This window comes from Seriola dumerili, unplaced genomic scaffold, assembly GCF_002260705.1.
Source record: "Seriola dumerili isolate Sdu_G_001 unplaced genomic scaffold, Sdu_1.0 BDQW01000091.1, whole genome shotgun sequence".
Lineage (NCBI taxonomy): Eukaryota > Metazoa > Chordata > Actinopteri > Carangiformes > Carangidae > Seriola > Seriola dumerili.
In genome coordinates this window covers 2,178,300-2,250,388 of record NW_019174346.1, presented here as the reverse complement: position 1 = coordinate 2,250,388, position 72,089 = coordinate 2,178,300, and the positions used below count along the sequence as shown (strand labels likewise).

Here is a 72,089-nt window from a genome sequence, read left to right as displayed (position 1 = left end):
AAAGAATGCATGACTTTAAATATGATCTACAAAACCACTGTTTATTAAAAAATCACATATTATACAATTTTCTATCCTTCAAACCAACAAACACGCACAGGCCAGAAGCAGCATACAGAATACATGGAGTCCCATTCTACAGCCAACAAGCCGTTAACAGCGTGAAAGTGATTAAGTGTAAATGCACAAATTAAAGTAACATAAAGAGTGAGGTGTTGATAACATAGTCCAAGTGAATTCTTGCTGGAGGACTGCTGATCAGAGCGAGCACATAGAAGCTGCCAACATTAAGGTTTTAAAAACACGGCGTGTCAGTGTGGAGAGTGGGCAGCAGCAGCTAATGTGAAGTCACTCGCCAGAAGCACTAAGTGAAGAAACAAAACATCTCCTGCACATTGTTGTTGGCATCACTATAGCGCAGCACAAGAACAGCTTTGGGCTTCTTTGGCGATGTGTTCCCTCACAACACACAGCACACAGTCCAGGTGCTCGTTCTGCATGTTCCCGTGGATACAGTGGCGTTCTCAAGGTGTTCTTTCAACACTCCATTAAGGGGATATCCCGGGATTATCAGAGCTCTCCCGATCATCAAAATTTCACACAATCGATGATTCTGGACAGAATGTGCCGGTTTTTTGTCACCTCTTCGTTGTGCCCTCTAACGCCAGTCCTGCAGCCCTGTCTGGCTGTTCAGCAATGCTAAGCCGCCAAAACAACTTAGCTTTAAACACTTGTTAGCTACTTTGCCGTTTGCACTTTGGTGTTTAAGGTCCTGAGTGTAGGCCCGCCCTCGATCACCTGCCAGCCTCAAATATGGAAGTCCGTAGAAAACTGTCCAATCACATTATAAGAAAAACTTAAAAACAATTCCAATTGGAGAAGAAGGCGTGGCCAAATCTTGAAGTCCACCAATTGAAACGCAGCCTCAGGTCACCTGCTCTGCAAAAGTTTGAGGATCCTCACACACTCATTTATACAGGAAGTATACGTGATTTAAATAAATACAGTTTAAAAACGGGTAAAAAATACTAAGATAGATACAGGGAGAGGTAGGATGAGTAAACAATTTTAACTGAATAAATGTTTTTTAATTAATTTATGTTTAATATTACAAATTCTGTCTCATCTGCATCATTGAAGGGGATGTTTCTGTTTTCAACAGAAGCAAAAAATGAATCGAAGGTCTTAGATTTTCGCCCTCTACAAGAGCGATAGGCCACAACATGGAGGATGATATTGTCATAGTTGATATAGTTGATATTCAGTGGAACACATTCATGACGAATTTGCAATTAATCAAATTACATAGACCCATTTAATACGTAAGAGTTAATCACGCTTTTGTGGCCCCAGGGGGTCTGGGGCCCCGGGGCAGTTGCCTGATTGGTAATCCAGCCTTGGCCCAGTTTCAACAAAAATAACTAAAACAATGTCAAGCTGGAAACATCGCTTCAGACATTAAGCCAGAGGCGGATTATTTTAAATATGAATTTTCATTCTAATTCTATTATAAAACTAAATAACTGAAATAAAAATGTTTAATAATCTCCTGTGAAATAACTGTTAAGATGTAATGACATTTATGAAAAGCTGGATCTCCTAAATTACTGTTTGATTTTCAACGGTTCCTTTGTGAAACCATTAATTTCACCAAAGTTTCCACATGTCATCCATATTTCTTCGCTCTACCATTTTGCTGTATTGAGTGGAATATAGACTTCATATGCATACAGATGCTGGGGCTGGATGGGCACTGTGCTTGCTGTGCATGCTGGGATATGCTGCAGCCCCCTGTGAATGAAGAGGCAGGTAAAGAGAATGGCTGATAGACAACTGGCTCTTCATTCTGCATACACTATTAAACACCACAGATCAGCACGGCGCCTCTGGCTGTGTCTTCAGTGCACTTCACGTCTGTTCTTGAAAAGTTGTGGCGATGCGGCTCGATGGCGCAGCTCTGAGTCTCAGGCCGAGTCCCAGCACGCTGCTGCGTGTGAAGGAGAGGAGAGTAATTAGTCAGATATAGACCCACACAGCTACAGCTGCGCTTATTAACTCACCTCAGCTACGCTCCATTAGCCACTCTACCACCCCCTCCCCTGCAGCTGAGCAGAAACCATGCCCACCCCCCCACTATTATGTAATACTTAATTGATCCTAAGTCCTTTTGTTCTCTTTATGCTCTTATATGGTTCAGCTACAGAGCAGCCGCCTGTGTGACTTCCACCAAACAGACTCAGTGGACAGTTTTCTGGTCTGACACTTATATGGTTAAAGCTGGACTGATAAAGATTTTGATACTAACAATGGATCAAATGACCATGTTTAATGTGACAGGTGCTGTTTGTAGTGATGACCCGACAGACAGTTATCACCCAACTCAGCCACGGAGCTTTTTAAGTGTCGTTTCTGGTTCAGTCCCGCTGTCGTCGGTGTTTCCCCTGCAGTAGTAAGCAGCTGTTCTCAGTGAATAAGCTCTGATTAACACACTGAACGCTACCTGCAGCACCAGATAACAGACAGACCCGGCAGATACTCTGTGAACATAGAGCTGCCTGATATTTCCCCCGTGAGTTTCAGGAGGCTAAAAGAGGAGTGAGTATTGGACTTGTATTCACCAGGTGGCCGGAAACAGACTCAAAATGAAGCTAATGATGCTAATGTTGCCTCAGGTTTGCTGGATGTGTAAATAGGCAGCTGTTTGCTAACAAGTTCACCACCACAACAACAGGATGATGTCAGTCATATCTTGTTGCACTGCCCCCTAGTGGCAAAGACAATCTGTTCATCTGTATTTTTAAGTTTAGGCAATTAAAAACTTGGTTGCAAATATTTTTTTGCACACATCCTACATCCAAAACCTTCACTTGCTCCTTCAACAGGAGACGTAACTGACGCCTCTTGGGACCAGATGAGTCGACACATCATGAGGTAAGTTCCTAAACAGATACTAAGACGTTAGAGAAGCAGGTTGAAATTCAACACTGGCCTTCTGTCCCTGCTGCCTGGAAATGAAGGAGAGCTGTGTGAGTATGAACCACTCACTATTAAAACCTCTGTTGTACACAACGTCAGGACAAGATGAAATGTTAGACCATCTCCGCAGAGAAGGGCCAATAAAGACAGATCCAGATATTAGAGACACACAAGCTCTTTGTGTAATCATGAGTCATTTTTACAGCTGAAAGTCATCACTGCAGTGTTTTCATTTCACACATTTACACTCACATTGACTCATTTACAGCGGCAGGTGTCAAATGTGAGATTTGCACATCGTTACGTTAGCAGGTGCAGCCGCAGGTGAGCTGCTGCTGCCCGCCCCGAGCTTCAGGAATCAGACACTTCTCCTCACACGTTACGGTCACAGCCGAGAGTGGGTCTGAACTGAAGTGTCTCCATGTGTTGGTGAGGGGAGAGACGTGCACCAATGTGTCAAGAAGAAGAAGTATTGGTAGTAACAACATTAACAGGACGAGGTGTGATTCTTCTCATTTCACACGTGCTATGTTAGAAACACACAGGGGAGACGGGGCACTGATGGTGACTCCTCTGACCATGAGAGAGCTGAGGTGATCAGAGGGGAGGACGTGGATGTGAGCAGGGGGTGGACCAGCCTGAGAGACCCTGAGCCAGGGCTTTTTTCCAAGGCTGGAAATGGCATCGTCCAATGAAGTGCCACGTTTCTGTCTGGCAACGGTTTCTGATGTCTTTGTCAAACCTGTTAATGTGTTACGTCTCTGTGGTAATGTCTGCGCTCGCTGCATCTCTTCAGCAACAATGAAGACGATGATTTCCTGGTCAGCGTGACATCATCGTGATCGCCTCTCATCCAGCTCAGGAAGAGTGTGTGTGGAGCTTTGCCATATAACAGTTAATGGTGTGAGTGTGAGTGTGAATACGTTACAATACTTACAGGGTGAGTGTGACAAGTATGCATGCAGAAATGCATGTTTGGAAAAATAATGAGGGGATTACTATTTTATCAGGAAAACAGCATAATGTCTTTAACAGAAACATCCATTTAAAGAAGCACAGCAAATAAAGAGTCCATGTGCTGTCATTAGTTTGTCAGTTGCCAGCCACAACATAAAAGTCCTGCTCTTGTGTTAATGCATATATAATAATATAACTTTACTGGTGAGCAAATATTATTATATTAACTGTGGTTGTTGTGACGGAGGTAAAGGATCTGCCTGCGTCTTCCTCCACAGATGATTTATCAGAAAACAATAATGGTCGCTGCATCTCTGCTTCAAAGATTTAACGTCTTTATGAAAATATGTTTCATGTGTTATAAACAGTATATTGTTAAAGCGCTGACAGTCATGGAGAAAGTACTCAGATAAATTACTTGAGATAAAACAAAAGAAAGTGAAATATGTGTTTAAGTACACTAAGTTACCACATTTTATCAGGTACTGTATAAGTATAATTTTGAGACTCTTTTACGTTCCTTGAATATTTCCATTTCTACATCAGAGATTTTCAAAGAGAATAGATTTTTCACTCCACTATATTTATTTGACAGCTTTAGTTACTAGTTACTTTACAGATTCACATTTTACATAAAAAACATAAACTTATAAAGTACAGCACATTGTTGAGGCCAATGATTCCCAACTTTTGTTGGCTCCTGGCAACCTCACTAAACATCTTTTCAGATGGTTGTAGTTAAACACTTTTACCTCTGAGACAGAAAATTAAAGGAAAGAAATCAAATCAAATCCACATTTATCTCATGACGGCTCTAGTCATCGGCAAGGCGGGACAATGTCCCATCAAGTCGTCCCACTTCATCCCAAAATTAAAAAAATGATTGAAGGTATTTTATCTTGTCCCTGTAGATTTGATCGATCACAAACAAGCTACATTCAAATGATCAAAGTTACACATATCTGATTGGTTGGTGTGGCTCATATGAAAAGTGGAGCAGTTACTTCTTTATCATTTCACTTCATCAGGTGCTTTAGACTCTTCTCTGATTTATTTGATCACTTGCATACATTGTGTTTTTTGATTTATTGTCAATCCTTTGCAATCACCTTCTAGACATAGTGGTTAGCTCATTGTGTGTTGTGTTACATAACTTCAGTTTTACACTGATGTATTATTAGATTCTATGGCTGCAGTTTTAGATAACACAAACTAACCTTTGAACTAAACTACCTGCATGTGCATAGAATAGTTCACACCAGCTCCAGCTGATACAGTAGAATTCTGCTTATTGATGCACGAGTATCAATATAACAACATAATAATGTCATTTATAACAATATATTAGGAACATCTGCAGAGCCACTTCTTCATACTTTAAGTGCATTTCCCTAATAACAGTTAGACGATGTAATACTGCACTTTACCTAATGCTGGGCCTTTATAGAGCATTTTATATGAATATATCAGTAAATATTATATATTTGTACATATTAATATATTGGTACATTCATATTACTGTTACTTTTACTGAAGCACCACTGGTGTTTAACAGTGAGCTGATCTTTCACCCACTTTAAGGATGTTGTATTCAGTGATGTCTCATGTGAACTGTGTGTGAGCTCAAGTGTGTTGGTTCATCATCGTCCCCCTCCTCCCTCCTTCCTCTTCCTCCCCCATCATCCCGCACGTGCTGCGTGCTCGCCCCTGAGTCCCTTCATCCCGTGTGTTTCGCCATTGGTCTGGGATGATGTCATCCACAGTAGAGACAATAGAGCCCACCTCCCCGTCAGTGTCTCCTCACACACGCATCGCAGCTCAGAGTGACACACGCTCAGACGTGACGCCAGCTGAGTTAGCCAAGCACTTCATCTGACATTTATTTCTGTAGCAGGCTTTGCGGTGTCCGGCAGAGCTGTGCATCTTTTACCAGAGCAGGTCCTTTTTTTTTATTTTTATTTTAAATCTTCTTGTGGTTTAAATGCATGAAGACCAGAGCAGCGGGGAAGGTGTTACACATCTGGATCATACCGACACATCGGCTCGTGCTCCTCTGGACACACAGACATGAGGATCTCTCAATCCGCTGCGCAGAAATGATGCACTCACCGCGGGACTGCCACTCTTGATGTAAGTGATCTTTGTGTTTTAGTAACGTGTGACGGGTCGGGTCGGCCTGCAGCCTCAGCCCCCCGTCAGCAGGCTGTGCTCAGCGGCTCTACGCTGACGCTGCTCGGGTCCAGCTAACGGCACACAATGTCTCCTGCGCGTCCTGATGCTCGTCGCTGTGTTTTGACCTGCTGTCACACCGATGCCACAGATTTAAACCAGGCGCAGCTCCGCGTGTTGTTCAGTAATCAGGACTGTTTGCCGCGTGCGGTCTGTTGTTTATTCAGATAAATAACTGCAGGGATATGAAGGTGCCAAGTAGAGAATAATACATGAACCCTAATTACCCCCGGCCAATCATGGCAGAGTGAGGAGCTGAGGGTCCAGGCCTGGTGGCTCGGGCCCTGTCGCCCACATCAGCTTCATTCCTCATCATGGTAAAGGTTCAAACACTGTGCCATTAAAAATAGAGAGAAATTAAACAGCGCGCCACCTAGCGCCTGTACAAACAGGAACTGGTAGATTTTCCATGACTGGCCTGCAGAGCAGTCCAAGAACAACAATGCAGAGGAGGAATGTAAATATTAACATCTGGTTTGTGTCTGTGGTGCTGATGAGAGGCAGAGCAGGAGAGATGAGAACAATCTGCAAATGTTTTTAAATCAGCAACAGCCACTGATTTACTGACACACATCTCACCGTCAGTCGTGCACTAACCCAGAAACAAAGGCTGGAGTGAGTGTCAGGATGTGTCCGCCACAGGAAGCCACCTCTACAGAGATGAAGGAGCAGACCCTCGTGTCACTGACTGAGGACGGCAATGTCAAATCACACATACTGTGTCTTTGTGGCTGAAGCTTACTCTCTTATTTTCTTAAAAAAGTATCTGGTGGTGGCGAGAGGCAGTGACCTCACACACACAAGAATCACTGCAGTGCATTTACAGGGAGACGAAGTGATGGAGGGACGTGCACAAGTCAATTTAAACCCACATTCACATAAATGTTGTTGATGTTAATGTGACAGGGTCAGTCATAGTGATCATCATCATCCAACTCTGCAGCTCCCTGCTTGAAGCTGCTCTTACACTCCACAGTTTAATGTTTCAGTCTAACAGGGTTAAAGGTCCAGGTCATCACCGGGTCTCATACAGTCTGCAGGTCACATTTAAAAACAGTTCTCAATCACCTGGAGTTCAATACAAAGGTCTGTTTACAGTGAAACAAAGGGACTGTCCAGGAAGAGGAAATATTAACCCTGAAAATATAAACATTACTCTGAAAATGACTCAGATCAAACACAGTGTTAATGATGTTGTAGAGTGACAGGACGGCGTCTCAATGGAAAACATTGTCTCCCAACTACAAGGTCTAAGCTTTGTGTGTGAGGAGTTTACATTAGCTCTGCAACTATGATTGTTAGGTCCACCGAGGAGGTTATTTACACCCATGTTTGTTTGTTTGTTTGTTTGTTTGTTTGTTTGTTTGTTTGTTTGTCAGCAGGATTATGCAAAAAGTAGCTATTAAATTGATTGGCACCAAACTTGGAGGAGGGATGTGTCGTGGAGGGAAGAACATTTTGGGGCAGATCTGGTGAAAGCGGCTTTATTTATCAGTTCCCTAAATATTGTGAGATAGGGCCTTTATTTTTTTTTATTTTCATCAGTTTCTCACAAAGTAATATTTGAATCTTGATGTAAAACAATCAGACATATCAATGTTGAGTGTTGAGACTTTTTGGTGCAGATCCAGTTAATGATCTGGATGTGACAGATGTGTGTGGGATTGTTTTTCCTTGGCGGAGGTGTGAGCTCTACCATTCTAGTTTTCATGATTGATTGATCACAGATTATTTTCTTAATTACTCTGGTTTGGGCTCTAAACCTAAGAAACAGTGAAAGATGGCCGTCACAATGCCCCAAGGCGACATCATCAAATGTTTTTTGTCCAACGAAAAGTGAGACAAAAGATTTTTAGTTTGTTGTGGTGTAGGACAAAGAAGAGCAGCTTCTCTTCACATTTGAGAATCAACGAAACGTTCGACGTTTTGTTTGAAAATTGACTTTGACAGTTTATCAATTAATATAAAATAAATCATAAAATACACCAATTAATTTTCTGTCAGTCAGCTCATTGTTTCAGCTGTAGTTTACAGACTCTCCCCGTTTCTCTCAGCGCTGCAGTTCAGTCCCACAGACACACAGGTCGGGAAAGTGCCTGCAGATCCAACTGTTTGTTTATGTGTGCCATGCAGTGGACTGGTGACCTGTCCTGGTTCCCTGCCCACACCCCAGTGCATGCTGGGAGAGTCTCCTGCCCCACATGCTGTGTCCAAAATCCCTATTCGTCCCTCACATATCACATTATATTTACGTACCACATATTACCTTCAAAACTGTACAGATGGCATGTACAGTATGTTCTGCCAACAATCCCACAATGCATTGCACTTTACAGGTTAATCGCTTACCTGTCAGTGATAAATGACGATGATACATACAAGTGATGGGCATTTTTTTAACATTTTAAAACTGCACAGTTCAGATTAATCAATAAGGAAAAAACAGTTACTAGCTGCAGCCCCTCATTCACTCACTCACCACAGGGAGACGTGAGAGAGTGAGTGTGGAGAACGAGCAGGTAGACAGTGGATGAATTACTTGTGAGAAGTCGAGCTCTGTGATAATGAGGAGCTGAAATTCAAATGAACCATTTATCTTTATTTAGGGTTGGAAAACAATTTGTCATCCATGTTTAAAAATGAACAGTGTTAGATTAAAAACCGGGATTTAATGCGTGTGAATTTGTGTCATCTGCATGAGTTTATGAATGCAAATTAATCTAAGCGAATTCAGGACATCTGCGCCATATAAATATATTTATGAATACCAGCTTCATTACATCACATAATTTTAACAGTTGGAAGATTTTAAATGAAAACATTAAAGTACAAAGGCACAAAAAAGCAGTTTGTAACAGAGCTACATGTTGGAAGATAAACAAGCCGGAGAAAAGCTGCCATTAAAAGGCTCTGTGGTGTTGAAACATGAATTTAGATATTTACTGTGTGATTAGACGGAGCAGAGATTTGTAAGAAAAGCAGAAACACAAGCCGAGAGTCTCTCCCACATTAATAATAATCATTTCATTAAGCTTCCCTTCCTCTACATGTTGACGCTGCAGGCCGGCTGTGACGCTGAGGGAGACGCAGGGTGTCCTGTGTTGTTGTTTTCATGCACACTCATTCTGTCTTTGAGGGTTTCTTCGAGGATATGAAGATGGTCGGCCATGAATCCCAGAGGGGAAACTGAAACAGACTGTTGTTTCCACACTGCAGCGAACAGATGTTGCTGTTGATTCTTCTTCTTTTTTTTTTGTTCAAGCTGAGCAGCCTCCAGTTAAATAGAAAAGTGTCAGATAGTTTTGGTGTTGTTCTCCTCAGGGCAAAGATCTGCAGGAAGCAAAGTTGTTTTGGGAAACATTTACCCTGTAAATCACACTGAGGAACCTGATTTAATGAGGCCCTGGTTCCTGAGTGTCTGAGGTCTCAAGTTCCACCTTCTCCTTCCCCGGTCCAGATCCTGAATCAGAGCAAAACACACTGTGAAACAACCCCTGATCAATCACTGCCACTACAGCTTCAGTGTGCAATACAAGACCGTGTTTCCTCAGGTGTTACCGTTCCCAGTTCATCTGAATGATTACATTTTGTAATGTTGTGTGGAGGGCGCAGGGTGTGAGGTGGTCACACCTCGATGATGTTTGCCGGACGCACAGAAAGTCTCTGGCTGGAGGAGCAGACAGCGTGGAGCTGCACTGAGGTGGTTCAGATCTGGGATTTCCACTGTCGGCTGACGACAGTTTCGTGGCGGTCATTAACCATGACTGCTGCTTTTTAAAGAGATCATTCTTTGAAGATTTGAAAATATATTCAAAGCACATTACTGCTCCTCTTATCTTTACGTGGCAGAGGCCTCAGATCCCAACCAGCCACTAAAAACTTTTTCCAAGCTTCTTTTCTCAGTTTCTATTCTTAGTGCTCTATTTTCAGATGTAAGTCTTTATTTGCATTTCTTATCAAATTGTCTCTTTATTCTATTATTACAACGTGCCGTTACACCGGCTGCCATAGCTCTCGTTGTGAACACTAATAGAAAACAGTGTGCTGCTAAAGGTGCTACATGTAACTGATTAGCAACAGTTTCCTTATTATTATTTTCACCTATCAGACAATAAAATAAGAATAATAATGATGTAATCTTGGATGTGTGAGGATGATGCTACAGCGGGTCCAGAAAACCAGGTATTTCTTGCTGAATATTTCCCATCACGCCGCTGACTGATTGGCCGGTTTGTGCTGCTGCTTCCATCACTTTCTGTCCGCTGACTGTGGAGATTAGGTGATGTAATTATTCTGACTTCCCCCTCAGTCGCCTGTAGTGGTGTGAGCTGTGACGAGACGCTGAAACTAAGCAGATTAAAGAGAAAAATACATTTAGCAAAAGGCTAACTAATATTAGCGGGAACTGTTCAGAGATTTATCTGCGCTCTCGAGCGGCGTGGGATTAATGCAGCGTTGTGATGTGGAATATGAATCAGTCTGAATCATTGGAAACAAAAGGACCAGTGTCTCAGACGTGCAGAGAAGTCACGTTTAAAGCTCAGTGATAAACACAAGGCTCATCCCTCTGTGTCACTATTCTACCATTATCAGGCCGTTGCTGATAAAACATACATTCATTTTAGGCGTGAGTCACAACCAAGTCATCACACACAGCACAGTTAGTCATTTCCTTTGTCCAAAGTAAATCTTACATCATTAGATGTGTGACTTAAGCCTGATTAGAGTGTGAGTCATAATGACTTAAACCCGCGTCTGTTCATTTCTCAGGCGGGTGATTCTCTTTTACAACCAGACTCATCCTTCTTTTTTTAACTTCATTAGGTCCTTTGTTTTCGTCCCACTGCACAACTCTGATCTGATTTATCTTCTGACGAATTCATTCTTAATGTAATTTAGTTTTTTCCTGCGATAAGAGTGCAAGACTTTCTTCTGCCTCGAGTAAACACTGCTGCCTCATCATGTACTGTCAGACAATCCTAACAATCCAGTGGCTTTATTCTTCGTTTTGACCAATTTAATTCAACAATTTCACTTTATTTGACACCTTCTTGAAATCATTTCTGATCTTTTTTGGCAAGTTCAAGTCGTTTCAAGTGAGTTTATGGAAACACCAGAGATGTAAATGTGTAAATGTAAAATAAAAGCTTCAGATCTTAATAATATTAAGATCTTAATACTATATTTAAACGCTCTTTCAAAGCTTTACAACCTTGTTTCTCATCTTGAGAGCTGCAGTGGTCATGTAACTGATTCATTGTTTAATCTTGATCTTTATAAAGCCGCTCATTAGTTCTGCCAGAAACACTTGACATTCACCCGCTGACACATGAACACGAGGCCCCGCTTATTACATCCTGACTGCTGGTGACTGAGCGGCTCTAGATAAAGAAGTTTGGGGTTAAACGTGTCTTTAAAAGATGATTTTGGTCCAGTTTGTCGAGCAGCCGTCTCTACAGGGCGCTTTAGTTCTCATTATCCTGTGTGTGATGGACAGGAGGAGCCTCACTCTCACCCACACACGTCACCCTGGTGTTTGTTTCTGTTTCTTACAAGCAGACTTTAACCTCGTTTGTGAATTTGGTCCTGAATCTAAATGTTACCCACAAAGCTTTGGTGGTCGGCCAAATGTATTTCCAGGGTTAAGTAAAACATCAGAGCGTCTGTTTGGTTTGTTAAAGGTCAACCTGAAAATCACGCCGAGTGTTTAAATCTTGGTAATCTTCATCATTTTCTGCCACTCAGCTGATTTGTGAATTCGTTCTCTGACATCAGCGTCTGTTCATTCAAGAGAACGACATTTACTCACAGCAGGAGACTCACAGTGTGAACAGCACTTTGTCTCATTCTGACTTTTGTCTCGACATTCCATCGGAAACTGTGACGGTGGATTTATAATTAAGAGATTATGAAAATGATAACACCATATGAAATTATATTTTCCTAATTAATATTTTCCTCCAGGATCCTCACTGTCAATCAAGTGTTCAGGTGAAACTAAAGAGTAGACTGAAGACCACTCACAGGTTATTTTCTAACACTTTGACACACTTTGAACAGACAGACACTCTCATATCTGTCCTTTAGATGTGAAGCTGGAGTTTAGCTTAGCATTAAGGAAACGGGGAACAGCTAGCCTGGCTCTGTCTGGTGTTTATCTTCTGTGTTTATCTACACACATTTTCCAAAACATCAAACTATTCCTTTAACATCACGACTCTTCTCCTCATGTGTTGGAGTTAAAAGACCTACTTTGTAAAGACGTTGTCTAACTGCATTATAGGCCAGTGGCACTGATCTGAGACACAGTTAACACCATCCAGCGTTATGTTCCTGTGTCAGTGACCTCGTCAGTTTGCTGACAGTTTAACTTGAAACACGTCGACGCGGCCGGCGGCCGGCGGTCTTCTCTGCGGGAACCCGCCCTCTGATCTCTGCAGGAACAACCTCCAGAGTCTTTGTGTGGATGTGGAGCCAACAACTGTGCTGTCAGGTATATCATCGTGTACATACTACTGCCTTCCTCTGTTGTAACCAGCGCCCGTAGCTCTTGCTGTCCGTCTGTCAGTTCGGTTATGTGTGTGAATGAGTGTATAGAGAGAGGCGGACCGCCTCCTGTCAGTTTGTGCCAGACACGAGCAGAAACGTGGAGATGTGGATTTGTCCTCTGACAGAAATGGCCTGCTGCTCATCAGCCCCCGGAAACAAACGACTCAGATGACTAATTTTCCTGCCATCTACTATCTCGAGAAACCTTTTTTCTACTCTGATGGAGAAAAAAAATCTTTTTCATTCAGCAGAGGAAGACAGTTTCTAACTCAAGCAATTTTACAAGCCAGTAATTGAGCAGCACATCCTCACATTATTGTCTGGTTTTTGCTCTGGTGTTGTCCACTCTGCTGCGTGGGTGTTCGGCTGTCAGGTGCCTTTTGATGAAGGAGCTGCATAAAGCCGAGGCGGGGAGAGAGAGAGGGAGAGAGAGGGAGGGAGGGAGAGAGGAGATTGTCATCAATCTTGCACAGCCAGGCAACCATCTGCTCCCAAAAACACCAGCCCCCTCAACAGCTTGTCCCCAAAAACACTCAGTGCACCACCTCTACAGCTGGAGACGCTCTGTGCTCCACGCCGCCTCGATGCGCTCTGACTGATCACTGACGGGTGCAGAGGCTTTCTTCATATATATGTCTTACGCTGTCCTCTAAAAACCTAAAGTCATGTCATAAAGTTATTCTGAGTGAATGTAGTTTCATGAAATACGACACGCGGCCTGAGCAGAAGAAATAAAAAAGATTGAAAGCATTAAAATAAAAAATGTTGCAGGTTTAACGCAGGTGTTTGGGAAAGTGTTCAGTCATCTGGAAAAATATTAGCATGTGCGCCCTACTCCTCTCTGGAGCTCCTGCCTGTGACTGTAAAGCTGTTATCTCTGTTCTGCTGGTGGGGTAGCAGCGAGCCGAGGCCGGGCGTCATGATCTCCCCCTCAGGCTCCTGCAGCTCTCATCAACTGGAACTGAGTGGCACTCTTCTTTCTTTCTTTCTTTCTTTCTTTTCTTTTCTTTTTGATATTTCTTTTCCTCATCACACTTTCATGAGCTGGAATTCAGAAGCAGCTACCGTGATTGCGAAAGCTTAGCATAAGTTAGCCTTTTCCTTAAATATTAATACATCTGTAATCATGTGCATACATTTGCATTTGCCTCCCCTCTCCTTGATCCACCCTGCCACATTTGTTTATTCAGCCTCTTATAAGCAGCTATCTGTCAGGACTTTCCTATGGATCCTCAGTCGTGTTACTCCTCACTTCCTCTGAGAGACGCTCATAACTTATTTACAGTTTACTGTCGACCTCTGAAGTCGTATATATTTTCCAAGCAGATATATTATGCAATCTCACATACTGATATGAGTAGTCTCATACATAATATGCTGCAGTTACACACTCAGTATGATTCTCAGAAAGGGATGAGCCATCTCTGAAGTAATCACTGTGCTCAGTTGTAGCCGTTTTACAGTTTATTGTCTGATGGTTCTGGGTCAGTAACACATTGATTTGCGACTTCGGATCGATCAGAGTTCCTTTTGTAAACTCAAAGAAGTGTTCGGATAAGTGTTACCTCGCCTGGATGTTTCACGGTGCACAATGACGTACGTGACGCTGACCTGTTTTCACGTCTCATCGTGGGGAAAGTTTCTGCATTCTCACCTTAAACATCAGTGAAAGGCGTGAACGTACGGCCTGATTCTGAGACAGTCAGTCGTGGTCACATATGAAGCTTGTATGAAGTGTGTGATGTGGAAATTTGAGATCTCCATTCACACAGAGGATGGACTTTTAGGAGAAGCAGGAGACATCTTGTGCCTCCTAGTTTCATTTTTTAACGAAGTAATATTCAGAGGGAATTTTTAAACCAGAGAGGGTGGATGTCATTTAAAGACTTTTTAATGAGGCCATTGAACTTTTTTCTTGAGAATCCACGTCAGATACAAACTGGATGCAGGGGTCAGCCCTATGTTCCCACAGCCCTATGTTCCCACAGCCCTATGTTCCCACAGCCCTATGTTCCCACATTTCTAAGAATGTTTTGAAAATTAGGCCCTATTTTCCCACAGTCTTATATGTTCCCATAAGCCCATGTCCACACTAACCCAGGTAATATTTATCTGGTTAGCCCTTCCGTCCACATTAGAACGGTGAATTCCGAAACTGAAAACGATGCTTTACAAAAACGATCGCTGAGGTGGATAAATGTGAAGACGCCGTGGAACGTGGATGCAAAGCGTTCTGAAAACGATTAGTGTGGATGGAGATCGTTTTCATCGTGAATGTGCATTTTTATATTTACCTGGGTTAATGTGGACAAGGCCTAAGATTTTTCTCAAAAGGAAATCCTATGGTCCCATATTTCTTAACATAGGGCTGTGGGAACATAGACACGCTCCCCTGGATGCAAAGGCGAGTATTTTAAAATGTCTTAAAATGCTCCTATTAACAGTTTCTTAATGAGCAAACAGTGCTTTTGTCTCCATGTTCTGCCACTGTACAGCAACACTGCTCTCCATTGTGTTGTCAGATTTGCTGCCATCTCAGATGAAAACTGGGATCTGGCAATTGACGCTATCAAGGGGGAAATAATGACAAACTGTCAAATCACAGACTGAAAAGAACAAGTGTGTTTCTTTGCTCTCACCACAGTTTCCTCATTTGACAAGCATCAAACACGCCTGCACGCTCCGTACACTTTGTACTGTTTGGCTGAAGCAGATCGAGGCGGCTCTTTCTGAAACACAATCACTGCGAACACACACAGCGGCGCTCGGTGTGCGGACTGTATGTCGGCGGAGCAGGTAGCTCACAGCCTTTATCAGATTTCATTAATGTGTGAGAGAGACAGATTAATTAGGACCAACAGACTGGAGTGATTCCCTATAAACAAAGTTAATTACATGCCATTTCAATTAACCTCCTAATCAACAGAGCTCACACCATTTTACAGTTCTGTCCTTCTGGGTGAATCCTACGAGGATTACAAACTGCCTTCGTCTTGTTCTGTTTTTTTTTTTTGTCTTGAAGCACGACAGCGGTGGAGCTCAAAGCAGCGAATCAACAATGTAAAAATACTCCTTCAAGTGAAAGTCCTGCATTCAAAACCCTCCTCGAGTAAAAGCACAGAATCCAAAAAACTGAAATGTTCTTATATATATTATATATGATGTTATTATATCATTGGTAGGCTGCTGATGCAGCATCGTGACATTAACCTGCTGAAGTCCAGGTGGACTTTATTCTAACTACTATAAACAACATAAGTCTGTATTTACTCTTTGTCTTTTTCTCTATCTCTGTTTTTCTGTGACACGTTGGATCCGGTTTTTCAATCTAAGAAGTTGGTGAAATGTCTCTTTAATGGAACCATTAACAACTCAGACATCTGACACAAGTCAGCCAGACAGTCATTAACAATGCACCGGGATTCATGAGCTTATCAGGGATAGTTTTTATGTAAAATTAAATGACCACAAGGGTTCAGACAAACTAATTCTGTCTTTTCCACTAAATGTACCTTATTACAGTTTGTATTTTTGCATTAACCAACAATTTATGAGCAACAGAGAAATTCTGTCTTGAGCAGTTAAGAATATGAACATGAGGCAAAGAGCTAAGTTTAAAAAATGTACTTTACAAGCCTTTTGTGTTGCTTTTGAAGCATCATTATTAATCTCACCTCTACACATGAGAATAATTATGGAGATCTGGCAGAATATCTGACTGGAGCTTCAGGGAACAGTCCCACTTGAGTTGACAAAGGAGATAATTGTGATGCTCCTCTTTTTGTTTCCCCATTTAAATTATGTTGCAGATTTGAGTGTTTGTAATAATGTGAAATTTCAACACATTTTTAATGTTAAAGAGAGTTTGTAATCAGCCCATCAGATGATTTAATGTCTCACTTTTATTTCTTAAATGCTCTGTCTGTGGTTCCTGCTGCGGCTGTGACAGTGAGTGAGTGAACAGGCCACTAGCCGGCCTGCAGTTTACAGTGTGTGAGAGAAAAGTGATCAGAGTGATAGTGACTTCCACCATGATAAAACTGGGTCAATGTAACCCCCACCCCCCTCCACCACAGGCAAGGCTGAAAAAGGAAAAAGAAAAAAAAAAGATGAGGACACCATCAGCAGACTCAGTGCGTGGATATAAGCATGGGGACGCAGTGGCGTGGTTTGCTTTCTCTATGGGTCGGTAACTGTGTTGTGTTGGGACTGAAGACATCCCCAGATTATTCTGACATGTTCCTTCCTCCCCTGTAGTCTGTGGTTTACAGTGTCACGTTATAATCTGTCCCCCTGTGTTCCCCCGCCCCTTTATTCCTGTCAGCCAGCATTGTCTTCAGTATCCGTTCCACCCAGTCCCACTTTTAACTTTCTGGTCTTCCACTCCCTGAGAGATTCTTGATTAATGTGTCTTAAAGGACTTAAGCTTAAAATGAAAATTCACCCGAACAAACACTGTGTAAAAACAGTAATATGTGATGTTCCAGTTCGTTGTTTCATCTTCACTTTATCTAATGTGGAGTTTAAAGGGTTGCTTCATCTAAATGGCATAAAAAAATTCTGACTTACTTCTGATGGTATTTGGTCATGCAGATTGCGTTATCCAGGGACAATGACAATGGAGAATATGCTGTCAACAGTTTCCACTGGGACTATTTCTTCAAGTTATTCCTATAGAAACTGTTCACAGCGACGTTTCTGTTACACAAGTCTCTTAAATTGATGTGAGCACCACAAACAAAATTCTCTACATGTGGGGAGATGGCAGAAATCTAAGAGATGGAAAATAAAACTGAAAGTATCTGCATGGTTACATAACAGTAGAAGTGCATGAAAAAGTATGGGGCATTGTAATGTAAATGACTCTTTAATTTGAGAACAATTAAGACTACAGCCATGCTAGCAGCCCTGGAAGGCTGCGGTGGTGCTTTGATGCTAACACGCTCATGATGCTAACACACTAACGCTAAGCAGGTAGATATATATCTGCCATTTTAGTTTTGTGTGTCTAATTTTTTGCACGACATACAAACGACAGCTGAGGCTCATGGGAATGTCTTTAGTTTTGCAGGTATTCGGTCATAAACCAAAGTATTGGACAATTAAAGTTTGAGCTGATCATGATACTGGATAAAAGGTTGAGGCATCACCAAAGTTATTACCATTCATCCTGAATGTCTGCACCTACATTACGTGATCATCCGATAACTGTTCACTCAAAACCATGTAGAAAAAAAACCATGTCATGGTAATTCATGTATGAGTCTGACAGACTGACTGTGACAATAAGGGAGATCACACAAAAATTCGACTTAAAAACTAGCAGTTTGTTAAAACTCACACACAAGACAAACCAGCAGCGAGGTGTGGAAAGTCTTCAGTCATGAGAGCGGCGCGTGTGTGAGTGGTACATGTACAGATGGATGTCAGCAGATGGAAGGGAGAGAACAAGCGAGCACATGGGCCAGCTTTTAAACTCTGGGCGGCACAGGTGAACATTATCAGCTGACGAGCCGATGAGGACAAGGACAACCTCCAAGACGACGGGAGCATCGTCAGCTGATGCTGTTCACCTGGGCAACAGACAGAAACATCCCCACAGCCATGCAGCTAGCATGACTAAAAGTCTTCTTGAAAAGTGAAGTGACCTTTTAAATGTGATATCATTTCCAGTGATCTATAAATATCAGAGGTACAGCTCAGGTTGTGTTGTCAGTCCAGTTCAGTCAATGAAGAAACGCTCCTGCCATGACTCACCGGTCTGTATCAACCCTCCAATCACACGGCGAGAGGCGCAGAAACAAACCTCAACAGTAAAACGCATCACGTTTATTTTCTCCTCTTGTTAATCTCTTAGTTGTGCCTTGAGCTGAATGCTAACATTAGCATGCTAACATCATCCCAGCCGACCTGTTTACACTCCTACAACCTTGCTGCTAGTGAGGCAAAAAGTAAATTAAAGTACTTCATCAACCGAACACCCATGGGTGCCCTGAACATCTCAGATTGATTTTATTTAACAGTGTGTGTATCAGTGGGTGGATTTTCACTTTAACGACAATAATATTTCATCTGAACATTTGAGTGCAGCTTTATAATGAATGACTCGAATGAATATAAAAACCTAAAGTCCTGTAGTAACTGTACCAACCTGTTATTAATAACATTAATCATAAAGGCAATTTAACGATACAAAAAAACCTCCTGTATGTATTTTACCACGACATGCATATTTATGAGATACACTCAGTTGATGTGTTTTTGCTGTGTCATGGTGAGAAAGCTGAGCTGTATCGTTGTGTACGTGGTGACCTTCTGTTTATACCGTGGCCTGGACAAATGCTCATTTCAAATTGGCCCAAAGGATTCAGTTAATTTAGTTTATACCGGAGGCGGGATGAACGGGCTGGATATCTGCGGGCAGGAAGTGTTTCATTTCAGATAATCTCCTGGCTCTCCAGCATTAAGTGAAGAATCCCACTGAGTCAGTAGCTCACCGCGAGAGCCGCTGAGTCTCTGAGACAAAGCAGCACAAAAGGTTCAACGTGTAGAAAAGCAAGTTCTTACCACGATTAAACAGTTCTCATCTGTATCGAGAACAGTAAACGTGCACAGTCCAGCCACAGTATATTTAGTCACGGCTCGGCATGCATCACGGGGGGAGTGAGGGCTCCACAGAGGGATGAAGGGCTGCAGCTCATTTGAAGCAGCTTGTGACTGAGCTTTTAAGAGGCCTCAGTGCCATCAGGATTAGCTGGGATTATTTGCTGCTAACAGCAAACAGGTACACACTCGCGCACCCTCGGATTTTGAATTTTATAGGCCGACGATATTACTGAGGAACGGTTTCAATTTGTAATAAATGTCAAACTCCTACAAATACAGATGAGCATTAAACGTCTGGAAAGTCGCCCTGGTATAAGCAGGTAACAGACTGTGAGCTGCATGTTTTAATGGATTCTCCGAACGTGATCGAACAGTGTCATCCATTCAAACCAAACATGCAGCTCAGGTGGTTTCCTCTTCATGTACGTACATCCTCCTTTCATTTGCAGCAAATGTCAAAGGAAACTGTTTGTGTGACGCGTCGATGAGATGTAACATCACTGGTTGTTGGTATCTGTATGTTTTGATATAGAGAAGACGCCTCAGAGGTGACTTACAGAAATATGCAAAACATAAAAATCTACTGTTGTCAACGTGTGTTGTCGTTGTTGTGGAGGATTTGGGGCTTTACTTTACATTCCAATAATAATCATATTCATTCTTTTTAAATTTAACTACAACATAATGTAAAACACAGCTCTGCTACAGTTATGTGTGTGCACTGCATCATATAAATATTTAACCGCTGCAAAGCTTTGTTCAGAATATGCATGATGTGCAGTTTGTGTTTAAACTGGTGGAATGTAAAGTGTGGCCCACATTTAATCTATACAGTCGTTTCCTGACGTCTCTCTTTCTGTCTCTCTCTCCCTCTTCAATGAACAGCTTCGCATGAACCCAGATGCCTCCCCTCCCTCTCGACGAGCGCATAGTGGTCATTCAGCGCCCTAAAAACCTAACCCTCTGCGAGGCTTCCCCGCAAACCATCCCGCAGCACGCCTCTCAAATATCAGCCTCCTCCAATGGACAAGTCTCCCACCCTCCTAATCTCCACCCGTCTCACTCCCACTTCTACTCTCCCTCCTGTAAATCTCTGACTCTGGAATGCAAGCGCAGATCTTCACGTGTGCAGAAATTCAAGGGCGACCAGCCTGTGATCCCAGCGGGAGTCAGACACATCCCTAGCCACTGCCACAGCAATGGCACAGTAACACTGGGCCCCCGACTGCCCTCCCACACTCATACTATTGATATCAGAGTGACTGTGGACAAAGGAGGACGGGCAGGAGGATTCAGCAACTCGTTAGGACGCAGCGGAAGTGTAAAAAGTGGCAGAGGGAAATGTGCCTCTTCGCAGCTCGATCAAGGACAATGTGAGAGAAAGACCGGAACCGCAGGGAGGCCAGGCGGAGCCGAGCACAAGTCGCAGCGAAGTCGCCACAGTCAGCTGTCGACTTCCCCCGGGGGGGTCCTACAGTTCGTCCCCGCTCAGGCGCAGCAGCATAAGTTCAGGAGCGAGAAGGAGAAAGAGAACGCCAGCTTCTTCAACAGAGGCGACCAGGAGTTTCCCTCCCTAGGTCACAAGAAGAATTCCAAACTGGGAACTGTCCATCAAAGCCATAACAGTCACAGTCTGCCCTACCACCACAACTCCGTCCCCGTGCCCCATGCCGCCATCCTAAACTCCAACTATCCCGGATCCCCTCCCTCCCAACCCACCCATGTCCCCGTCTCCTTTCAGCAACTCAGCCAGCCTCACCCGTCCCGCGCCAGGGATCAGCGCCCCCACATTCTTCATGGTCTGCCCCTCTCCCCTTGCTCCTCCCACGCCGGAGGCTTCCCCAGCCCTGACCATACCTGCACCATCGACTGCACCCACCCGTTCAGCTGCGGCTGCTGGAGGTTGGTGAAATGCAGAGGGTGTAAGGCGCACTCCGCCGGCTGCCAAGGAGGTGGAGGAAGCTCTTCCACCTCATTCTCCTGTGTTCACAATGTCGGAGCAGTGAAGAGAGGAGGCAAAGAAATGGGCCTGAGAAATCTGGGTGGGTGTCTCTCCACCACCTCCACCTCCAACACCTCCTCCTCCAACAGCACTGTGTCTGACTGCCGAGCGAGCCTGTTCAAACCTCTCCGCTGTGCCTCCTGCTCTGGCGAGGCCAGGAACTTCGAGAGTCCTGCTATCCTTCGCAAAAAACTGGTAGGGGGATGTCTGCCCTGTACCCCTCTGTCCTCCTCAGCCCCTCTCCGGGCGATACAGAGCTGCGTCACGGGCTGCAACCCCAAAGCCTCTCAGACAGGTAGCTCCACCTGCAGCTACTGCAGCAGCGACCCCATCGTGGTCACGTTCAACCCCCGCCGAGGCAAACCCCCGGGAAGAGGCGTCGGAGCGGCTCACCAGATGGGCGTGTTCCAAGCCGACGATGATGACTACAGCGTGCGCACGATCTGGCCTGAGGAACTGGCCAAGAAGATGACCCATTCCAAAGGCCAAAAGAATCACTGTGGCGGGATGGGAGCGGGGGTCGGGCAGACGTGCGGAGGCCAAGCTCAAAATGGCAGCAACGGAACGGGCCTCGTCCTCTTGGACTGTCAGAACCTCCAAGAATACGCGCCGCCTCAGCTCACAGATCACGCCGGCCGCCGGCGGCTTCAGCAGGGCAAAATGGCCGCCCTGGATTTTATGGGCTACAGGTCAGGATCTGGGTACGACGAAGGCCGGAACTCGCTGAAGAGGCTTTTGAAAAAAGATGGAGGAATGGACGACGGTCTGGAGCAGGACGGAGATGCAGCATATCCTCATTCCCCGTCTCCCCGCTCAGCCTCCCCGCCGTCGCCCGTGTCCTTCTCGCCTCCGCCGTCCGCCCCCAGCACACTCATCAAACCCAAACCCTGGCAGAGGGAGAGGGAGGGGGGACATTCTCTGCCCTCGGCTCAGTCCCTTCACCTGGCGCTGAACTCCCTGAACAGAGAGCAAGACGAGGAGAACAGCAGAAGTAAGAAGCTCTTTCAGTTCACACGCAACACAGGCAGAGAAACTAAACTAAAATATGTAATCACTCACATAAAGACGCTTAGTAATGGGCTGAATGCATTTTGTTTTCCAACCACAGACGTCCATCAAAACATCCCTGATGGTTACTTTCAGCCACTGCACCGTCTTGTGTCTGTGTTGGTCGTACGCCGTCGTGATTCTGAGCCCAGTCGCCCTTGACGTGTTAAATAATTTTGCAGTTTTTGACAGATGCACACATCTGGGAACATTTAGCATCTCAGCAAGTTGTTTCATTTATGTCATAAAATAAGCAAAGCCAGTAAATACTGCTAATGAGCTTTCAGACTAAAACGACCCACGTTTGATTCAGTGATTTAGCTTCAGTTTGTTGTATGAGTTTGAACTCAGACAACGATGCAGACAACACCTCCCCACTCTTTGTCTTGTCTTCTTCCAGTGCACCTCTCTCTGCCTCTCTCCTCGTCACTGCCGGCATCTCTGTCCGATGAGAGTGTGATGACTCCTGACGCCGAGAACGCCGTGGTCAGTCCCATCCTGCCCTTCCTCTTCCTGGGGAACGAGAGAGACGCCCAAGACCTGGACCTGCTGCTGCGCCTCAACATCGGCTACGTGGTCAACGTGACCACACACCTCCCCCTCTACCATGTCAACTCCGGACTGCGCTACAAACGGCTGCCCGCCACCGACAACAGCAAGCAGAACCTCCGGCAGTACTTTGAGGAGGTGTTTGAGTTCATTGGTGAGAGTCCAGCCTCTGACGTGTGGTTGTGTGTGTGTGTGTGTGTGTGTGTGTATGCATTCACACATACAGATGTAAAGTAGTTCTGTATCCGGCCTCGTGGATCAACGTCCCAGTAACTCATTAAAAACACGATGTAGAGATTTTCCTCCATCTTGTTCCAAGTAGACTGGAGCAGTAAACCGCTCTGTCCTTCTGTTAGAACCAAGATGATTGTGATTGGCTCTCGCCTAGCTGTCGTCAGGTAGGGTTTCCACCCATCCTGGTTTTCCCGGGATCATTCTCTCTTCTGGGCGACTGTCCCGAAGAACTAATATTCTTTCTGTCTCGGTTTCTGTGAAGATGAACTTTATATTTCTAATTTAGAAATTACAGTTTCAAATAAAACCTCATTTGTTTCCTTCTACTGCTGTTTTCTTCCTGGTCATGTCCAATCCTGTGTCCGTCAACGTATGAAAACGGGTACGACAGTGACGATGGAGCGATGGCCACGAGTGTTCACATCCACCACAGGATGGAGGATTCAGGCAGAGAGGGTTGAGGCGGCGAGAGAGTTAGTAAAAAACAAGCCTTCACCAAAAGAAGAGAAATAACTAGTTGCTCACCCAGTAACTAGAGTTGTTTTGTTACATGTTCTTAGCTGCTAGTTAGCTCACATTCAGGAATCAGCTGGTGATGTCAGTGAATACTGTACCTCCAAACTGAAGACCGGCTGATGTTCAACTACAATGTTTTGTTTCCTATTTTATGAAAATCCAAAAGCTTTGAGGTGACGTGCGGAGGATGTTTTCTGAGCAGGACGGACTAACGAGAGTAATGGAACTAATGAGTATCTGGATCTGATTAGTCACAGATCCAGCACTGATAATTACAGGAAAGATAATAACGATTATGTGATTATACTCACTACTTACACCAGCAGGACAGACATCTACATCCTGAAGACTGTGGTCTGTGTTCACCTGTCACTGTTACCTGGTGACCTCAGTTTGTTATGATGATCTCTACTCTGAAGAAAAGGAAGAATGAACTGACTGACCTGAAATACTTCCTTCCGAAGCCATGACTGTTGTCACTGTGTCTGTCTGTGCCCCCCCCCCCCCCCCCCCCCCCCCCACCCCACCCCCCCCCCCCCCCATCCCCCCCCCCCCCCCCCCCCCCCCCCCCCACCCCCCCCCCCCCCCCCCCCCCCCCCCCCCCCCCCCCCCCCCCCCCCCCCCCCCCCTTTGTTTCATCAGAGGAATAAAATGCCTAGACATTTTGGTGAATTTAAATTTATAGTTTAAAAGACAGTGACTGATGTTTGAACGACATCCTACATTTTGGCTGTAAAAAGTCTTAATTCTTTAAATTAAATGACCATTTGTTCTAAGTTTATATTCCAGATGCTCACAGCTGGTCAGTCTGCAGCATTTAGTCGGTTTATATTCCTCCACGCCGGCGACAGTCACCTCCGCACGTCACCTCAAAGCTTTTGTATTTTTATAAAATAGGCAACAAAACATTGTAGTTGAACATCAGCCGGTCTTCAGTTGTGAGGTACAGTATTCACTGACCATCACCAGCTGGCGACACATCGTTCCAAATTTCACACAGATGTTTCATATTTTATACGCCTCTGGATAAACAGGGATGTAACCTGATGTTCAGTGGCGGAGGGATACGACCACGAGGAGGTGTGACTCTAGTTCCTTTGTGAATTCAGCTCATCTGCTCTGTTGTTCTCATCCACAGAGGAGGCCTATCAGAGTGGACAGGGAGTGTTGGTGCACTGCCAGGCAGGCGTGTCTCGCTCTGCAACCATCGTCATCGCCTACCTTATGAAGCACACCCTCATGACAATGACGGACGCCTACAAATACGTGCGGAGCCGGCGACCCGTGGTGTCCCCCAACCTGAACTTCATGGGCCAGCTGCTGGAGTTCGAGAGGGACCTCAACTCCGGGGTGACTCCTCGCATCCTGATGCCTAAACTTAACGGTGTGGAGACGCAGGTGTGAGAAAGGACAGGGGTTTAGGAGCAGGTCGGGTTAACGCAGGTGAGAGATTAAAGTGGCATTAATGAGCGTTAAAGAAGTGCAGCACATTTTAGAAGAGAGATGAGAAAACGTTAGTGCACTTTTAACGCTGTGAGACGAGACAAAAGACCGGATGGTTGTTTAAGTAGTAACGCGATCATCATCCAGTAAACTGTTTATAAGATAATGTGCCAATATTTTGTACAGATCTATATCTGACTTCTCTTTCTCTGATGCCTCTTCCTTTTTGTTCCCATCATTTACAGTCACAGCCACACACAGTAATACGGCTGCCGTTAGCCACAAACACAGACGTGGAAAGGGTTCACAGGCGACGTCTCACTTCGCCCACAGCACCACTGTGATGTCTCCACCACATGTAGCAACACACAGGTCACAACAACGCACTTTACTTCCCATCCATGTCTTCAGTTTGTTTCGTTATCACCAACTGAAATGTCACGAGGACGAGAAGATATTTGACGCACAGACCTCCGTCACTGTTTCTGGTCAATATCATCATGTCTGTTTCCTGTTTGAAAAACTGTGCAGTGCAGCAGCGTGGAAAACAAGCAGCTGGTGGAAATGTGTTGGGATGGTTTTATTTCAGGTTCATACGCTGAAATAAGATCATTATAAACACATTCAGAACTGAGCTGATTTATTTTATACTCACTCTGATTTACAGTATATTTCAGCGGAGGTGTGGGCTGGCAGGTGTGTCCTGCTGTTATAATGTGCTTTAAAACAACAGACCTTCTCCAACTGTGCTCTATTCTTCCACCGTTAATTCATGACTGATGATTATTTTTATTCTTTTGTGTTCAGCATGAAAACTATTGTTTGAAATGAAATAGCACATGGAAGTTAATTAATTAGTTGCGCAGAGGCGACATCTAACGACTACTGAACCGGTCTGGTCAGGAACATGTAGCCAAACTATTTCTTTTGTGTTATGGTGGAAAAACTCTGAAAGTTTTTATTTTTTAACTTCTGTTGTTTTCTCGACTTTGGAAAATGTATTTTTTTCATGGCTGACACCGTCAAACCTAAATCATGGATTCTCTTAAAGACAAATCGACTTTATATTTTATTATTTTGACGCCTTTGTGCAGGAATCAGAAAACGTCATTTCTTTTTAGAGATGGTGTCTTAGCTGACGTCTGTGTTGTTTCTCCCTGACTGTTGTTTTGCCTTATTCTCCTTCCTGAACTTCTTACTGTGTCTATCATGACTATGCATTATTTTTTTATTGTGAAGGATTTGGTTTGATTAGAGAAGGTTCCTTGATTCACTGTGAACTTTTCCTCTGTATTGTTACGGTTCAATCCTGAATCCCGTACACATTAACAACAAATACTCACATTACAAAACAGCTACAAAATCTAACTCTCCACAGGAGATACAGATATATTCATACATTAATTACAACAAAGTCAGAGCAGATTGACTTCTGCTCTCGTGAAACAATGAGACACAAACGGACAGTCTCGTAGCTTCCATATAATATCAATTCATTCATTTTATGGGAAGAATAAGTGAGTCGTGGAAAACTAATCTGGTAGCTGAGGATGAGAATTATTTTGCACATTTTCTAAACTGATGCCATACACATTCTTTGATCGCATGCTGTTAATATATACAGTAACTCAACATTTGCAAAAAAAATCTAATTTTTTTTAAGCATCAATTGTTAAATGGTATCAAATACTTAGGTACAGAAACATTAAATTCCTTTATGCCAGTGTGTGGAGAGAGAGGAGGCACTTCTGGATAATTAAACAGGTTACAATGGAATCGTATCTTGTGTGCTTAAAAACTGAATCAAAATCAGTGTGTGTGAGTGAATATAAACTTGAGGTAAGAGTTCACAAACTTTGTTAATATTTTCTCCATTATTATTATTATTTTAGTGATATTTATATAAATTGCAGTGTCCCCTTTTTCCATATTTGAGCCTGTGATTAACAACATGCCCTGCTACAGTTTTCTAAAACCAGAATGCCTTCAGTTTCGCCTGCTGTCATTTGGTTCTCCGCTGTGCTCATGACTTTGTAAGACGATCCTGAATTTTGCTTGTTGGATTTATTTTCTGGCTAAGTGACTTTGATAAAGGCTATATATTTTTCTACAGTCAAACTGCTTCATCATGTCGGGTGTACACACGTATCTGTGTATTTACAGGTTTTTTTTGTTTTTTTTTTTACATGAATCTTTCTTTTATACGAACGGCCGTTTGAAACAGAATGAAACTTCCAGCTCTGCAGTGGCGACGTGGATCTTCAGCTGTGCTTTGCGTTGCGTTGCAGTGTCACACTGTTATCAGACCTCAGTAAACGTGGGTCAACACACCGTGTTCCTGTTTTTACCTCTCGCCTGTGTTTCAGCTGGGGAGACGTTAACCAAACATGCCGCTGACTCCTGCAGTGTCTCCGGCTCAGCTCACTGTAGGTGTGGTGTGAACCTTGGAAGAGGGCCTGTTGCTTTCGCTCCTTGATTTTTATACAGACTTTATATGCAAAATGGCCGTGGAAGCAATTTCTTTAACTCCGCCCTGTTCGGACTTTGCTGTGCAGCTGAGTCGATGCTGACCTCAGACGTCTGTACTCGAGAGACACGACGAAGGGAACTGAACATTTTCTCTTTCATTCATATGAACTGAAGGGCCAGAGTCTCTGTGAGTGTCAGTGTGTGTAAAAATCTTCTGTTGGTGTTTTGCACTGGAGAAGAGGAGCGTTGTTACTGTGTGTATGATAACTTTTTGAGAACGTTGTATATCTGTGCGTTGCTTATTTGTGGGAACTGAATTATTCCTGTTTGTATTTTATTGCTCACTTTTAAACGTTGTGTTATTTCCTGTACCAAATATTCAATTTAAGGATTCATGATGATGATGATAATGATGAGAGGATTCAAGAAAAAAGCAGATCACCTCCTTCTTTTTCTAATGGGGGTAAGAACTCTTCAGGTATGACTATCATAGTAATGCTGTGCTGTTTCACCCCGCTGCCCCCGCCCCCTCCAGAGACCCAAAAACTCATGTTATCTAAACCTGTGATTCTCTGCAGTCGCCCCCTCCCTTTTCATAATGGATTGTTTCTCTTAAGCAAATGTAATATTTTCATATTGTAGTAACTGCTCCTTGTATTTAGACAAAGTTTTTACCTTCATGTACTGACTATACTCTTCATGATTCTTCGAGGTGCACTGTGACTAATACGATGCTGCTATATCACAAGGACTTTTATTTTGTACGTCACGTTTTGCAGATCAGAGTATCGCTAAAGGTGACCGGTACAAAGCGGGCTCGGACACAGAAGCCGTGCTGACGTTGTTCTGATTCAGTCCAGGCTTCGCCGCGCTGCCTCAGTGCAGTGTGTTAACCTCAGAGCGACTGTGTGCTCAGCGTTAGGACGTGTAGCTGCTCCTGTTGGTCTTCCTTAGGAGCACGATGGACAGAGAGTGACATGTAGCAGTAAGGTGTTTTTTAAAAACCTCCTCTCATTGGTCACTGTGGTTAAATACACAATACAATACAAATACTGTGATGTTGCTTTTTCTGCAACAGTGTTCGTTTTGTTTTTCTTTTCAGTGACAGAATATGTGAAAAATGAACAAATATTTGATCTGACGTCAGTCCAGATATCGTCAGCATTTATCAGAAAAAATGATCAAATGACTTAAAAACTGTCGAGTTAAAACTTAAATCCTGCAACTGAAATGTTAACGAGACAACGTGCATGTGTGTGTGTGCCGCGGTGATGACGTGTGCAGTATGTTCACATTTACTTTTATTTTTTAATCTGAGTGAAATGAAACTCAATGAATCAATGAAAAAGACTTAAAAAAATTTTGGAATAATTCTAATTCCTTTTTAGCCGTGCTAGCGACACGGATCAGTGTCAGTCAGTCGGTCCAGACTCAAGTAGCATGACAGCTCTTGGATGGATTGTCTTTAGTTCAGACAGTCATGGTCCCCAGAGGACAAATCCTCCGAGTCCGCTGTCCGACTGTCCCTCACTATTCCTGTAGCTCCACCATGAGGCCAAAATGGTTTATTTATTGAGAAATCTCAACTTTTGGATAAATTCCCAATAAATTTGGTCCAGACATTCATGGTCCCCAGAGGATGATCATACTTTGGTTCATGACCAAATACCTGCAAAACTAAAGTCAGAAACTACAAGCCTCAGCTGTACTTTGAGTTAAGTGCTAATTTGCAAATGTTAGCATGCTAACACGGTAAACAAAGATGTTACACATATACCAGCTAAACATGCTAGCATTATCACTGTGAGCATGCTGACATTAGCATTTAGCCCAAAGCACTGCTGTGTTTAAGCTGCTAGCATGGCTCTGGTCTCCTGTGTTAGACTTAAACACGTCTCAAAAATGTAGAAAACCTGCATCACAGAGACGTTTGGCCAGTGAAATCTGCTGCATATTCACATCAGTGTGAAACAATCTGCTAATTCTAACATACGTTCACCGCCTCCGTGTTTCAGTTGCAAGATTTCAGTTGATTTTAGCTCCGTGGGATAAAACTGTCTGTCGTGATTGTTGTTTTGTTTTTCAACCTGCCAGAAGAACTTCTTTGACGTGACTGAATAAATTGTTCTGTTTAAATTCAGTAGCATCTATATACACTGTATGTAGCTGATCTCATGCTATAATGTGACGTCAAGTTAATTGGTTGACAAAGTGAATACTGAACAAAAATAATGCCTATAATGACACATGTTATAAACCCACATCCAGAGGATAGAGAAGGATGAATTATGGGCCTTTTGCCTTGTATATGTTGCTTTGCCTGAAGTCAAAGCTTATAAAAAACTGCACTTAGAGTATGTTTGGTTTAATTTGTCTCCTTATACAGCTAAATATATTCGTAGCGTAAATGGGCTTTGGGGCTTATAAACTCTGAGTGTAGATCTCAGTCCAAAAAAATGCATCTGTAAATCATCTTGTAGCACAAAATAATATGCAAAAAGTCAAGTGGAGTTTTACTGAAATACTCTCCAGAGAATCTGTAGCTAGCAAGTCAGCCAGTGTCCAGACTACTATCTCCAGTAAACACGGGCCTTCCACGGACGGAGGATGTTTGAGGTTCACAAGGAAACCTGAGCAGAAGGTTTTGGCGGCAGCAGCATCGACGCTGTGGGAGCTACAAGGATGCGGATGAGAAGAAAAGCGATGTGTGTGGACATTGATCATCAGTTTAGATGCAACTATACTTTGCTGGCGTGACGTCAAACTCCCATCCAGGCAGAGCAGTTGTGCAATACATATGCACAGCAGCTGCATAAAGAGGTTTGACGAAGGAGGTGTTTATTCTGCGGACAGTCGCTGCTCAGCGTGAGTGACACGCTCAGCTCACACATGTGTTCCTCTTCCATTCCTGACATGTCTGATTAGCAGCAGCTCTGATTAATCTGGTTCCTGTGTTGGTGACATGACTGACGATTTCCCATCCAGTGATTTAACTGCTGTGTCGTCTTCTCTTTTGTTGGTTATAGCTGAATATGATAATGTTACTATACTAGCATCCTAAAGTGTGCGGTACAAACCTGATGGCTGGATTGTGAAGTTGTTCTCCATATTCATTTCTAGTAAACGCACTGGAACTGGCTCTTTTAATAAAAAAAAACAACTGAGAAGTAATGATTTGTGGGAGCATCTGTTGTTTTAATTAGTTGTGATGTTTTTGTGTGAGTGCGCTGACAGCTCCAGTCAACGCCGCGCTGTGATAGGCTGGAGCTCGCTCTGCGGACTGATCCCCGGCACTCTCTCACTGAAGTCACTGGTGTGTATTTGGAAAGTATTGAGCAGTTTCATTACCGTCGATACGAACGGCCGATTGTGATTGACGATTCAGATGATCACCCCACCCAGATCTGCTGCGCTCATCGTTACATAAGAGCTGGTTTGGGATTCACAGCCGCGTGGTGGAGCGCCCGGGGGGGAGGGGAGGGGGGGTCGATCAGAGAGAGAGGTTAAAACAAATTCAGTATCCGCCTGGCAATAACCACCACTGCAAATAAACAGCAAGAGCGGAGCTGCACGGACTGTGGTTCACTGTCAGGACCCGGTCTGTGATTCATGATGACGCTCATGACGTCTCTTACCTCAAAATCTGTCAAAGTTTTAACTTAAATCTATTTTCTCATTTTTGACATGACAGTGTCTCCGCGTTGTTCAAGACTGAAATATCAGCACAGACGTTCACGGTCCTCAGAGGATAAATCTTCCTGACTTTTTCATGAGCTTCATATTTGTGGTTGTGAGTGAAATATCTCAACAACCATCAGATGGATTTCCATGACATTTGGAGCAGACATTCATGTTCCCCTCAGGATGAACTGCAACAACTACTCGCTGTTCATCTAGAGCCATCATCAGATCAATAATTTAGTTTGTGCAACACTAAAATCCTGAAACCATGAAACCAGACATGATCGGGAAACGTTTCTATTCCTCCGCGCCAGCGACCGTCAGAGAAGGAGCCATATTGTTTTCATGTTGTCGGTATGTACGTCCCATCCTCATGGACATGATATCTCTGTAACGCCTTGATGGAACTTCTTTAAATTTGGCACAAACATTCTCTAGGACTCGAGGACAAACTAATTAGACTTTGGTGGCTAAAGGTCAAGGTCACTGTGACCTCACAAAACATGATTTTGGCCTTGTGACACAATATCTAGAGAACTCCTCAAGGGAATCCCTTCAGATATGGCACAAATGTTCGCCTGGACACAAGGATGGTGACCAGACTTTGGGGGTCAAAGGTCAAGGGCATGGTGACCATACAAAACACAGTTTTGGTCTCGTGAAAGCAATATCTCAGTAACATCTTGACAGAACTTCTACATATCCGGTACAAACCTTCACTTGAACTCAAGGACAAACTGATTAGATTTTGGTGGTCAAAGGTCATTGTGACCTCACAAAACACGGTTTTGGCCATTACTCAAGACTTCACAGCAATTATGACAAACTTTCACACAAATGTTTCATATTTCCTGTGACTCTGGATTAACAGGGATGTGGAGGAGGGATACGACCGTGAGGAGGTGATAATAGTTTATAAATATATCTACAAAGTCACAAAATATTCAAGAACATATCTGCAAACTGCAGCAATGACATTTCCTCCAAAACATACTGAACTAGACAAAACCATGTAGTAATATATAGGAAACAATCTGTCAGCTACAATCTGATTCTGAAATAATTCATATAGAGTTAATGCAACAAGAGCTGGAGATTATCCTGGATGATTCTATAGTAGGACTGCACGATATGCAAAAAAATCATATTGATTAATATGATCAGATATTGTGATCAGTTGGAATTATAGTTTTTTGTGAATTTTCACTGAAAAAACGAATAAAAATGATGATGATGTGATTTTTGCTCACTTTGTTTGTTTTGTACCAAACAAACATGTTCCTTTATGTCTGGAGAAAATGATTTGTGTCTCTGTAGCACCACAACGCTGATGGTGCCAACACTCGACAATAATGTGACACAAAACTGCAGCTCCTGAGATTTGGATATTTGCATTTGGCCATATGTGATTTCAATTATATTTCGATTAATTGTGCAGCTCTATTCCATAGTAATGTTTTGTCGGCATGCATCAGCATCACAGCTGTTAGCACATCTGCTGTCACTTCCTGCAGTGTTCAGTCTCTGGTGTAACTCATTGATTCACTGCTTTGCATTGATGAAGAAGAAATCACAAACCACCATCATCAGTCCACTGGACAATCACAATGCAGCTCATCAGTCACCGCTGCATGATCGCCTGCAACACGTCACCCAGCGCTTATTACAGCGGCTGTTTGACTGCGGTTGAATGTTCATTCTGGAGAATATTTACAGCAGATCTGTTATGAAGCCTCCAGTCATCAGACATTAACGATGCATCTTCAATATCAATATGACTGATGTTGCTGAGCTGGAAACACGTCCAGCATTTCAGTGTCTGTTAACCATCGGGTCCCATCATGGAATCAATGGCCCAAATGGTTTAAAATGAAAATCTTTTACCAACATTGTTTCGATATTTATTGACATCAACCTCGAGGCAGTGAACTGCATTATCTGCTGCATGCAAGTTTTATCTGACACAGCAGTTTGTCTGAGAGAGCAGAGATTATCTGACGGACGAGTGAGACACAGGTAGATGACAAGAAGCTTTCATCCATTTACGCAGACGATCAAACTTTCCAGTGACTAAGATTTACCTAATTATGAATCTGTGTTTGTGTCACACGCTGAAACGGATCTTTTTAATCGTGTGTGTGAGACATCAGCGGAGAACAGTCGGCTGTTGTTTCTCAGCTTTGAGTTTTCCAGACTTGAAGGCCCCACTGAGCCTCTGCACTAATTAATTTCGGCTTAATTAAGGATGATTCATTAAGTAAAATTATATTTAACAATCAAGTTAATTAATTGTAATATTTATAGTATAATAGATGATTAAACATACAACTGAGTTAATAATTGAAATTCAATTTATGTTCTTTGCTTGAGACGTTGCTGGATTCATGAGGCATTGATCAGTTTTATATTGAAAACATTTAAAGTTGACTTTTCTTAAATCTATGTGATTTATCATTCTACACATTTCACCTGTGCATTACCTTACCTCTGCAACTGCAACACTGACATTACAGCAGCATATTTTAAATGACTTGCAGGACGGCATGCACCCACACTAATTACAACAGAGTATAACCTGCAGAGATGAAAGAGGAGCTCTTGGGGACCATCTGCTGAGTATTTTAGACGCAGCCCTTGCAGTCATGTATTGGTTTGTACCTGCTGTCACTGTTTTTCAGAGTTTGTGCCAGAAAAAAAAAAAAACCTTAAACCTTAAATTACAAGCAACGCTGCCAAGTTCCTGCTGTATTAAAATGTGGCTTTATACCTCAAATGTGTTGCCTCAAACCAGTTTTCATTTTATTACTGTAGATCCGCCCGCTCAGCAGAAAAGACCTGACACAAACTTCTCCTCAAAACAGTCTTTCTGGGAGACATGTTTGTTTTTCTTCGTGCTCTCGCCTCGTTTTGAAACTCAGATATAGTGATGTATATATTAATATTGTAATTCAAATCAGTATTACAGTACATAAACCGTTAATACGTGCTTTACAACACATTGTTGGAAGTCAAAGTAAGGTCGTTTTAATTGGCTATTAATGTATTTGTCAGCAACTGTAACTGTGATGAAGCATTTTTATGATCGTCTATTATGATTTGTCTCCAGTAGTTTCATACATGTGTGAATAATCAAAGTTTAAGAGACTTACAATTTGAGTCACCTGGTTTTTAAAGTGTGTTACGACACATTTATTAGCTGTTTATAGACACGTGCAGGTTCACATCTGTTTACATCTGTTAGTGTGAAACTTAATTCTTGACCAAACTCCAATAACTCGTTTCAGCTGTTTCAACTGTAACAAAGGAGCAAAGTCCATCCACTTCGGGAGGACAGTGTGTTGTGGTTGAAAGCACTGGAAAAAGCTACCAAGTGGACCTTGGGTTAAGATTTTGAGACGGTTTACACGTGTTTATTTACAATGATATTTACTGTATTATTAAGGTTAAAGCTGCCAAACATTTCGCCATCATAGAAATGATCGAGACATTTCACCTCTGACAATAAAATCATCTTCATAAAGAGGTTCACTTGAATCACATGGTTTTCAATTACCTTCCTTACATTTCTATAAACTGTCCTGTCACGTGTTTCTGTCTGCTGCTTCTGTTAACCAAGTTATTTTAAGAATTTGGATAAATGAATAAATATTTGCCTTAAAATGAGCTGAGTTCAAACATCTTGTGACTGGTTCATTATGGGTGGGCTTGTTGTCATTAGTGTCGTCACACGTCATGATGATGATGATGATGCAGCCAAACCTGCCTGCATCATCCAGCAGATGGAGTCCTTCAACTGTAGCCGAAGGTTTACATCCAGCCGTCCTCGAGGTTCGTCAGCAGCTCCTCACTCAAATCAGTCATTACAGGCAAAAAAAAAAAAAAATGCAGCTCTTTGCTCTGTGATGTTTAAAGCACACTGCAAAAGTTCATGTTCATCACCATCTTGGTCTTGCACAGAAAAAATAAAGCTCCATACATTAACAGCCTCAGTGTGCTTCCACTTTTAATACATCCACCTTGGGACACTTTCTGTCCATCTGCAGTGGTTATTTTGTTAATCTGAAATAAAGTGTTTATGGTGCATTTAAGAAACACTACACAATCTGAAATCTGACATATTTCAGCCCTTTTTTCTCAACATGATTACTGTGAATTGTTCTGTGTGAGAGCTGAGAGGCTCCATTGTTGGTGGCGTGCATATTATGACACCCTTGATTTGATTGTACATTGTTTTTCCTAAATTTACAATTTACTAGAGTACAGTCCTTTCATCTGCACTTTTGACATGTTTTTGTGTCTGCTTTTTCTTTTCTTTTTTTTTACTTGAATTTACTGTTTTCCATTAACTTAACATTCAGTTTGGAGTAATTAAAGTCACAATATAAACAATAGCTTCTGTTCACAATATTAGGATAATGGATACCACTGACAGCTGGTCAGCATTAACAAACAAACAGCCTAAATAAAGTTCATATTGTTCAGTGAACTCACCAGACACCACGTCATGTTTTTAGTAAACTATTCTTGTTATTTGTTATTAACTATTATAAACTTAACACCAAACACAAAGCTACAATTGTCATTCAAACATTTTAAGTCATTATATGTTGTTTTGTTATTATTATTATTATTATTATTGTTTACCCAGTGAGGGAATTAAATATATTACGGCAAGCGCGAAGGACTATTTAGCTGGAACGCGAAACTGCCTCCTTGCTACCAGAAATAGTAAAACTGTAAGATTAGTCGCCGCTGAAGAAGAGAAGAGAGAGACGTCAGCGTAGCGCCATTATAGCCGCGGAGACACTAGCTTAGCAAAAATGGCGTCGGTTAGTTTTCGATACGTTAACTGCTTGTGCCGGTTACGAGACTGTGTACTGTCATTTCACAGGATAGTGAGGCATTCATCTGATTTAGTGCGATTTATTTTCCGCAATATAATCTTTATTGAGCAGTTAATGCTTACAAAGAGTTGGTGTTGGTTCAAACAGCGTTACGACCAAGACGAAGGCGTTATGCTGTTGTGACCGCGGCGCTAAAGGAGCTCTTCCCTCCACAGGGTGTTTGGTCTGAGCGTCGTATAACTGACAAAAATACATCCACTCTGACATTTCAGTTTCTTTGAATTCACATAGGAAAGAAATGAGAGATTCCTATCGTGTGTAGCTCATACATATTCATTCATACATGTAAAAACCAGCAGAGATTTCCCAATTTAAACTGTGATGTAAACCATTAAACCAGACTGCAGCAGTCCCCATAGCAACAGAGGAGAGGGTGGGCATCACCAACGGCACAGAGCCACACAGTGATTCAGGCTTCTGGAGTTCACATCCCAATATGTGTATTGTCTTTTACCAGTAAAACCTGAAACCACACACCACATAGACCATCCAGCTTCATGTCAGAGAAACCTGAGAGATTCTAGTTGGCCCCAATTTCCTATGAGCAGATTTGGTACAATCCACCCTCATAAGAAAACCTTCACCAATGGCCGCCCCCTCCCTCCGTCTGGCAGGTACCACTCACTGCTGAGGGGGTGATCCTATCCATCTACCACAAATCTAGTGCTCATTGTGGCAGAATTGCAGTGCATTGGACTGTACAGAGCAGGGTACCATCCAGGCTGTTGTCTGTGAGGGGTGGGGTCCGGCTACACTGACACCACCAGATATAAGCTCACAGAGGGACACAGAGAGGCAGAAAAAAGGGGAGAAAACAGAGAGAGAAGAGGGGGGAAGATTGCACCTGAAGAGGAATATAATACGGGTAAGGAGAAAAGGGGGTGGATGGAGGGAGAAGGAAAAAGACAATGGGGAAAGGTCCAGAACGGTTCAAATAGATTCGCTCCTTTGCTGCTTTGCTTTTTTTCCCTGTTGAAAATCCATCTGGCTTGATTTATTTTCCATGTGTGGCACATTTTTTTCAGTTATATGCATGTTTACTCATCATGTCATCAATGTCCGTGCGGCTGCAGTGCTTATTTCACTCTACATTTGACATCTCTGTGGTTATTCTTGCTCGTAGTGGGAGAATCTGTGGGCCATGGTTCAATAAATCTGACCATTTGGTCCAATTTACATGTTTCTTTTTTAAATAAATCTGTGTTTTTGCTCCCATGTATGATGACATAATGTAGCAGCTGTGCCAATATGACACACTATTGACTGATATTTATACTTGATTATTGGAGACTGTCTGGCTTCATGCTGGCTTTGCAACCAAACCTGCCAAATATATACATGAGCAATAAAATACTGTAACTTTTGAGCATAGCTTTGATCATATATTACATAATAGAGCTACATGAGGGATTGTCTTAAGAGTTAACACATATAGTTCATTTGATCAGACACCTAGAATGGAGTAGCCTATTGAAAAGCTAATTTTGCTATCAGTGAACATGGGTGCATGAACAGGAAATAAACATTTAAGTGATGAGTTATTTCAACCTATAAACCATCATTTTCTCTTTTAGAAATACATTCGAAGTGAATTGTAGTATTTCTAGGGCAAAGAGCAGTGGATCAATTATCCACGGGCAAGCAAGATTATAAAGAGAAAACAAAGAACTAATGGAGAAATGTGTTTCCTTCGAGTTCAAATCCATAAATGTTGTTGTGTTTGTGGCCAGGATGAAAGGAGACACCCCAGTGAACAGCACCATGAGTGTCGGCCAAGCCAGGAAACTGGTGGAGCAACTGAAGATCGAGGCAAGTTTCTGCAGGATAAAGGTAAGACAAGCTCAACGCCTCCGATTCAGATGTAAATCATGATAGTGCAACGCTACAAAGCACATGCAGGTTAAAACAGTGAAGTAATAACATTTTCAAAGGACAGGACAGAAGAAACGCTCATAGTTCACATCGGTTTGCAGACGTAGAGAAGCACCAGTGACCTTCTCAGATGAACTTTAAGTAAATGCTTCCCACTGGAAAGTTTCCAAATGGTATTGGTTTCTCTCATGTTCCTGATGGCATCAAAAACACCTTGCAGAGGCACCGTGCCTCTTTGTAAAGAACAGTTCATCAGTACAGAGATGAAGCAGAGGGCATATCCTCTGATGGGGATCACATTATGTTTCTAGAGACAGTTTTCAGCTGTTGTCACATTTTACCTTCATGGTTTGCAGGGTGAGAGGTTTGAACCAGAACAAGCTTGTTTGAATGAACCAGACGCTCAGCAGTCAGAAAAAGGCACAAGACTCTGCTCTGACTCTAGCACCAGACTTGTTATACGTTCTGTATTTTACCTGTAAAGTCACTTTAAAATCATTTTACTTTCCACTCTGAGTCAGTTTTCTACTGTTTTTGTCCTCATGTTGTGTTACTCCTGTGTATCATGATACCTTTGCAGCCACAGACAATCTTTCTTCAAATGGATCAATAATTTTCATCCTCTCATCTTGTTTTTTTCTGTGTATTATTTATGGCAGTACATCAGTCTAGACACATTGAAATTGATCGCCATGCCACATTTAATTCTGAATGCAACTTTTTTTTAAATTTGAGCCATGTCACTGAAACACACCTAAATTTTCAGACTTAGGGTTAAAACACAAGAACGTTTGTGTAAAATGAAGTGGTGAGGGCTCTTAAATGGAGACTTTCATTAGTATGAAGTATTATACACAGGTGTCAGACCGAGACACAGGAATGAACATGTGCTCAAAAAAACATATTCAAAAGAAAACTGATGGAATCAAATGGGTAATAACATCCATCCTTACTAGAGCTGAGACAGTGCGCTAATGGGCTTCATGAGGGTGTGAGCCTGTGTAACATGGGTACATGTTGATCATTTAAATGATCAACTCGTCCCTCCAGCGCAGCCACACCTGAGATTGTGACTAAAATGATCTCAGCCAGAGATATCAGAGATCTACTTCAGAATACAAAGACAACCAAGATGAAGTTTTTCAATCTGTAAAAATCACTGAGATTATTCTTGTTAAAAGGAGGGAAACTGTTTGCTTTTAAAAGTGGAGGAGGTTATTTCCTGAGGTCTCTAAATGCATCTCAACCTCTGACCTGAGACTGATCAATCAAAGGATGAACTGGCTTCGGTTTAATGGTTGAAGACAGTCTGATCTAATGTAATCGTGTTCATGAACTGCTCTAAATCCGGTCATCCTCTCCTCCAGGTATCAAAGGCAGCAGCCGACCTGATGGCGTACTGCGACGCACACGCCTGTGACGACCCCCTGATCACCCCCGTGCCCACCTCAGAGAACCCTTTCAGGGAGAAGAAATTCTTCTGCGCTCTGCTTTGAGACAAATCAGGGATTGTTGTGATTAAAAGTACAACTGTACAGTATGTACATGTATGTACAGTGTGTACACGTACTTCCAATTGAAATAAGACATCAATGTACTATAGTAACCTTGCATAAAACCTGCCGATGTACAGTACATAATCAACGACTTAATGTCTTGAACTAAATTCTTTAACTGCTAACATCTGTCCCAATGTTAGAGGGGAAGAACAAAAATATCATGGGAATCTGAAACCTAAACGCTCAATCAACAGAGTGAGGGTTATTACGACCAAGACCCAAAAACCAGACTAGTAGTCTGAAGAAATTTTAGAAACAGAATCACCTGGTTGAAAACATGTACATCTCATGCTCATATATATATATATATATATATATATATATACATATATATATAATACAGGTAACTGCCAAAAAGGTCTTTCTGAGCATCACCTGTCTTCACAGGCTCCTCCAGTCATAGGGATCCTGCAGCTTCTGGATCATTTAACTGGGACACTAAATTCCCACATTAGGTCTATGGATTATGGTGGTGCTACATGTGTCAGATGCTGCTCTGATAGGTCAGGGCTGCAACTTCTCCCCATTATAAACTCCACATCTACATTTGAGATCTGGCAACTGAGAAAAAGACAAGCCTATGTTAGGTAATTAAGTATGACATTTAACATAGATGACACCGTTTCCATTTGGTGATGCAGGTAATAACATCCATCCTCCATCAGAACAGAGATGCTTTACTTACGAGTATACAGAATGTTTTCTCCATTAACATTTAGCGCTGCATCTCATATATTATCAATATATTTTTTATATTTTTTCCCTCTGTTTTGGCAGTTACTTGTATCTAACAAGGACAACTATTTATGAGTGGATTATAACCATATAATGTCTTTCTTTCAAGGTTTTATTAAGACTTTAGCATTTTGCTCATTTCTATACTGTTGCTGTAGTGTGGATGTGGAAGTGTGTGTGTGTGCATAGGTGCTACTGTGAAACTTAAGCAACAACTCTGAGCATCTGATCACTGTCATATCAAGATTTTATAGTTCAATAGCACACAGGCCCAAATTAAAAAAAAAAAATAAAAAAAAACATTCCAGGGGTTATGGTAATATAATTTACAATCTAAGCCACTGAAGCAAAATCAGCTATTCAGTTATTGTGATTGTTACATGAACAGTTTTCTATTTCTTTAAGGCAAAAAATAAAAAAAGTAGTCATATTGTACCTTTACAGACAGGTGTACATCATCATTCTGAACTGAGCAGGTCAGAGCTTCTCCAGAGCAGAGGGGCGTGTCAGGGGTTTCCAGAAAAATCGGAGTCTCTACTTACTCATGAAATGAGGGCAGATGAGAATGACCTGGGATTTTCCATTTTAGTTAAAGGTTTCACTTTCTCTGTGGTTATTTCTCCATCTACAGCACAAGCAACTGTTCAGTTCTGTTCGATCATATCCACAAAAATAAAAAAAAAAAAAAGGAAACTGCTCTTCTTCTAGCATCTTCGACATGATGAAACTTTTGGGAGCACCTGCTCTGGACCATTTTAGAAATGAACTTATGTGTTTTCAAAGTCTTGCAAATATCAAATTTGGAGCTTTGGCGAAAACGTAACCATGGAATATCAAGCATTGAAATAAAACCTCCTGTCATCAAAGGTTTTCTTGTATTTGTGATTTTATTTGATAAAAATTGAATCTATAATGAACATAAAAAACATGCCCCAGTCTGAAACTTGACTTTTATTTTTTAATAATAAGAGCAATATAATTTCACAGCCAAATACAGTGTTTTAAAAGGCAGCTGCTACACAACGGTTACATCTTCATTTAGCTGGTGACCGGTGGGTGCAAGCATTAATCTATGAGTGGAAGATTATGTGATACGGCCTAGTCATGCACTACTGTCGAGGTTATAGTTCATCTGACTGAATAACATGTTAAAATGAGCATTAAGGCATCGTATGTTTAGATATACAGTCAAAGACAATATCAAGCTCAGCTGTAAAGACCTGACAGTCTGTGTAGGTGATATTCTGTCTTCATCTAAAGCCACTGCAAACTCAGATCAGTGATTTACCTTTTTGTTGTTTAGATGTAAATCACTCAGCTCTTATTTCTACATACCAGAACAGAAAGGTTTTGCGTCACTCTTTGAATTGCAGGATACTAGAACGTTTTCTATTGGAGCTTATCATACATTCGATCATACGACAACAGCATCTAAGCACAGCATTAATGGACAAACAGGGTGCTGATTCAATATCAGTTATTGGATTGGATTAGGATGGCATCCATGATTCTGTTAAATCAACAGAATCCATGATTTCCACACATTATGGTAGACATTTAATCACAACCAGTCGCACCAGTCTGGATGTCTGTTATACTCGACCCTGTAGCACTTCAGGCAGATACATCCTCTGTTTACTGCTAACAAAATTATCACCACTGTCAAACTAAATTATTAGACTGGTAAGTTCTTCACTGTAAAGGCTGAAGTCTCACCAGCAACAGACTGAGACCTTGTTGACTGTTTTGAGTTTGTTGCAACAACATCTTTATTTATATACATTTCCATCTCCAGGGTCAAACCATCTTTGAGTGGACTACATGTGGGAGTCTGGTCATTTAGCTTCTTTATTAGCAGGAATTAAAGTTAAAATGGCAAAATGTTTATTTAAAAAAAAAAAAAAAATCAAAGTTTCTGCAAAGACCAGTGTCACCAGTTCTTGAGGTTTACTTTTTGTGTGTCACATAAATCAGTCACATTCAATGCAATGAAATACACTTCAAACCAACAATCCACCTCTTCAATCACTTAAACATTTTTAGGTGGATTTAAGAGTATATGATACCAAACTGTGATAGTATGTGCTTTTTAAAAAATACAGCTCATAGCAACTTTTCAAAGGCTTTAAAAACAGCTGAACGAGGCAAAGGCCAAGAATTGAAGGGGAGTACAAATTTTGGCCTGGACAATGCTGGTAAATCACCACATTACACAGAAGAAAAATATGTGGTGAACTGAAACAGATCAATAGTTTTTCTGAAGGTATCATGTTCAAACAAAGAACAAACTGGCAACGTTGAGCTTCAAAAGTGATCTCAGTAAATTATCATAAATTTAAAACTCAACAGAAAGTACAAGCAGCATTACAAAGACCTTGGACAGAATGAATGTTATGAACATAAGCAGCTCTGGTATGGAGCAGACATTTTGATTTGTCAAACACAGTTGCAATAACATTAATAAAGCCTACATTTAGGTTTCCCAAAATGTCCCTGACTCAATAATAAACCTAAATGGAGAGAAATCATCAATAATGTCATTAGTTATGCTTTTAGTACAATGACAAGTCAAAATGTCTGCAGGACAAATGGCTGCTGACAGACAGGAGACGCATCGGGATGACAGAACTGTCACCTTTTGTGATTCTCCACCCGACTTCCTAATTTAACGTGAACTTGAAGAAAGAAGCTGCCGAGCTGCATGTCACAGACCATGAGGAGGCCGTGTGTCAGTTGTATTTGGGGGTTTGCAGGATTTCAGAAATACAATTACGTCTTTCAGTATAATTTAAAAACAAGTTGACTTTAATAAACCTCAGTGTGTACAGTGTCACTTCATAGATATGGTGTGGCTGAATTGAGTCAAGATCACTGACGAGGTAACGTACAGTTTCAACTTGAGAAGTAGAAAACATTGACTGAATGCTTTATAGGAAGGCATCACACCATTCTTTAAGACAGCCAAAGCAATCACCTTGTTGTTTGGAATTTGCCCCGCAAGTGTCCTTCAGCCAGTCCCGGAAAAGCTCCTCGTCTTTCTTTAGCACTAGAAACTGCCCGAGGACAACGTACGCCTGAGGAGGTATAGATCAACACACAATGAAAAATCTAATTAAGATCGAAAGCCAAGTGTTAAAGGACTTCACACATCAATGGCCCTGATGTCAAGCAGCTGATGTTTTAATTAGAACTTGAAAAACAACACAGGTGAGTATTTCTTTAGAGCTCAACACTGATCACTGCATGAATAGATTGGTATGTGGAAAAGGGAAGGTCCAACAACTTACAGTCCAGTGAGAATACACCTTAAGACACCTCTCACACAGATTTGTTTCACTATCACTGTGGGGACACTAGTTGACATAATGCATTCCCTAACCTAAACCTGTTAATCCAGTTCAACTTTGATTTCAACCTTACCACAAGTATGATAACCTGGCTAAGGTGTTAACATAAAAGTCATACACTGGTTCATTTTCTTGTCTAGCCTTATATTTGCCTTTAAAAAAAAGAAATCAAGTATGTCACCTTGTCGAAACCTTTCTCCTCTAGTCTTTTGCCAAGGACCTCTCCAATGCCTGCAAGAGCCATCACAGGCTTCTCACCCATGGGCTCGGCCACAAAGTCTTTATGTTTTTGGGATGTCGACGACATGGCTGCTTTGTAGGCTGTCACAGATCACCAACAACTGAGCTGCAACACAAAGACCACAAAATTAAAATACAGTAAAATTTTTAAATGCTTTCAACATTGTGTTTTTCCCTATTTTATGTGTGTGTATTTTTTTTTATTGGACATTAGGGACATAAATATGGGTTTCAGCCACTGACTCTTCGCTTTCAATTGGGGGTATTTTCATCTACATCAGATGAACAATGCAGCAGTTGTAGCTGTTTTTACAGTCACTGGATGCATTCACATAAACGAGGAAAAGGAACTAGGAAAACAGATCATATCTTCCCCACAGTAGCTTCTCTGCATTGGCTCCGAATAAAATCCAGGATAGAGTTTAAAATCCTTCTCTTCACCTACAAAATCACTAACGGTCATATTTAAAAGAACTCATAGTTCCCTATTATCCCAGAAGAACACTCAGCTCTCTAAACGCAGGTCTACTGTGGTTCCTAGAGTTCCTAAAACTAGAATGGGAGGTAGAGCCTCCAGCTATCAGGCTCCTCTACTGTGGAACCAGCTCCCAAGCTGGTTTCAGTAGTCAGACATCCTCACTACATTTAAGATCAGGCTTAACACTGTCCTCATTGATACGGCTTATAGTTAAGAATGGCTCAGATGAGTCCTGAACCAACCTTTAATTATGCTGCTATAGGCCTAGATTTCTAGGGGTACTCCATTGATGCACTGAGCTCTTCCTTTTTCTGTCTCTCTGCTTGATTCATTTTTATCATACTACCTAATGCCAGTAACTTTTCTATAACTTTTTCTCTCTCTCTCTCCTTTAGTTTATACTTCTCTTAGCACCATTAAACATATGGATATTGCTATTATCATTTTCAATCAACAGTATATACCGCTGTTTCCGTTTTTTTTTTTTTACCATCAATGAATTACAAAAGTGTACAATAATCTACAGATATCGGTGCACACTTAACATCTTCCTCGGCGAATGTCTGTCAAAAAGTCTTAACTACATATGTCTTGATAGATAGATAGATAGATAGATGTGCAGGTGATTACGGAGTGGTTGGTGGATTTGAATTTGATTTGTGAGGGAGTGGCTGGTACTCCAGCTAAAATCCAGTTTCTCTTTGAGGTTGAAAGTCCCTTCAACCTCAGTCACTTTCATTTTAACCACAGGAACAAAAGCATCGAAAAACATCCACTATTTCTTTGTACTGTACTGTACAATTTTATTGTTCAGGATACACTGTGTCTACTGAATGATGAGGCTAAGCTACAGTTGAATAATATATATAGAGATAGATTTTATTGGTATCCAACGGTTAATGTTATCAATGTGTTAACCAACCTGAAAGCCGTAAGCGAGCGGGCACAGCTCAATGCTTCACTGATATGGTATTTATATAATGTTAATATTTGCCTATTATCAAAATATTTCCACACCTACACCCACCGCATTAGACAGTCCTGTCTGTTTACACTCGTTGGGATATTAACTAGTCATTATTAATGCGGTACGCTCCCAGTATTGAATTACGCGCGCAATACATTCCAGTGCTAGCAGCTTTTAGCAACGAGCTAACGTCCACTAGCATCAAACTGCGTAAACGTGTTTCCCTGCGAGACTTTTTCACTACGGGGTTCACTGTTTTAACACATCACTTATTCCTAAAATATTACTCGCCGAAGTCAGTCTGAAAGTCTGACAGTCTGAAATCAGCGCTATGAAGAAAGGAAAGTAGAGGTTCAATATTTAGGCGCCTTCTATTCAACTTAAAGCTAATGTGGCTTCAACGTTAGCAAGCTAATCATTCTTAAAATGTAGTACTAGTTATCGTCTCACGCTACGCTTTGCTCACAGTATATTTTATCTACTTACACTGCGTGTTAACTTACATTTTGATGTCTTATCCAGGGCGAGTATTACCGTAGTTAGCTCGAGAGTTGCCGTGTAGTTTCTGTTTGTGTCCAGGCACCGGCGCCGACCACAATGCAATGTGCCTGCCTCCTGCGTCCTTACGTCATGACGTATTCCGTCGTTTTTTTTCCCCCGATTGTGGACCAACAGGATAAACAAACCAGCTCGTGTAACAAGCAGTAACTTTACAACTGCCCGCAACGCATGATTTTCTCTGATAATGCCAATAAACTAGTACTGGTCCAGCTTCATGTCATGAATTTGTTACACATACAACAGCTACATAACCCTGCCTAACGGCTTCCAATTCATATTGCCGACTTTAGGAAGCTCAGTATCAATAAGAGCCCACGTTTGCATGTGAGAAGGTTAGCATCATAAACAATTTTAAAGGGCGTATTCTTCACATAGCTTTCCTTGCCACAGACCTATCACATGTCCACATAGATCAGTGTCATTCACATAAATACAATTAACTAAATTCTTATGAAAATTAAAATCGCATCAAAAAATAGCCTTCTAAAGTTAAGTAATACTGCAAATGAGTCAACATACATTTCATCAAATGTGTAATGCCAAACTTCAAAATGCCTTATCATGCGTTGACAGTTAAAAATAATTGCAATAATGTACTTCTTAAAATGGAGTTTAAATTAAATCTTAAAATTGATTAAACTCAGTTATTTCAATATTGTTCATATTAAGTCAATACAGTGAGCTCATCTGTTCCATTAAACTTTAGTCCATTTTCAGATGGCCAATGTTGAGCACTGTGGTTGTTGTACTTTTGATTTTATATTCTATGCATTCTTATTTCAGGTTAAAAAGTCTTTTTTGTACTGTAATTCACAACATGAAAAAAATATGAACCTGGGCAAATGACACTATGAGCCACACAGGAAAACCTTAGTTATTGCTTTCAGGGATGATTTTATTTACTCACAAATAACAGTACACAGAGGTTGGTGCAAGTTCCTTTAGAGTGCCGTTCATGTCATAGTTGTGCGCATTAATTACCTTCCAGCTGTGTTTTATGACACTAGCATCTACATGACACTTGCATCCATCTTTGGGAAAAGGAGGAAGCGTGAAGGAGTCGGGACCGGGTGTGTTAGTGCAACTTTTACAATAACTCGGGTTTGCAGTTGGGTTTGTTCAGCTCTGAATAAGCCTACAGCTCAGACAGAATATTGGAGGCCAGGCTGCAGGTCAGACCGGTGCCATCAGGCTCCACGTTGATCTTCTTCACAACTCCATCTTCCACCAACATAGAATATCTGAAATAGAGGATGAAGTAAACACAGACTTTTAACTATGAACTTCAAACGTAACGGTAAAAGCCAGACTGACTCAGATGTGCAACTGCTTCAGACTGATGGAATAAAAGACTTTTTTGTGTATTATGATTCTGACTCCAATTAAGTAATCACCTTAAAGAAAAAGTTAAACCAGAATTTAAATAATAATTAATAATAACTACAACAAACTCAATTTATAGATATGATATGCATGAAATATGAAAACATTTCTTTTTGGCTAGAAACTTGACTGTAAACATGCCATGAAATCTAATGTGGTCTGTATGTGGTGGTCTTAGTTTTACTCTACTGATATTATCATTGACCCATGACCCACTCAAATAAAATGGTGGACAGTCCACTATCATAGTAAATTTTCAGTTCAATTGACACATGCTACTACAAAACTGAAATAGGCAAAACAATCATTACCTCTTAGATCGCTTATTCCCAAGTACCTGCACAATCTGATCACTGTCAAGTAACAGGTCAACTGCCTGTGAAGCAGAGAAAGACTCATGAGTACAAAGTCATAATACTTTAAATAGGACTTTAACATATCACCAGACATTTAGTTTTACCTTTGTAAATGCTCCAGTAGGATCAGCCAGCATTCGAACCTGCAGAAGAAAAGAGCAAAAGCTCATTCCTAAGATCTGAGCTATCATTGTGAATTTCATGTACAGTGCATTCAGGAAGTATTCAGACCTTTTTTCACATTTTGTTGTTAAAGAGTCCTTGAGGTGCTTTTTTGCAAACTCCAAGCAGCTTTCATGTGTCTTCAAGTGAGGAGAGGCTTCAGTCTGGTCACTCTGCCATGAAGCTCAGATCAGTGTTCTGCAGTGATGCTTGTCCTTCTGGAAGTTTCTCCTATCTCGACATAGGATCTCTGGAGCTCAGCCAGAGTGACCATTGGGTTCCTCGCCACCTCTGCTAGCAATAGACTTTATATAGACAAGTGTGTGTCTTTTCAAGTCATGTCCAGTCTATTGAGTTTACCACAGGTGGCCTCCAGTAAAGGTGGAGAAACATCTCAAAGATGACTAAGAGAAATCTGAGGCACCTGAGCTAAATTTCAAGAGTCAAAGCAAAGAGTCTGAAAACTGATGTCAATGTGACATTTCAGTTTATTTCTTTGTAATAAATTTGCAAAAATGTTGTTTTCATTTTATCATTATGGGGTACTAAGTTTAGATTGAAGGGGAAAAAATGAATTTAAACGATTTTAGCATGAGACTGCAACATAACAAAAAGTGAAATAAGTGAAGGGGTCTGAATACTTTCTGAATGCACTGTTCTTTAACATCCCAGACTGACATCACAAGACACAAAGATAATATCAGTGAAATTAAGAGTATAATAGTAAATTGTAATTCTAAAATACTTCTATTGTGCACACAGCCCAGTACACTGTGATAATGTTCAGCAGATTGCTGGGACTACACACTGAGGAAATGGAAACTCCCAATTTATTTTCCACAAACAAAATGTCTGACAGGAATTGTCCACAGCTCTTTAACATCTAAGATGGGTGAGCAACAGTATTATTATCATCCTTTGATTGATGACACTATGCCATCAGATGTTCTTTCACAGTTAGACTTTGCACAGAAATTGCTCACACACAAAAACTGTAGTCCATACCTTCCCATCGGCTCCGTGCTCCTTTCCCCACGCAGCCATGACGAACGCATCATTGACAGAAACACATGCCACCTCCTGTATACCTTTACTCTTCAAGTCCGCAGCCTGCTGCACAAAACCTGGGAGGTGAGTCTGAAAGAAACAAGAGACATATACTGTATGGTCATCTGATACAAAGATCACCGTGCCTCAAACATGACAAGCAGAGTTAACAGTGCGGACTCACCTTGGAACAACCAGGTGTAAACGCTCCAGGTACAGCAAAGAGGACTCCTTTCTTCCCCTTAAAGAGCTGATCCATTGCCACTTTATTTCCTGGCTCCCCCTCCTGGACCTCGACTGCGGGGAGCTGTTCACCAACCTGGTGGAGATCCAGATGACAATACATTAATAAGTAGAACTGCTTTTTCTGATTACTACAGCTAACGATACCAATGTTTTTGTCCCTTTAGGACACTGAAAGCTTTCCTCACTGGCAGAATGTGTTTAAGACATGCTGGTAATGGCTTCTTAAATGATGCTTACTCTGCATGTTCACAACAATACTGTTATTGTGCACTTCAACTGGGACAGTCTGTGTGCAGCATTAAGCTCTGCAGAAAACTTGGCAACGTTTTCTTATGTACTGTCATACAAACCCTTGAGTGCACAGTAAAGATATGAACAACACATATGTGAAAAGAAGAAGAACATTTTTTAATTTCACATTTTCTTTTTTAAAATAGTCTCCAGTGAGAGGTCTCATAATGCTCAGATTAGAGCCTGGTGGTGTAGCACACAATGAAGAGATAATCACTTAATCTGAACAGGGTTGATATTTGTGGGGCCGTCGCCACTGGAGGGCGACACATCAACACACACAGATGTAGGTTTCTAGTTAAAATGGCCGAATACCTCAACTACATTTAAGAGTGACAATGACGGATTAATAAATAACACATTTATCACGTTCAAGAAACCACTAATAAATACATATTAAACGTTCACCATGTTATACCCTTGGAGATATTTTACTAAACTAATATGTGAGCGGCTGCACACACACGCTTTCATGTCACTCAGTTCCTTTGTTAACTGAATAATAAAGTTATCCTTACAAAAGCTTTATTACATGAAACGCTGTATTATGACAGACACGCGATAACAACTTTAATATTGCCCACACAGGCCTTTCAGAAGGGTTTAAGATCAGTTAAGCTCCTGTGTTTGACAGTCAGTGGACCAGCTCGTCTACAATTACTGTAATCATTGACACTTTGTTACATGCTCAAATCAGGTCCTGCAGGTGTTGAGAAAGCTGCAGTTAAAGCGGCGACAGGACGGTCACGAGAAACAAATGAATGTCCTGCTAACGGCTGTCATGGCGACAGTTAGCACGGGGGGCTACAGAGAGACAGACCAGCGATATAACTGCGTAGTTTAGCTACTTTGCGGTAAAAAAAAAAATAATAATAATAATAAAAATACAACAACACCTTCACGTCTTGGCCATTAGACATGTAGCACTTGGAGCTAACGGTTGCTAAACACCTGAAAGTCTTACCTTAATTGGCATCTTGGCGACAGAAGAGACGTGTAGCAGCCTCACGCTCTGGACGACACGGGTGCTTTTGGTGAGAGAGGCTGTAACGGAAAGCATTTTAGCTCGCTATTTAACGTGCTAGCGGTGGGTACAATCTTACGGTAGGTTTGTGGGACGTGGGGCGGCGAGTCGCGTTTCTGCTCTTCCTCTCTCTCTTTCTCTCTCCCTGTCACACACACACACCTCACCCTGACTTTGCGTTTTTGTCACTCCAACTTACTACAGTCACCTGCAGTGCTGTCCCACATCGAATTTGGCTGTTGGGACTTAACCTAGCGTCCAGATTTGGGCCTGCTAAATCTTTTTATTTACTGCGCCATCTGCTAGCTAGAAGCTTCATGTCTGATGTGTTTGTTGGACTGATAACTTTGTGCACTGAGGCTAAACCGTTTAACATTACATGGAAAACTGCAGATGGTACGACGAAGTGTTAGGGCCACACTGAGGATAAAAAAAGAAATCTGAAATGTCAAGAATAAAGTCACAATATTACGGGATTAAAGTCGTAATATTATGAGAATAAAAATGTAAAATTTCGAGAAAGAAAAAACATTTTATTACAAGCAACCAAACAGGTGAAAAGACAGTCAGTGGCAGCTGCTGTTTGTCTAACAACAGAATAGACTCAGTTTCCTCACAATCTTTTCAATGTCCTGATGCTGAAAGATGAAGGTTCTCCTTATTTGTGAAACCTGCTAAAGTAGAACCTCACAGGATGCTCCACGTTCCTCATTTCAAAGCTTCTGATATTTCCCCTTGAAAGCAGAACCTGGAATTACAACTTTATTCTCATAAAATTATGACCTTTTTTCCTTGTAAAATTACAACTTTAACTTGTAAAATTATGACCTTTTTTTAAATTACAACTTTTATTCTATCTATCTATTCTATCGTCAGACTAGTGCGGACTAGAGAGACCAATACATGATGAACTGATGAAGCCGCTTGGATAAGAGGCGAAACGTCTTCCACAGACAAATACAAGTCCAGTTGCCTTCGATTTAATTTAAGAGAGAGAACTTTTATTCTCATATTATGACTTTTTTCTTGTATTAAAAAAAAATACAACTTTATTCTCATAATATAAATGCCTTTTTTTTCTTGTAAAATTACCACTTTATTCTCATAATATTCTTTTCGCTGAATTTTTTTTTTTTTTTCCTCAATAAGGCATGAGTGTGTCATAACATGGAGACATGCGGCCTGGTTGAAAAAAAACCAGCACAGACATGCAAATATCCGTCCATAAATCTGGCAAAGTAAACCTGCATTGTGGACATGTAAAATAGGTTACATCATTAGCTGTAACAGTTAGTGCTAATTATAAACCACGCTCATTCCGAGTCTATTCAATACCCTAACTTAAGCACACTCATTTGCAATCCTAAAGAGGCTGGGCTGGATAATCTTGCCCTTCAGAGTAAAGCTTCTAATGCTGTTTCACAAAACTGACACCTGCAGACAAAGGTGATGGTACACAAACACACAGAGGCAAACTGTTTATACAGTCAGCTACTATCATCCTTCATTTCTCCTGCTCAGTAACCGCTGTGAAGTCTGCTCAGTGTTTAGGTTTAGCACAACCTTTCATGGACCATCCCTCATCTTCAGTGTCCAAACCTGCAGAAATAACTACCTGCATCTAATACAAAACCACACACACACACACACAAATACACAAACATCCACAGGGAGAGATGAGACCAGTGATATGCGGTGGTGGTGGTGTGTCCGTTTTATTACACAACACAAAGCACCTACAATAATCCACTCCCTGTTGCATCAGACAGTGGAAGATCTCACTTTTTTCACAGTGATTTTTATGTGGACATGTTTAGACAAGGACATGAAACTTTTTTTTATCTAAATGGGAAAAAATAGCCTACACACAGAAATTCACAGCCAATATCACACACAAAAATAAAGCAGTGTCAACAAACAACAGTAAATTGAGTAAAAAATAGAATTTAATCATTTAAATAGTCTTTCAAAATACAAACATTGATTTGAACCTCTAAATAATATAACGTTTAGTAGCTATTCTTCATTATAACTGGCAATGTTAAATGTACACTGTGGCTATACAAGGAAATGTGTGAGGTTTGGTAATTTATTGTATTGCTCATTTATATTAATGCACACATATTTAATAGAAACTACAAATGACTGTATAATTTTAAGTGACACTGCAAATGACCCTGCCTTCACCCTAACCCACCGTACCTAAAACATCTGTATGCTAATGAAAAGATTTACCTTTATGTAAATGACAAAGTTTTAAAAGCTGTAGTGCGTCCCAGGCATCTATATTTATTTGTTTGCTTCAGAAATCTGATCACTATTCAAGAAATTAGGTTAGTAAACAAATCAGAGCAAAAAAACGTCTTAGATGACATGAACGTGTGAGCTGTAACCTAAGAAAACAAAACCAAACAGGTGAATCAGAGTCACATTTTTCCAGATACATCAATCCCTGCTCCACAGTGCAACACCTGTGTGTTACAAGATGAACCGTTTTCAATTTGAACTGGCCTCCAGAGTTTCCAAGCTCCACCATTAATCCTGTGAAACCATATCAACTGCAGGCTTGCCCCCCAGTGTGAGATACTTTGTACCATGGAGCCTTGTCTTATAAAGCATGATTAATGAGCCGTATACACCTTAGAGCAATGAAAACAAAGAAAAGGATCTCAGCCGTTCGCACAACTGCGGGACATTCAACACACCTAATATTCAAATTTAAACTCGACATGTCAAAAGATCAAGAATTACATGCGTCTCCACAGTTATTTGGCCATCTGGCTCGCCCTGCCTCCTGAGGTAGCCCTCTGTAGCCTCACCATGCAGCTGCATCTATAGAGCCATGTAAATTGATCCCTAAATGACAATCAGCTTCAGAAAACACACAACTGCGTACATTAACAAAAAAAAAATTAGCATTCAGAATATCATGAATGGAAGCTTCATTCCAATACCAAACCCACAACAGTGCGTCACAATGTAAATAAAATACCCTTAAATCCTAGAAGGAAGATGTATGAAAAAGGAGTTTCAAGTCTTTACAAATTTCAGTACACTGTGAGCTGCACAAATATAATTGTAATGGGGAATTTGTATCACATTTGCTGGCTTTGTTATCTTCCTCCATAAATTGCATGTTTGTGTTTATTTAAATGGAACTGTACATGGCTAAAAGGTTAATGGCCCCTTTGGCCAATAACGATTATTTTTAGGGATCTGATTCTGACATCAGACACTGTAGCTTTGCATTGCACGTAAAGCTTATTATAATGATCGTTTATAGTGTAAGTATACAAACCTGCTGAACAATGAGTAGGACTTTCAGGATGTTGTCAGACAAGGTTTCAACATCCAAAGGGAAGATGTTGCATATGTTGCATTTCTCGTTGCCCTGAGCCCTTCACGGGCACTTACAAGTTAAAGTTCAACAGATGTACGTACACAGAGGGACGTTGCATTGAAGCAAGTGAGATCTTTTATGCAGCGCTCTTCACTACTGCAGAAAATGCAGCAAAATCTCATCATAAACCTATCAATCATACATACGGGTTAGTGTTATACATTAAAGCCCACAAATAAACCGGATCAAATAGGTCAGACCGTTACAGCTGCTGGAGACAAAAAGTAGTGGTTAGATCTAGAGGAGAACAGCATTAAAAAAGCAGATGAGGCAAATGCGTTTCTTTTCTAACCACTGATGTTGCCACACTGGCTTTAATGTCAGAGCTGTGTTCTTCCCTGATCTCAGCGTAGCTCATTGGTTTCGACTGCACATGTACGCACACGCTTGCTTGTATGGAAGCCAGTTCTGTGTGCCAGTAGGATTTACATACAACACTGAATATATTACCTTCCAACAAGAGCATCTTATGAGTGCACAATCTTCACGTGCACTTCTCCTGGACTTCAAATCAATTGCACAACCTTTCTATAAAGAATCCTGCAACTGCTGTGTACACCAGTGGTTCCCAATTCCAGTATTTAACCCCAAAAAGTGCTGCTGGTTTCCTCTCCTGCCAGGTTTCTAGATCTACTCACCTGGACTCCCCAACCCAAACCAGGCTCATCTAGAAGCTTGAATTAAAACAGAAATCAGCACCTGGGGTCCCGAGACTGGAGAACTACTGACCTACACACACAATTAGATGTCTCACCATTTTATCCATATTTTAAATGTGACAGACAATAATCGAGTCATTATATTGCTTTTAACATATTGCAAGTAATTCCTATGAATTTGCCTACAACGGCACACTAAACTATAGTGAATACTAGCACTCCATGTGCATGTTGATCTGACCGTGTACTGGACCCTCAAGTCTTTCACCGGATATTTTATAATGGCTTTCATAAGTAGATGTTGCATTATTTTAAAAAGTTCAAGAGCCACATGATTGCAGTCTGTTCTTGGGTACCTAAAAGTTGTTCTTCAGTGGTTATGCAACTGCAGATTGATGCTGTGATGGAACACACCATGAAAATAGTTGAAACTGAGAAGTTTTCTGGCATTCATGTTAAATGTTTTCACTCGTGGATCTTGGAGCCTTTAACTGAAGTTTGGCAGTTTACATCTTACTGTAAGCTTTCCCGCTTAGAGACAATACATGAGGTTTTTCTTTAGTCATATTCTTTTTCTTTCTTCATGTAGCCTAAAGGGTAAAAGGACCATTTTCCTCATTATTAAATCTATAACAAAAACTTTCCTTTCTCATGAACCACTCATCCACTGTTGAAGCCGAGATCTCTATTGGGTCTTTCTCTGCAGCCTCTTTACTCCTGCTGCTCTCTGCACTAGGGAGAGTCCATCATGGCTTCCAGCATCTCCAGGAATAGTTTGTGCATTGGGACACCTCCACGGGTCTTGATGCTGTAAAAGGTGGTAAGAGCACGACCAGCAGTCTGTCGGAGGAGAGGCAATGTTAAAAGGAGGCGTCCCGCCCGCTGGGGGTCGTCTGGGCGCCGCTGACACTCCAGCTCCAGCAGGGCCTGGTGGAGGAGGTCCCGCAGCTTTTGCACAGCCTCCATGTCCTCGATGTAAACGGAGTCTGACAGAACAGCAGGGAGCACATGGTAAGGCAGGGTGTAGGGTTCAGATTTTCTTGGCTTTTGCCACAGAAACATGTTGCCCAGTAACTTACCACAAATACAAACTAATGACAGCCTTTATTTACAGAACAAACAGTGGATCTGTAGCACGAGCAGGACGTGCTAGATGATCTGCTGTTGACAGTAACCTTGAGAGGCTCTCTGAGGGATGTCTACGTAAAGGTTATGAGTGAGGTAAACTTGCCACAACCAGTGGACTCATTTCTATTCTGCTCTGTATGTTTCTGCCTTGGTAGATCTGCCTGCTAGAGTAGTAGTAGCTAGGGTAGAACACCATTAGAAATTTTTATTTTTATTGCTGGTCAATTTCTATTTTGCCCCAGAACTGAAAAAAGCCTTCACTGCACCTGCACAGGTAACACAGTCATTCTGCTGTTGTCAAGGACCTTTGGCTGCTGGCATGCACATAATCCCATCAGGCTAAAAACCTGGAAAACAGCCGCTGTCTGCCCCCCCCCCCCAAACACACACACACACACACACACACAAACACACACACACACACACACACACACACACAGCTAATCTACTGTTTCTGTTGCTACCAATGTCACACTAACTAATTGATTAACCAACTGACATATGTCACAACATACACACACGCAATCTCGCACTTTCAGACTGAACTAAGAATAATAATAATAATACATTTTTGCACCAAACAAATAATGGGTGTGCTACTATGATTAAAAGAGGGAAACATACACTTAGTTATCACCTAGCTAAAACTAACAACAACCCTGCAGTAAATCCTATTTTTCCGAAGGTTCACTTTGTTAGAACGGTTCAGTTTTTGTTTCAAAGTGATGTTGACTCCACTTTCTGGTCATTTTGGCGGCTTTGGTTTGTGGCTCACATCATAACATCATACGCACATCATATTCATATTGTGTTACACTGAGATCAAATCAGGAATCTTAAACTAAATATTAGAAACAGTTGTCAGTGTAAGACAATGTAGTTCAACAGCACCAGAGACTGCAGCCTCCAAAATGATAATACAGATGAGCGACAAAAATCTTCTCTACAACAGTTTCAAACAAAACTGAGGATTCTCACGTTAATGAATGTAGAATTTATTGAAGGCTGTTAATATCAGTCTGCATTAGTTTCAGCTAATAAACTACCTAATAATGTACCTGAATGTAGTTTTTGTTGCACACCATGAGCATTACGCTTAATTACGTGCACAGTTTCCCTTAAGAAATTGGTTAGTGGAGGTGGTGAGCACTCAGCTGTAAAAAGTCTAATATTCAATTTCAGAATAATTTTTCCTCTGACATTAGCAGAGACACTTAATTTGAGGTTAGATGGGGTGACTCCATTTTGAAAGAATGCAGAAAACACTGCTTTGTTAAGTAATGCCACTAGAGAACTTGTTGTTTCAGTTTGCTCTACTCATGGCTACTGATATGAAACGTGCAACATACAGCACGGAGAAGTAAATAGTGGCTTGTGAAAATACTGATTATAATCTATATGTCTGTATGACTGTTCAGCTGCAGGAGAGAAAGTACCTGAGTTAGTGAGTGCGATGGCTTTTAGCATGACAAATTCCTCCCGGTCCACGTTTAGTGCACGGAAACGGCGAGCAAGTTGACTAATTGCTGCATTTAGCTCTGTCAGTCCTGCAACACGTGACATCTCCTCATCAAGGACAAAATCCTCCGCAAACACCACCTCGTCCTCACAGCCGAGCGAGCGGTACGCTACACCCAGCACCAGCACCTCCAGCCACACTGACTGCAGCACAGACATCTGGTCTGCGAGGGACAGCGACAGAAAGCCTGCGGGGGAACAGACAGAGAGAGAGAGAGAGAGAGAGAGAGAGAGAGAGAGAGAAGAATTTAAATGCAGAGGAGGCAAACATGTTTCTGGTGTAAAGTGACGCAGCAAACACAGAACCCATGTCTCTATAGTGGCCAGATAATGGGCTTCATACTGTTGGCAGCTGGTGACCCAACTCTAGCTTTTAATTCAGTTAGCAGAGGTGTCTCCTTCCTCACACACCACATACCAGTCGTAACCTTGTGCAGAGGTCCACAGGTGTGAATGAGCCTGATAACACTAAAAATGTCACGATCTCTATCTGCTTTTAAAAAAGAACAGCAGCTGCGACTAAGATATGTTTAAACTTGCCGAACCCTGAAGTGCTGCGGTCTTCACAACTGGCTGTTCTACTGAGCTACTATTTTTACTCTTATTTTTAATTACCATTCATTGCTGATTGTGTATCTTGCCTATCAAATTGATATATGGACTGATGGGACAGATGTTTTGGACCATTTTAGGTTTTAGGATTTAGATATTTTGTGGCTGTATCTTGTACATGCAGTGACCAGGCTATTATCATGTTTGTATACCTGTATTCTATTATTATTTCTGATTTGTGTGAAATAAATTAAATGAACTGTTCATTTCAACATAAAAACCATCAGTTAATTCATTTCATTTGTTTGGACTATATGTTTTGTTCCATAGACTTCATTGTACTTATCAGTTACACAGTTCATCCGTCAGAGTCAGAGGCCAATTATAATGATCATCATCATAAACGTAGTGTAAAAAATAAATTGAGAAGTCAGAGTCTGAGTGATAGTGTCTGTCATTACCTCTCCTCTGCTCGTGTCTCCTCAGTGAATCTCTTACCTGGAATGTGTTTGGCCCAGCCAATGATGACAACCAGCTCACGGTCAGCAAGGTCACAGAGGGTGGTGAGCGTCCGCTGGGCTGTGTCAGGCTGCAGAGGGTCGGGCATGGCAAATAATTTTTCTGGCTCTGCCACTAGGAGGTGGGACACAATGATGTTGGAGGAACCTGTGTCGCAAAATGGACACAAAGCAACAAATTAATATGATGCACAAATGAAAACTGCAGTTTGTCACGGACACATTGATCCCAAAATATCAACTCGTCATTTTCTAAACTAATAAACTAAATTTTGCTTAATGCAACATGCTGATCTGCACTGGTGTTAACTATTTTATACAAAAAATGTCTCCTTTGTCAGATTTATGTGAATCATGAGCTCCAAGTTAGGTCATCTAAATTTATGCAAATAGGCACAGGTTAAATTCTTCACTCTTGTATTGCTGACTGAAGAGTGAGGAAATCTGTGTATAATTCTTCGGCAGCAGAGGGCGCTGTTTTCTAATCAATTCCTCTGTGTGGACAGCTCACGGTGAAGCTTCCCATCATATCTCACATGTTCTGAGCAGCTCTCTCTCTCTACCTCTGAATCAGCGAAGGGATGACCTTCCAGATAAACTGACCACCCAACACTTTGATGTGTCTGTTCTTACTGTGTTTTTAACTGCCTAAACGTAGCTGCTTTCTTCTTCATACGTGTAGTTTGCCAGCAGAGAATTGATCAGTAGCCGGTTATCCGTTGCCTAGAGGCAGCAGGACGTCTCTCGCCACAAATAAAAGCAAAACTCTTTCCCATTAATCAGAGCCCAGTGTCAGATACAGTGAATGAGTGAGCTGGCTGCACTTTACAGAGTTGCTACAGAAACGTGGCACCTACAGTCTTGTAGTTTGGGCTGATAGTTACCATTTAACTAATGGCAGGACATGAATATAAATCACACCTTTTTCACTCTCCTTTGTCAGAGGTAGAGGGGCATTCTGGTATGTTGCATTCTCCACCTCTGGGCGCCTTTTGTACTTCTGTCTTCCACCTCGGACCCTGTCGAGACGAACCCCTACATGGTGAAACATCAAGTATTTGTGAGTTGTGGAGGGAAAACAGAGTGAACATACCAGATCAGCACAGTGATTCTTCAGATGTAACATCACAGGCTGGCTACACAGCGTCTGCACAACATAAACACTCACCCTCTTTCAGCATGCCTACTTTGAGGCACTTGGTGAAGCGGCATGCCTGGCAAGCCTTTCTGCGCCTTTTGGTGATCTCACACTCGTTTGAAGCTGGACAGCTGTATTCAATGTTACCTTTATGAAGAAAGAGTCAATTTACAGTTAAGAGGATGATTAAGAAATATGAAGATGAATAAACATATGAGATGAGTGAAAACCACCTCCTTCAATGTCTTAATCTCTCTCTGATCTTTTAATCTATCTACCCACAACAGGAGCCACACAAGCTAACCTCCCCACCACCTACCAACATACATACAGTGACTGCCTAGGGGTCATGGTTTTAGTTCAAACCAGATGGAGTGGTTATAGTGACAGTGTACTGAGGCACGGGCCCACTCCTTCCTCAGACTCTTTAACCACTATAGTGACGAGGGACTGTTCCAGATTACAGCTGATGAAGGTATATTTTGCCAGATTTATTAAACCTGATCAATTTACAAAAACTGTCAGTAGTTATTACTACATTATTACATGAGTACTCAGCATTCAAACCAAAGTACACACTTGTACCGTTTTGTGACTGTATGTTGCACAATTGCGATGGTATCACTGTGACAATTTGTCCACAGACATATCAACAACTGCCAAATCACTCAACACCTCCTCTGTGGTACTTCCTGCTACAGTAGACTACATTTGATCACACACACACACACACACACACACACACACAGATTTACGAGGTGAAATACCAGTCCCACTGTTGTGGCTGGTAAAAATACATTTAATCTGTTCTCTCAACTTCCCACATTTAACTAGTTAAACCGCCTGTTCTCCTCTGTTTGAAGGTAAAGGAAAAGCTTTGTGGAATACTAGAATTAAAATATATAAATATATTGAACAAACTAAGCAGATAAGTTTCTGCCAAATCTTCTGAACTATATTTTGCTGTTTTGTTTCTCAAAAGAATGAGGAAAAATCTCCGCACACTAGTTTTACACTCATTGTTTTAAAGAAGAAGAAGCTATCAGAGTCACACAGGAGGTCACAGTCAGTCACAATTAACATGATTAAATATTCCAAATGTAAATACCATCAATCTGTTTGATTACAGAAGGTGTCAGGGGAAAACATGACCTGTATACTGGTTGTTCTGCTTTTCAAACACAACACACACACCTTGGATGGTTCTCTTGAAGAACGCTTTGCAGGCCTCACATGACGCCACGCCATAGTGGTAACCTGAGGCCACATCTCCACACACTAAGCAGAGCCTTTTGGGCAGCGTGCTCAGGGCGTACTTGCATCGCCCTGCTCCATTTCCAGTGGAGCCCTCCTCCGCCCCATCACCACCTTCGTCTTTGAAGTGGCAGCGCAGAGCTGGTGTGTAGAGTGGTGGAGAGTAACGTTTAGTGCCGTCTCCTCTGGTTCCTCCACCTCCACTCTGAGAGGAGTCTGAGGAGGCCCCACCAGGGCTGGTCCGACCTCCCCCACCTCCCTCTGGACTGCTTGGTTCTGCCTTTATGTAGACGTCTGACCGGCGCTCCCTGGAAGACATGATGCCTACAGGGGAAACATTAACAACAAAGAAAGGTCAAGTGAATAAAGGCACACAAGCTCACATCTTTGTCTCTTAAACCATCTTCATGCCACCAGAAGAAAATGGCCGACTGAATTTTGACTCAGTCTGATATTCTCTATTGTTTATCTTCTTAAAAGACTTTTAATGACATAATTTGGATAACGACATATAAACTGTAAAAAAACCAATGCCCTGAAACACAACTTAAAATAAACACACACACACACACACACACACACACACACACACATACACACACACACACACACACACACACACACACACCCTGGTGGAGGGATACAAGTAAAGAAAAGAAGTTCTTCTTCACCATGTGTCAAGAACTCAAAGGTTCATAGCAGTAAGTATCAAACAAAGAAAGAAAGGAAATACAGAAACAATATATATAAATAAATACAGTTAAATTAAGTTCAGATATTGAGTATATTGAGTCTCATTCTTAAGTTGAAATAAATCTTCATAATCAAAATCTACTTAATTCACTCGTTTGTTTGTTTGTGCCAGATTTTTTTTTCTCTTTGGCATGTTACGACTAAAAGGGGGGGTGGAAAAGTGCCAGTGGTGCCCTATCATAGGCAACAGGACCCACTGGCCCAGCCGACCCTGCAGACCCCAGAACCAGTCTCCAAGTGTTTACACCAAGCTTTACTGTTTATACCTTTTGAGTGGATTTGAGTGTAAACACAGGAATCAAAAGGAAACAGGAATCAAAAAAATCTCCACTTGAACTGTAAATGTTATTTTATCCAGATATATCGGTTACTTCACATTAAAAGTGTGGTCATTTTTCTTTCCTGAAAGCATGGACTGAAAAGCACTCAAATTTTTGCATTAACATCACAAAGGGCCCTCTTGTTCCCTCTCTGTTCTTTAGCAGAACTTAGTCCCTGTGTTGTTTTGTGCTATTTTTTCCTCAGCTAGTCTTTTCAATCCATCAAAAAACACCTTAGATTCACCAAACCAGGACCTTTCATGCCTAAAATAAAACTATAGAGTACTTGAATCAACGCCGCAGTGTGAAGTCTTTGTCTGTGACATTTCTACACATTAAAATAGCCAAGGTGACCAGATGGAGGTTGCTGTGCTCATAAACAGTGCCCGCGCTTCCCTATTCAGACACATAACTTACATTTGAGTGAGGCAGTGCTGCAGCGAACTGCATGCCTGCCAACTTCACATAGCTGCTGTACTTCTCAGTTTAACTACAGAAACTACGGCGGCTGACTGCAGACACACAACACCCCCAAACAAAACAATCAGTAAATATTGCTTTTGATGAAAATGAAAATAATGTTTGGTTGTTGTTATTTATATTATCGATTAATCTGCTGCAATTTCTTTTATTAAAGAATTATAGAATAAACTTAAAGAATAACTTAAAGAACAATTAAAGAATAACTAAAGAATAAACAGAATAATTAAATTATTTTTGATTTAAAAAATTGTCAAACAATGTGCATCACAACTTCACAGAGCTGAACATAACGTCTTAAATTACATTTTTTTCACCAAAAGTCCAAATACTTCAAAATTACTTTTAGAAATTAAGAAAATGACTTTTAAACACTGATGACTTAACACTCTGAGAGGATGGCATCTGAAAATAATTTGCAGGGTTTTACCATTTTTGCTTGAAAAATAACTGAAATGACTAATTGATTATCAAAGTCGGCTCATGGAGTATTGTAGCCATAACGTCTTAAGAGAAAAAAAAACTTTCCGCACTGCGGAGGGCAGCAGGTTTCTACCACTATCCCATCACCTCAACAGACATTTTTCATTTAATCTCTCAATTCAATTTTCTCGACTGAGAATACAGAGGAGCTATTTGTAAGTTGTCTCCAGTGATGGAAAGCAACCCTTTTGTTTTGCTTCTATTTTCTTGTACTGAAGTTAGCATGCTAACCAGCTAGGAGGAGCCTGTTGGCACGTCTTGTCACTTTCCAATACAGAGTCACTGTAGCGTCCAATTTGTCCTGGATAAGTAGCTGCTCAGAGGACGTATTATAATTTCCTGTAAACGCAACGATGGCTGAAGTTCTTGGCAAGACTGGGAAGTTAAAATCTGTTAATGGTAATGTTAGCTATGTAGCAATAGCAAAACTTACAAATACCTCCTTTAAAAACAGATTTCTCAGTTTCAGCTGCTTATCTGGGGTCAAGACTGCCAAAAATGTGAAAATCAAACTGCAACAGAATGATACAGAAAGGCTTTAATCACTTTGAATTTGTTCTAAATGCTGCTCAAAAGTAAAACTCCTTCTGTCAAAAAAAACATAATGACAGTTGAGTGTTCCACCACCTCCACGACAAATGTAAACCTAGAGAGTAATGTATGGTAAGATCAGCATGAGTAATTATGTTTCATGCTTTTAAGTTGTTACTTAGCTTCCAGTAACTTAGTTGTAATGCCAAATGTCTGGAGCCTTAATGTCAATCATACACTGTGTCCATTTTATGTAAGACAATTAGCCTAAGAGCAGCCTGACCTCTTTGACACAGGAGGTTTCCTGCAATAAAGCAACTGAACAGGCGGGTGGGTGAATGTTTGTGTGAGCAAAGTGACCACGACTGTTCCCTGCCAAAACCAGGGAAATTAATTCAGACTCTTCTGTAGGTGTACCACTCCTGTAATTACTGAGTAGCCATGTTTCATTATACTGTCTGAAGCGGACATTGTTGTCTGGTGTTAGAGATGCAGCCTGACTTTATCAGCAGCTCTTCAGAGATCGGAAAAATGGGTGAAAAGTGAAAAGGGGGATCAGCGGGGCAAGAGTGTGAATAGCATGTGTGGTGTCTGTCTCTGGGCTTCAAGTCATCAGTGGAGACATTAATGCAGGGCCTTACTTGAACGACTGGGCTCTTGTTCCAGCTTAATAGATCACTGCGTGAGGACAATGAGATGGGATCTCTGCAGCCTAAAGAGCTTCAATCCAGTTAAGACCTGAAAGTGACTTGTGATTTTCTCCTGCATACATACTGCCAGTCTACTGCAATAACCAACCGCTTTCTTTCTTTGGCTGGAGCCGCCACAGTTCAGTGCTACATCCCCAAATGTCCATGAGTGAGTGAGTGAGTGAGTGAGTGAGTGAGTGAGTGAGTGAGTGAGTGACACCATTGGTTGGCTGACCCTTTAACAACGTTTTTCAAAATAGACATATCTAGCAACTTTTTGGTCAAGCATTTGCCATTTTAGAAGAAAGATAATCTGCCCCACGAGTGAGAGGGACACCTCTCTGTGCGTCTACTGTTCAGTGAGTAGCAGAGAGGCAGTTTATTACCCATGCTATGCCCACATGACTACGTTTTCTTTTTAAAACAGCGTTTTCCAACAAAAACGATCTCCATCCAGACTATCACACCTGAAAACACGTACATACATGACCAATCATATATACTGGGCATGTGTGAGCCAGTGTAAACAGGAAGCAGATTGTCTACTCTGCAGATGATTGGTTGCAAAAAACACTATGAACAAGGAACAGTAAAGACAGTTGTAGCATAAAAATAGAGAATGTAACTAAACTAGCGAAGACAACAAGGTCAACAACAATTCATTATCATGTTGCATTCACCGCTGGTAGTCCAGGCTGATGAGAGCCAATCAGGAGACACCGTGGGTGTGACGTCATCATTTCCAAAGGTCTCAGTTTACACCTGTCCAAACTACAACGCAACCCCAGAGTTTTCAAAATAGCACACAACCCCAAAGTCGTGTGGATGGGAGGTGAAAATGAAGGAAAAGAGATGCGTTCTAAAACAAAAACATAGTCGTTTGGACGTAGCACCAGACGGAGGCTGTGCGCTGTGTGAGAGACAAATTAAGACATATTCTGACACTTCTAACTTCCTCCTTCCTAACTAACTTCTGAGTGATCATAAATATAGGCGAAATTTTGTCAGAGGACATCACGGTTATAAAATCAGGATTTGGAAGTGACCGCTGGTTAACATGTTATCTTAATGTGCAGTGTTTCAGTCACTGTTACATACTTGTTCTGTAGTCATGACAACAGAAACACAAAAATACGTCAATGAGAACAGCTGTATTAACATACTGTATGAAAGCACAGAGAGAAGAGAAACCAGTTGACACTAGGTAGGATGTAAATATGACGCAATGATGTCGTAAATATACTAATTAGCATATTACTTCATCTAGCAACATTTCAAGCAGCTTTAGCTACTTTCCATTGAGAGTCATTGTTTACAACAGTTTTCACCTACGTCCTCAACACACTCCAGCCATATACAGTACGAGGCTTTGATCTAGTCTTGAGATTCATCAGTTGGGCTGATAATCCAGTTACAGCCGATATAAGTGTTGCAATATTTAAAATGCATTGCTCCCTGCTCCAGTCCCTCGCCCAGCCCACAATGACTACATTACATGCATGTATGCTCAGTACACACTGGTTTTTCTGCCCTAATTAAATAAACCAATGGGTGTTTGGCATAATTGATAAAAGACTCTTATTTTGTTTACTTTATGGTGTATGTAGAGATATTATTAAATTGCTGTATTTGGGGGGATTAACTGAACAATGTGGAAAGATTTTCTCCTTTATTTACTCTGACTACAAAACGATCAATCAACTGTCTGTGTAAGCGTGCACTCTTAACATGTGCTGTATGCTGTTTATTAATGTCAGTTTGCTGAATTATTAATACGTTATATATATATATATATATATATATATATATATACATGCATGTTATCCATTTACTCACAAGAGACATGACTCCAAGAAAAACGTGAAAAACATCCCAATTACCAATGAGGCGCTGTCTTTGAACTTAGAGGCAATCAAAGCTGTTCAATATAAACAGGGTTCAGCCCACTGAGAAAAAAACAGCAGGCTCTCAATGCTTTTACACTGAGCTTTACACATACACAGTACAATATGCAATAAAGAGAACTATGGTTGTAGATAAAGACTTTCTTATGTGACATCCTGGGTTCAAGACACTCAGTGAGGAATATAATACTTGCTGCAGATATCATTAATTGCAAACCCAGAATGGCTTTATGAAATTTATTGCCACAGCTGATAACCCAGTCCTATAGTGGCTGGTAGTCCTATACTTTCTTTGGAGTTTGCCCCCTCTGGACTTGATTGTAACACTCTTTGGCAAGCAGCAAAGGGGGGGGGGGGGTCACAGTAACCTGTTTAAAGTTTAGCTTACTGGGACTGAGTTTACAAGCTCAGTGAATGTCTGAGCCAGTGCCATCAGGAATAATAATACATGAGGCCAGATAATCATCACTTTAAGACCAGCTATGATCCCTGAATGTCCCATGTGCACCGCTGGTCAGCTCGACATCTGCTCTGGCAAATGAGGAGCAACAGACTGAGAGAATAAAACGTTGAAACACATAGAGGATAGCTTTGGGGCTGCTGGTTCGTTTGGTTAAAGCAGATTAAAGTTTGTGTTAAACCCGGTGAGACTGGTGTAGATGTTTGGTTTCCTCTTTAACTCACCATAGAAACGCTTCGTGTGTACTTTAAACTGATGTAGCAGCATGTTTGGAGTAGCGTTAGCATTAGCATCAACGGCGAACACATTATGATAACTGTAGCTTAGCCCTGCCGTTAGCTAACTAAGCTAGCAGTGGCTAGCGTTAATCCTGCCTGACCAGCTCTCTCCTCCTGGGGCCGAGGGTTATTTTTGTCACTCTATCCCGGGCTCGGCTGCATCTTACCTGGTAGCGGTGACTAGTACAGCACTCGAGTCTCTCCGCGGAGTGAAAACATGGCACAGATCTGACAGAAAATCAGTTTCCAGGCTGCCAGCGCCCGCTAGCTCGTGTTGGCTGTGTGTTGAGATGGGCCGGGCTACAGTCGGCTTTCCCTAACAGCTGCTAAATGATACAGGATGGACACTGTGGCTAAAACATATTAGTGCAAGGAGCACTCTGCAAGCAGCTTCATTTAACTACCAAATTGACTAGCTGTTAGTGGTTTGAATGAGTACTAACTTTACATTATCTCACACGTAGAAATTAAAAATATATATGCTCATATTATGTCTTATGATGGAGGAACATCATAACAGGTATTTGTGTAGTGATACTGGAGAAACATGTTCAGTCCCAATTGTAAACGTGCTCCAGGACTATATTAACCGTGGCAGGAATACATTTACTATCCATTAACTAATCAAAAGTATCAACTTTTACCTGACATAATGCAAGAGTCCTAATACTGAATGACAAAGTCTGACTCACATGTAACCAGTGAGAAATGTTAATTTCATTGTTGTTTTTGCAAATTATAAAATTGTAGCCACAAATTTAGATTCTGCTCGATCAAAATTGCTGCAGCATCGTACAGCATCTCAAAAACCAAGAGCCTCATAGTTATAGTATCATTGAGCCCTTTGGATAATATGAATAGCATGTCTGTAACAGAATCATACATGTTATATTCTATCATTAGTCACTTGTGTGATGATTGATGATTGATGTGAAATGAGATGCCAATACCTTTAAAATCATTCTGTACTGCTTATGCTGCATTTCTCTGTCCACATCTAATCAGAAGACATTAATAACCCTCTGTGGTCTGAGGGCATTTTCTCAATTTCTACATTACTTCTTAAATTCACTTTTTAAAAGATACTTGCATACGACACAATACTCAAGTGTTTTATATTGCAATTTTCAGAGCACTGTGTAAACAGATAACTTGGCCCAAATGCCAAAAAATTGAAGCCTAGTTATTGAAATTCTTCAAACATCTTGTGAAAACACAACTTTACTGCTGTGGATGAATTGTTTTGGTGCTTCAAATGGGTTTGCCAAAGTCTATAGGTTCATAAAAATAGTGCAATATGTGAGTAAAATAGTAGATAGTAGAATAGTAGAGTTGAAGTGTTGTCTGTCACTCTACTTTAACCAAAGTTTAGAGGCTATAAGTCACATATGATCTCGCAAGAATTTGTAGGAGAAAGTGGAGTCTACAGATTCTCACAACATTTAAACCATATTTATACACTCCACTATACATATTAATTATTATCTCTAACATATTTATGGAAACATCGACTCAGAGGGTTAACATTGGCAGCTAAAAGTTCATTACACCTGGCAACAGAATACAAATAACCCATATAATCCCATTCGAAGCATAGCATAATAACATAATATTTCATCAGCATAAAAAGGTGAAGTGAGAACACGTTACCTGTTTGGTGAGCTGTCGTTTGAAGCCTATATATCCCTCACTCCTGGTGGTAGCTTAATGAAGTGCTATTGCTTGGGTTGAAGTCTGCAGTTCTCAGGACACCTGCAAAATAAGTGATAAGAGGTTTTTGAACCTATAGATAAACCAAGATGATTCATTTTCATGTTAACCTCCCATTTGTGATGTTAAAGGTCAAATTCCTATGGGAACATTGTGTCCAGCCTCATAATGACCATGATGTCTGAGAAGTAGCTGTACATATTAGATTATTAAAAAGCTATTAATAATAGCAGTACCAATCTCCACATGAAAATCTCTCCATTAAAGATAGTTTTGTTACCTGTGGTAAGATGTGTGTACACTAGAAACAATGACTTTTCCTTCCTAAAATACATAACCCACTGTATCTATCCAGATTTCTGCACGCTGCTGGAGTACCCTCCCCCTTACACTGCGTGACACACTCCAAAGGTCACAGCGACAGGAATGCTTGAAGGACAGACAGAGTAAAGCCAACACCTTGTCTCTTACTCAAAGTCATGAGCTGAAGTTTGGTGATAACTCTCTGTAAATAATTAAAGAGGCTGGTTTTATTTTTTTTTAAAACATTAAATGAAACATAATTTTAGTTAGCTTTTAAAGTGTAAACATGACTCTGCCTGTGGACATTTAAAAAGTCCACAACATTAAATGTCAAATTGCAGCAAAGGGGACTTCAGTTTATTTCGAGCTCTTTAACCTTGAGCAACAAGACTATAACAAACAAACTGTGATGCTTTCGTCATTTTCTTTGGAAGTGATCAGAACTGACAACTTCATTTTTAAAAGTCACATTTCATAAAAGAAGTTTAATTTAAATTTAAGATGTATATTCAGATAAATAAATCAGCACAAACTGAAATAATTCCCTGTATTAAACGTTATCTCTCTGTGCACACTTTTCCCCCATAAACTAAAAGTCCAATATCAGCACATGAATCAGTCCTTGAGCTTCTTGTAGTTTTGTGAGGGGGCACCAGTGGCCTTTGTCACTGACAATGCATCACACTGACTGTACATAAAACTCAGTTTGAGGGTTTTAAATGCGGCGCACTGTGGAGACGGTGAGAACAGCACCCAGGGGTGACCTTCATAACTGATCTCGGACCGGTGAAAGGTTAATTGCCAAAGTGGATTATGCCTTAAGATCAGTGATCTCAATCCTGGTCCAGCAGGCTCGGTGACTTGCATAGTTCAGTGTGTTAACACAGAAAGAATAATAACTCGCGCGTGTGCGTGTGTGTGTGTGTGTGTGTGTTTGTGTGTGTGTGTGTGTGTGTGTGTGTGTGTGTATGGGAGGTGGGGGGGTTACATATAAAGTGTGCACAGTTGAAGAAGTGTGTTATTTGCACATGCAGGACTTGTCTTTTAAGTGAGGGCATGCGGAGAAACATACGACGACAATTATCCGCTGCACCCTGTTCAGCCATGTTTCTGCATTCTTCATTTATTCAATAAATGTCCACGCATCATATTTACCAAGACATTTTGTGGGTGTTTTACAGACGACTCCAGCATTACCCGTCACAGAGAGTGTTATAGCGTGTCTTCCGCTGCGAGTCAGTCTGGGCTTCGTGTATGATTGAGGTATTAAAGCTGGACAAGAAGCTTGTGCATTACACAGCGTACTAACTATTTATTCAGCAGCTCGTGCCCCCTACCCCCAATAACGTGGCCACGCGAACTTAAAGCTCTGCCAGGCGAATCGTGCATGCACATCAGGCCACCGATAAAGACAGCTGACACCTCCACGGAGCGATTAATAACCGGCTAAACCCGCTGTGAGCTCGGTGTCTGCGGTGTGGGTGAGAGAGGTACTTACTGGGAAATGTAAAACCATCGCAGGGTTGTTTTTATCTGAAGTCAGTCAAGTCTTTGCGGCGGGCAAGTCCACAGTCGGTTTAACCGTTTTAATGGCGCTGTCCAAGCCTCGGTGGGTGTCTCACATCGCATCCCTCCGTTACCGTGTCATAAGGTGATGACAACGACCGGCGACACACTGTCTTATCCGCCTGTTCGGTTCCGTAGCCCGCTGTTATAATTTTTCGTCTTCGGCTCTCACAACTGAGGTTGTAGTTGGAAATTAACGTCAAGACTTCAAGAAGGAAAACTGAATATCCGGTAAGGAAAAAAGTTTCACAATAAAACTCTGTCGACTCGCGCAACGCTTGAACTTGTCTCGAGTCAAACAACGTCACAGAGCGAAACGGAGCGTAAGATGGAAGAGTCACCACCTCCTGCTTTAATGTGCCACACAGTCCCCCAGAATCATAACAGTACTTAAATTAGTATTTAAACCACCGTTTTATTTCTTAAAACTCACACTGTATGACTTCCGGCTCCTCCCGAGGTTTCTCTCGCTAACTTGACGCAGCGCAGTGACGTAGATCTCTATCCCGTGCCTTTACTCCTCCCTCTCTCCAATTTGCGTCCGCTGTGTCTCCGTTACGTCCGTACGCACCTTCCACCGGCGTCAGCAGCATTATAATAATGGCCTGCAAGTCGTGAAAAAAAAATATGACCCAGTCTCCGTTAATCCTCATGTAGTCGAGGTACGCTGTATTCATTTATCTGAGGCTGCTTCCAGATCAGTCTTATACAAATCTGCTGTGTCGTGCAACTCGACAATATGTGCAGGAGCAAACCCTCCCCCACAGAACATGAGAAATTATGAAATTCCCATTCGGACTTACTAATACTATGTGAATACTTCACTTTATTGTACATTTTATCATAGCCGTTCGTCTTGTTGTGGCATTTTAACTCAAAATTTCCCACCATACAACATAAAATTACAGTACATTTTATTCAATATATTATGACAAAAGCTTTAGGGAAGTGTTGCTGGAGGAACGGCACAGCTCTATGGAAAATATAGTCATGCTGTCGGTCTTGTGACACTGACCCTGCTCACTCCACAGGGCAGCTGCCAAGGAGGAGGAGATCAGGAGATCACTGCAATGGCACGAGAAAGGCAAATAATCAAGGGATTTCAGACCAGCAACCTGCAGCACAGTGTGTCAGACGCTTTATCAGACATGTGTCGGAGATCATCAGGCTTCCTTTAACACACAGATAATAACAATTAAATGGGTTTTCTGTCCAACTTTGAAGCCCGTGCTCTCTCCAACATGCCCGGTAGCAGCTGGCACACAGAGGAGAGAAGTTGTGACAAGAGATAACAACACTGAACACTGGTTTAAAATAATGGAGAATAAAAGTGAGAGCGTGAGATGAAAAGAACATGTAGTAGCCGTGTGATTTGGAGAAGTGCGTATCCCCCAAGAAGACCCCAGTATTCTGTAGCTCTAATTATAGACTATTAAACGTTAGTCTAGTCTGTTAAACCAATAAGCGCTAAAGCCTCGCTTCATTGCCCTCTCTGTGTCAGAGGAGTAGGACAACTGTGTGTTTATGTCTTGATGTGATCCCATGTATGCAGCCCGGGCTCGGGGCAGGATTTCCGTGGTGCGCGCATGAGAGGAAAAACTGACGGCAGTGTCATTGCGACCTTGAAACAAGGTCACTGAGTCTCTGCTGCAGACACTGCAATTCTGCGGGGCTGCATCACACTGGTGCAGAGTCTGCATTATCATCCTGTTAGAGGCGAACCGGTCATGCTATATTCATTAGGTTCACCCAGAGAGCGGAACATTGGATTTGTTAGAGGCACTTTATGTTTTCAGATTTAGGCTTTACTGCATTATAATATCATGGCTGCAGCATGATAGTAGTGCCGATGATAAACTATGAACGTTGAATGACACTGTGAATGGCAGCTGGGGTCCCCAGGGTGCTTCTTACAGTAGGTCGTGACCTCAGACAGGTGTAAGCTGATAGGCTACATAAATACCTAGAAGCCTTTGTGCCTGTGATACACAAAAAGTATGAGTGCAGCACATGCA

General features: G+C 41.5%; 4 protein-coding genes across 5 annotated transcripts; 1 reads left to right on the top strand and 3 right to left on the bottom strand.

The window, feature by feature from the left end:
* Positions 1-36,839: 36,839 nt before the first annotated feature.
* gng3 (G protein subunit gamma 3) lies at positions 36,840-42,243 on the top strand. Its single transcript, XM_022745772.1, has 3 exons — positions 36,840-37,027; positions 37,893-37,992; positions 39,402-42,243. The coding sequence occupies exons 2-3, from the start codon at positions 37,894-37,896 to the stop codon at positions 39,528-39,530; spliced, it is 228 nt and encodes a 75-aa protein (XP_022601493.1). The 5' UTR covers positions 36,840-37,027; position 37,893; the 3' UTR covers positions 39,531-42,243.
* A 10-nt stretch (positions 42,244-42,253) lies between these two features.
* On the bottom strand, positions 42,254-45,965 carry LOC111222174 (barrier-to-autointegration factor). The gene is made up of 3 exons (XM_022745771.1): positions 45,864-45,965; positions 43,857-44,021; positions 42,254-43,402 (listed from the first exon to the last, which is right to left on the bottom strand). The coding sequence occupies exons 2-3, from the start codon at positions 43,980-43,982 to the stop codon at positions 43,256-43,258; spliced, it is 273 nt and encodes a 90-aa protein (XP_022601492.1). The 5' UTR covers positions 43,983-44,021; positions 45,864-45,965; the 3' UTR covers positions 42,254-43,255.
* An 830-nt stretch (positions 45,966-46,795) lies between these two features.
* On the bottom strand, positions 46,796-50,737 carry prdx5 (peroxiredoxin 5). Its single transcript, XM_022745926.1, has 6 exons — positions 50,371-50,737; positions 49,054-49,188; positions 48,828-48,959; positions 47,765-47,803; positions 47,616-47,680; positions 46,796-47,162 (listed from the first exon to the last, which is right to left on the bottom strand). The coding sequence occupies exons 1-6, from the start codon at positions 50,464-50,466 to the stop codon at positions 47,057-47,059; spliced, it is 573 nt and encodes a 190-aa protein (XP_022601647.1). The 5' UTR covers positions 50,467-50,737; the 3' UTR covers positions 46,796-47,056.
* A 1,389-nt stretch (positions 50,738-52,126) lies between these two features.
* On the bottom strand, positions 52,127-70,261 carry LOC111222187 (steroid hormone receptor ERR1-like). 2 transcript variants are annotated; one of them, XM_022745796.1, is made up of 8 exons: positions 70,007-70,261; positions 68,146-68,247; positions 60,538-60,921; positions 59,374-59,490; positions 59,127-59,240; positions 58,186-58,353; positions 57,054-57,323; positions 52,127-55,475 (listed from the first exon to the last, which is right to left on the bottom strand). In XM_022745796.1, exons 3-8 carry the CDS (start codon positions 60,914-60,916, stop codon positions 55,222-55,224), a joined length of 1,302 nt encoding a protein of 433 aa, XP_022601517.1. In that variant the 5' UTR covers positions 60,917-60,921; positions 68,146-68,247; positions 70,007-70,261; the 3' UTR covers positions 52,127-55,221. The 2 variants fall into 2 exon arrangements, with proteins under 2 accessions (XP_022601517.1, XP_022601518.1); XM_022745797.1 differs by lacking the exons at positions 68,146-68,247; positions 70,007-70,261 and adding an exon at positions 66,663-66,799.
* Positions 70,262-72,089: the final 1,828 nt, after the last annotated feature.

Bases quoted from the DNA above. Each gene is read 5' to 3' on its own strand.
- gng3 (XM_022745772.1), top strand. From the start codon at position 37,894: ATGAAAGGAGACACCCCAGTGAACAGCACCATGAGTGTCGGCCAAGCC. The intron at 37,993-39,401 runs GTAAGACAAGCT...CCTCTCCTCCAG, and splicing joins CAAGTTTCTGCAGGATAAAG to GTATCAAAGGCAGCAGCCGA.
- LOC111222174 (XM_022745771.1), bottom strand. From the start codon at position 43,982: ATGTCGTCGACATCCCAAAAACATAAAGACTTTGTGGCCGAGCCCATG. The intron at 43,403-43,856 runs GTGACATACTTG...ATACCTCCTCAG, and splicing joins AGGAGAAAGGTTTCGACAAG to GCGTACGTTGTCCTCGGGCA.
- prdx5 (XM_022745926.1), bottom strand. From the start codon at position 50,466: ATGCTTTCCGTTACAGCCTCTCTCACCAAAAGCACCCGTGTCGTCCAG. The intron at 49,189-50,370 runs GTAAGACTTTCA...GATCTCCACCAG, and splicing joins TCGCCAAGATGCCAATTAAG to GTTGGTGAACAGCTCCCCGC. The intron at 48,960-49,053 runs GTGAGTCCGCAC...TGTTTCTTTCAG, and splicing joins TTACACCTGGTTGTTCCAAG to ACTCACCTCCCAGGTTTTGT.
- LOC111222187 (XM_022745796.1), bottom strand. From the start codon at position 60,916: ATGTCTTCCAGGGAGCGCCGGTCAGACGTCTACATAAAGGCAGAACCA. The intron at 59,491-60,537 runs GTGTGTGTGTTG...TTCTTCATAAAG, and splicing joins CTTCAAGAGAACCATCCAAG to GTAACATTGAATACAGCTGT. The intron at 59,241-59,373 runs GTGAGTGTTTAT...TTCACCATGTAG, and splicing joins AGTAGGCATGCTGAAAGAGG to GGGTTCGTCTCGACAGGGTC.